General features: G+C 40.6%; 1 protein-coding gene across 2 annotated transcripts; it reads left to right on the top strand.

Moving 5' to 3' along the window:
* The first annotated feature begins 29,757 nt into the window (after positions 1–29,757).
* On the top strand, positions 29,758–59,787 carry bcl2l11 (BCL2 like 11). Of its 2 annotated transcripts, XM_015944684.3 has the most exons (4): positions 29,758–29,896; positions 31,619–32,034; positions 38,716–38,834; positions 54,347–59,787. In XM_015944684.3, the coding sequence occupies exons 1-4, from the start codon at positions 29,880–29,882 to the stop codon at positions 54,509–54,511; spliced, it is 717 nt and encodes a 238-aa protein (XP_015800170.3). In that variant the 5' UTR covers positions 29,758–29,879; the 3' UTR covers positions 54,512–59,787. The 2 variants fall into 2 exon arrangements, with proteins under 2 accessions (XP_015800170.3, XP_054606231.2); XM_054750256.2 differs by lacking the exon at positions 29,758–29,896 and having other exon boundaries at positions 31,580–31,964.
* Positions 59,788–72,089: the final 12,302 nt, after the last annotated feature.

Below are 72,089 nucleotides of genomic sequence, written 5' to 3'. Positions count from 1 at the left end.
TCTGCTCAAGATCATATCCATATCTGCTGCTGTTCCATCCCAGGAGGAGGACACTTCAAGTCACGATAATAATTAGATAATAATAATTAATAAAACTCATTGATTTTATTACTGTTTAATATAATCATCATAAATGATCACTTGGTTCAGTATAATGGTATTTTAATTACATGAAATGAATTATTATGCTTTGGGATAATAATGATTAATTATGATTATGGTTGATGACAGTAAATGATGTGTTCAGCAAAGAAGGTCAGTTCACCTTATCCAGCTAACACAGAGTCCAGATAAACGATAACTGCAACACATGTTTTGATGCATGATCAGAGCTTTCTTTCTGAGAGAGTGGGAGTGTCCTGAGAGCTTGGTAAAACTGTAACCATCACCAGCTTCAAGTCAGTTTTTGAACCAACACCATGGAGGAAGGGAACGGCCGTCCCTAAACCTCCACCTGCTGTTCCAGTCACGCCGACCAGAATAGCTAAGAATAAACGCAACTGTAACCAGCTAACGAAGACTCCACCCAGAGTCATTGATTTCTGAGTTAAGATGAAAAACTCCTTCAGAGTTACGGACTTTGAGACGCCAATAGTTCATCAGTCGTGTGACCCACGGAGACAACCCAGGACTGATTTGGTCGCATAGATGTCCTTCTACCATCCTCGTGGCCGGAGGAAATCATCTCCACTTGACATCTCGGATCCGAACGGGGGTCTCCGGAAACTGGGTGAGGTAGACACTAATCGACAGATGACGTTTGATGCTGTTCTCTAAATAACTCAGTTAGCCGCAAAACATCATTTCCATCCAGAATGCTTCTGCTCTCTCAGAAACAAACCTTCTAATAATTCCATTCACGCATTCAAACTCCTATTTTCATTTAGCTTCCATCCAGCCACAGGTTTGCCTTTAAACAAGTTTAATATCAAAGCTGTTAAAAATTGTCATGAAATTGTCATCCATGAGTTGTCGTTTATAATTGTTGTTTCAAATCTTTAAGTTTAAAATTGTTTGTAATAAATTTCTTCATTTTTTACTCCTTGTTCCCTACTCTCCATGACTGATGTCAATGTTGTTGTTGTTATTGTTGTTGTTAGCCTCAAGGGCAAAATGCTGATTATCACTTTTAAGTCGCTTTGGACAAAAGCGTCTGCTAAATACATAAACATTTTACAAAGCCGCCAACATTTTTCAACAACTGGATGTCCTTTTCTTCATTTTCAACATTTCAATGAATATTTCCAGAGATTAAAGGTAAAAGCCACATATTGTCACCTAAATTGTTTACACCTTTAAAGGGTGTGTTTTATGACTATTTTCCTTAAAGGGGCATTATGGAAGTTTGACAACTAAAACATGTATAGAAATAATAAATGTCTTCTTCATACATTCTCCTGCAATGCCCTGGTCCTGTAGAATGAGCCCCGGCATTTTTACTGTGATTGCCTGTTTTTCTGTAAAATCACAGAAAAAGAGAGATGCACTGGTCGAGCAGGCTGCTTCATGTACGTTCACGCTCAGGCATAGCCCGTAGCATTTGCTATCCGTAGCTTTAGCAGCAGAGAGAGAGGCAGTGCCGCCTAGTGACAAAGCTAGCTACATTTCTGAAGACCCTTAGCTACTTTCTGTATAACTTTCTTCTAGATATTTCCTGCAAATTAGCAACAAAATAACCATTTTCGCTTCGAACCGTTCTTTGAACGTTGTTTCAGCTGTCATTAAAGATATAAACATTACAGATACAAAATACGTCACTGGTGCTTTAGTTCACCTGGTAAGACGCCGGACTCTTGTGCAGAAGACCCGGGTTTGACTCTTGATGTGAACATAGTTCATTTAGAGTTTCTTTTTTACATTAATGGTATATTTTTTACAGTAAGATGCCCACATTTTTAATTGAGACTCGCCGAACGGCATTGAATTCACAGATAAAAAAGATGTGGGTTCAACTTTCATTTTGGAACAATTTTTCAAGCAAGGGAAGGGAATGATCTGAGCATGCAGGGAGACTGACCCATCTTAAACATTTGTCGGCTGTGCTGAAGAGAAAGGTACAGAACCAAATTATTTAATTAATTAGCTGCGCGTTCTCCTGTCCTCTGTCCTCCGGGCCACACACACACACACACACACACACACACACACACACACACACACACACACACACACACACACACACACACGGGTCTGTCTCAGCTGTTATTTTCATTAAGGAGTGTGCACGTACAGCATGCGCACCTCGTGCACGAGCCTACTATTGAAGCTGCCATTATGCTTTTGGCCTGAGGGGGCAATCACAAGCATAAAAATTCAAAACTCCGTAAAGTCCCTTTAAATTATAATAGTTCTATGGCCAATATTAAACATATTTATGAAGTTATTTGCTCTCAACCCTCCTCCCACATGAAGCAATTTCTGCAGTTTATGTTCTTGACATTTTCAGTACCTTCCAGAATGAGTCGTTTCAGGGTACTGTCACTTTTAGAAAACAAGCTGAAGCTGGCCACACCCACCCATCCCTCACTACGGCTGCTATAAGCTGAGATGCTCCATGTGGGAGGGACTCAGAGTAGAGCGGCTACTGGAGGAGCAGCTGCTCTACTCTTGTATATGGGACGTGGTTCTATTCTACCATCCTCGTTTGTGATGTCACAAATGGGGACTTTTTGAAATGGCTTGCTTTAGGCACATTCCTAAAACCAAACACTGGCACACAATAGATGGACAAGTTATTTTTTCTTGTTTGGAGTGTTTATGGAGGCAGTAGAGACCCACATGGCCGCACAAAATGTTGCAAAAGGTGAATTCTGCATAATATGTCCCCTTTAAAAATATACAATCCCACTTTAGCTGATGCAATTCATATTAAAGTTGTGAAAATGTTATAATTAATTAGTTCAGAGAAATGTATGTTTAATAGTCATGAGTTAATCCTTTTTAAAGCTTGATGGGGCTTTTTTGTGTTTAAGCTTAAAAAAAAGTTCCCTGCGTGACTCAAAAGCCCCATTCCCACCTGTACCGGGTCGGCCCGGGCCGGGTAGCGTAGGTTGTTTACATATCTGGGTGGCCTGGAATTTTCCCGGGCCAACCAAGGCTCATTCTCGGCCCTCTTCCCGAGGGGTACTGCTTCAGGCCGACCAGGGCCAACACACCCACTGCTGACAAGAAATTCACACCTTCCATTAGAGCAAGCCTCTGATTGGTGGGTAGAGTCAGCCCATTCACACCTTCCATTAGAGCAAGCCTCTGATTGGTGGGTAGAATCAGCCCACATGGGCTTAAGACAAGGATGTGTGGAAACAACCGGGCCAGACTGGGGCCGACTGGGGCTACCCGGCCCGGGCCGACCCGGTACAGATGGGAATGGGGCTTAAACTCCAGTTAACGTTATTGTTGTCATAATTTACTATTTAAAATACATTCTAATAAATTTGATTGTGAAAATGGTTGATTGAAAATATTGTTTGCTATCATTTTCAGTCTCTGTTGATTGTTTCATGTAAAACACAAAACAGAGTTGTGACATATTTGGTTAATATCTTGTAATGACAATAAAATGTCACCACAGCACGTGCAGGGGAAACACCAAGTGCACATTCTGCTGTTTCTGCCTCTTTCATCTAAATATCTGCATCCTGCCTCTGAATATCACATTTTGGCACAATTTTAACAGGAGTTTGTGGTGGTGTTTATATTTAAAATGTGCTAGAGAAGTTTCTTTACATGCCTGTAGAAACAATGAACAATGTGAGAGAATAAAGAGTTTCTTTGTTACTTTGCATCATAAAAAATATGTCATGAGGCGGTTGAAAATAGGAAACACTACTTTCTGTACATCCACTGCGGGATGGTTTGACGTTTGATGTTGTTGCTGTAACGTCCAGAAATGGTCAGTGTTCATATTGACCTACACGCCACCGGTCACCTGCAGACGTAAGCAGACATGGTGACTGAGGGGTTATTGTATACAGCTAAAACAAATGAACACGTCCTAATTCGAGGATAATGTTATGTCAGTTATTCTTCTGGCATCTTGATCTGGTCAGATAAGTAGCAGAGAGGGGTGTTAATCAGTGTCAGCTGTGTTGGTGATAAGGAAATTAACAACAAGAGGGGGCTGCACATATTTTTCCCTCCTCGTGGTTTTTTGTTTGTTTTTTGGGGGACGAGCTGCTTTTCAGTGGTTTTGCATTTGCCCAGGGTGAATGTCCCTATGGGGTGTGGGAGGTAACCTGACCTGCTGAGGGTTGAACATGCAGCCCTACCACCAGGATATCACAAGTCACTGCCAAAAGTTTTGCTGTGTCTCCTGAACATCACAAGAGCATGGAGGTGATTCAGAGAGTTATGGCAGATCTAGGAGAGCTGGACAGGGCTGTTCAAGGTTCTTAACCTGTTAGCAGCATCAGGATCTGCTCCTTTGTGCAGAAAGGAACATGATAAATCCTGTTAAAGCTCTATGAAGCAACCTCCAGCTGCCACTGGTGTGAATGTCTATAACCAATTAGAAACACATCTCATGAGAGTGGGCTGAGGGCCAAACATCCTCTGCTAGGACCTTTGGTCAGCAGAGCTTGACTGGCATTTAGTGATGTGACGAGAGATGAATCGTTGTAGAGTACCGTTCATCATGTCTTCCAGTAAAACCCCGACTCAACACGCGCTCCCGCGTATGACTAATGACTAATAAACATCTCCCTTCAAAGAGCCACAAGCCCCATCCCTACTGGCATTCGCCAGAGGACAGCAGACCCGTCACCCACAGCAGGTTCACTTTGAGCTCATGTGACAGAAGTGAAGGGGTCTGGAGAAGGCCATGGTGAACGTTCTTCAGCACGATGGTGCTGGGCCAGCATAAGTCTGGGGAAAGGATCTGTTCAGGATAGATACATCTCTTTGACTCACTGACTGGTGGTGATGCACAAACATCCTGACTCCAACACGGACGTACAGAAAACTCTCTAAGGTGCTGCAAACGTCCAAGGACCTCTACTTCCTGGAGCTTTATTGCTTGTTTTTGGCAGAACTCATCATGTGTAGGATAATTAAACAAACATCCTGCCTGTAAGTGACATGGGCAGAGGCTACAGCTAAATCTTGATAAAAAATAGTGTGTGTGTGTGCGTGCACGCTCGCACTTTGCAGGTTGCTTTTCCACTCTTTGATTTTACCTCAGAAGTTGGCAGTTAAGACCAACACACACACACACACACACACACACACACACACACACACACACACACACACACACACACACACACACACACACACACACACACACACACACCTTGCAGAGATCATCTAATAAGGCACCTATGTCTATTTTTCCATTTCCTCTCCTCACGTCGAGCCGTTGAGGTAACTCAAAAACCCCGAGCTATTCTTTTCCAGTAAACAAACTGACTCTCTGTTCACATAACACAACACGTTGTGTCTCTTTCTCACACCGCAGTCAGTTTGAAGATTTGCATGTGCACTGCTCACCAGCTGAGGATTTTAATAACTGTGCTTCAGATGATGTTAACAATACAAATAAACTTCAAGGACAAGCCCACTTAAGCAAAATCACCTCGAAACGATGACTGTGAGCAGATAAGGATGAGTCTGACCACATTAAGAGAATAGCGTTGCTTTGTTTCTTTCTAAATTAACCCATCATAAGAAAATTCAATTGGTGAAAACAACTGGGTCCATTTAACAACTTCTTATTTTAGATTTTAGCCACAATTAAATTATACTGTATGTAAAGATTTGCATTTTAAGCTGTACATGTGTAAAAAACAGAGAACATTTCAGTATAAATACATGAATCAGATATTTAAAGTTAAACAAACCAGACAATAGACCAAATCAATGCAACTGTTGAAAGTTTTCCATTCATGCGTGAAATAAACTGAGGTTAACTAATTAGCTTGATGAGGAATTTGCATTTAAAAGCTCGTAACTAGAGTGAAGCATGAGGGCCGGGTGAGCTGGATTAATTTATGTAAGATAAAATCAGACATTGTTGAGTGAAGAATGTGGTTAATATTCAAACAAATCAAAATCCACTCTGGATTTCTGTCATGGAGTCGCTGAGAACAAATGGAACATTTTCACAACTAAAAATGGCTACAGGATCAGAAAAAGAGCTTATCCGTTAACCGTCATTAAGGGCATTTGTGTTGGTAATGGCTGTGTTCGAGATGAGCCGCTTCTGCACAGATTAGATCACCGGTGATCGGCGAGCAGTGCATGCCGGTTAGATTTGTGTCCGACTTGATGCCAACTTGCTTTGACGTCATGCATACGTAGGCAACGATAACCTCGTGAGATCAAGGCAGCCGCAGATTTTGGAGCAAGGCGCTGCAGTTGCTCTCCACCGGCTGCAAAACCTAGAGGATGACGGGAATCGCCTGGCTCTCACCTGATCTAAGATCTGATTGGTTCATATTTTGATCCAAACATCCGGTGGTAGAACATGAAATGTTAGTTGGTCACATGTGTTCTGTAAATCATGTAACGTTAATGATGACAACTATATAGGCCATAAAGAGGAATGTGTTTTGTGTTCTTTTGTCACGTTTCCTATGAGCACACTGAACCTACAGCTGATAACCTTTATTATTACAGTCATGTCTCCGTATACAGTATATGACATCCACAAGCACGTGAGGATGTGTTTCAGCTGCTAACAGGCACCAGAATTAAAATAAATAATTAAACAAGTATGAACTCTAACGTGATATCTTCAGCCATCGTCACCCCCGAGCTACACATGTAGGGAAATCTGTCCGACTTAAACGCCGGCTTTCAGCCACTCCCCCTGCTGCTTCCGTCTGCTCTCGTCTGTTTTCCAGGCGAGGCGCAGCTCAACTCGAACATGGCCAATGATTCAAGAGGGTGGTACATATTAAGTGATACGACCCAAAAACTAATCATCTGAAGATAACATTTTGAGACACATCTAAGATCCTCCAACTGCTCATAATTAGTTTTGTGAATGCTTTTATTTTCTTCATTAAAAAGCAGATTCACAGAGAAACCCTTCTTTACTAATAATTTTTTAATGATCTGTCATTCTGAGTTTATCGTGCAAGCTAAACATGAACGTAGTCACGTTACCTTCAAGTCAGGCTACCTTCCCAGTGGCCTAGTGGTAGAGTGGACTGGGAGATCGAAGTTTAAAACCGGTCGGGCCATACCAAACACATTTTACAAATGGGACCAAATGCCTCCTAATGCGGAGATGAATTTCACCAGTGTGAGATGACTATGGGACTTTATCCATATTTCCTTCAGCATCTAATAGAAAATAGACAGAGAAACATTCAGTTCAGAAAAGTCTGACAGCTCTATGTCACACAAACATTCATGGAGTCAGCCATCTTGACTCCTAACGGTGAAGGCTGTTGTTGGTTTAGCATCCAGGACACCGCAGAGAACATCTCGGATAGTAGAAGCTAACCGTTAGCACTGGCAACTCCACCACACAGCAGAACTCCTTCAGGCTTGTGTTATTTGTAGAGATGAAAATCAGTGTTGCAAAGCAAACAAAATCAGTGGTAGACTTGTGTTACTTTCAGCCAATCAGAGGAGAGATGTCCAAATATCAGGAAATAAGAGCCCAAATCGTCTGAAGCTACCTTCTTCTCCAGCTGACTTTTATGTCCTCAATCAGGCACACCATAGCTTTTTCCGCTGATTTCACCATCACCCTGCAGCGCTAGCTTGGCGCAGACTCGATAACCCCGCAGGCTCACCAAGCAGTAAGTTCCTCTTTAGATGTTTTGAAAGGAGAATAACTGACAACCCGGCTAGCTACAAAGGAAATCTGTTTCTAATCTTCCTTCCAACATGATTCAGACATTTAGGCTGCTTCGTGTCATTATTTCACTGGATAATTCTCACATATTGCTCCTTTAAGTTTTAAAATGTTGTTAAATGTGTCAGAGTTTTCAAATTCCATAAGAGTTATTGATCAAATCTGATATTGCTGGTGTCAGGGTTTACATCTCAGGACTCATCTTTAACTGAGCACTTTACGTTTTACAAATGACAATTTGGGAATGTTAAGGGAGAATGTCCCTCAACAGGGGGGCTGGAGAGGCTGCAAGCTTTTGTCATCTTATTTTAAGATGATTTGGTCTGACTCACCAAAGACACTGAGCTCAATTACAAAATGTATGTAAACACAACAAAAAAGTAAAATGTTCTGAAGAAAATTCTCCAATTTAAGTTTTTTTCAACAGTTTTTCTTGCCTTGCTCTTCTGGTGGTCTTTGTTACCTTTTGAGTTTTTTATTTAGTGTGAAGACCTGAAGGACAAACACTCGACTGAAAGGATCCAACACCCCCCCAGAGAGACGGGCGATTGCAACAAAAGATGGGTTGTGCATGTTTGCGTACAGGATCTGTGTCTTGTTTGATCACAGGAAAGTGAGAACAACTGAAGCAACATATTGCTGGAAGTGAACACCAGTGGAAGGACAAACATGCAAATAAAGTCTCTCACAAAAGTGCATCAGTGTCAGATTTAGATTAGATACAGATTTAGAGACAAACATGAAATGATGGACAGGCAATGGTTATCTCGGGCCACTGTTATGTTAGGGTTTGCTACATTTTCATTTTAAATGAAGCTTTGGAACTTTTTTGCACATGTAACTTGCACGTGAATGTGTATGTTTCCATTTACTATGCAGCAGATGCTAATCGGATTTAAAATTGGTGAGATAAGTTTTTTGCAGAAGTGTAATAATTATTCAAAGCTCTCTCTTGTGGCCTGACCTGGTTAAGGCATTGAAACCACCCATACGTGCAACCAAAGCCACTTTGTTCAAACCCAACATCTCAGCATACGTGTTTTAGGATTTTGTGTCCTTTATTATGAAGGTTGCAGGAAAACGGCTGATTCTGAAAAAGAAAATAGTACACATTTTGTCTTACATTGGTCTAGATCTCAAGATTCAACTTAAACATCTGCAACAATGTGAAAGAAAAGTCTTAATTTAAAAAATTACTTTATAATTTTTGAGTTTAAGCCTCATTCTTCATTCCTGCATGGCTTCACACAAATATTTCTTTTTAATGAACGTAGTTCTTCTATTGGTGAATAAACTAGCATTGGATAAAATAATAAATAGTCACTAAGGAGGTTCAATTTGGGTACAATAACATTTATTTGGTAAATTAGTCTGAATAACAGTCCAAACACCTGTGTGTGCGTGTGTGTGTGTGTGTGTGTGCGTGCGTGCGTGCGTGCGTGCGTGTGTGTGTGTGTGTGTGTGTGTGTGTGTGTGTGTGTGTGTGTGTGTGTGTGTGTGTGTGTGTGTGTGTGTGTGTGTGTGCGTAAGTAAAGTAACGCTTAGCTGTGACCTTTCTCACTATGGTGTTCGGTCTTCAGAGTTAGAGTGCCATTGTGTTCTGATCGCTCTCATTACACACACACACACACACACACACACACACACACACACACACACACACACACACACACACACACACACACACACACACACACACTAGTGGTGTGGTCCAGATGGTCAGTATTGTCTGGCTGAAGGATGAGGGTGTCATGGTTCAGTGCAGAAAACAGCATGGGGTTTTCCATTAGCACTTAATGGCTAATAGTCAATATCTTTTGAGAACATGTGCAACAACACACACACACACACACACACACACACACACACACACACACACACACACACACACACACACACACACACACACACACACACACACACACATGCACACACGCACACATGGTCGCAGTCTTTTTAACTTAATTAATGAAAACTACACAGATTCCTCTGGTTTTATTTAAATCAGGTGTGTTGCTTGCAGGGGAACCACTGAAACATGCTGGACCGGGGATCTCGGGAACCCTGCTGCACAGGAGAGCTCAGAGAAATATTGTTGAAATGATCAATAAACAAAAGTAAAAAGGATTATCGCTAGAATGGTTGCCATGTAGCAAATAAATCAAGAACACTCAAAAAGTGTTCATGTAAAGGTCAGGATTTATGTTACGTGATGTTTTCCTGATTTCTTTACAGTAGGTGTGTTAACATTTCCTTTAAAGAAGTTGAAAGTTATTGCATCAGAATGAAATGTACACATGCATTTTAGTCGACTAAAATAAGACTAAATTTGAAACAAATTGGGCAACTAAATTTGATTAAAATTAAAAAGAATTTTTGTCAAAAACAAAATAAAAATTTCTTGTCATAATGAGCACTGGGGAGTTCAACTCTTAAGCAAACCATCAGATGTCAATTAGTTTCAGTACTTCAAGTCAGGAGGTGGGCTATAAACACCATTTAAATGCCATGTGGCCTCCAGTGTATGCTCAAATTGCAACAAAAACATACAACTTTCTATGCGCAAATGTTTAAGATGTGGGCCATTGTAGGAATAAAGTAGCCTGGTCCATACCATCCCCTCATACTAATTTTGTACAGAGGGTCTGGATCTTCACAATTGAGCTGTGCTATCAGTTGGGGGGGGGCTATTCTGTCTTGGCCCTCGAAATGCGTTGACATGACCCTGGGTGTGGGACTGAGTTTTGAAGATGATCTGACCTGTATCAAATATATAAATGTTACAAGCTGATAAATAATTGCATTAAGTTTGTGTCCAAACTAGCCAATAGCAGCCCTGCAAACAAACAAAAAAATAAAAAGATAATTACAAATGTGTTGTTTTCAAAATTAAGTTAAATTACTTCTGATTGGGACACGGCATAGGAGTTCATAACATACAGTTAACAGGATTACTTACCATTTTCAAACTCTTGATCTCACGTTCTAGCCAGACAGTTTCGCCTATAAAGTCCATCAGAAAACAAAATAATAGATAGGATCAACAAGAGTTCATAGCATATAGTGAGCAGTTAACTGTAGTAAAAGATATAAAGGGAAGTTAAAGTGCAGTGTTTCCCAAACATAGACTCATTTGTGGCGTAGTGCCACAGAATCAACACCAGGCAGCACATATTGTGTTTTATAAATATATTTTTTGCATTTTGTTTAAAAAAATGTTTTTAAACGCTATTTAACCTCTTCACCCCCACTGTGTGCATTTTCTCCTGTTTGGCTTTAACCAGGTCTAAACCTTAAAAAAGAAGAAGTAACAAAACAGTGGAAAGAAAGAAAAAATAAGTTAAACAAAAAAGGCAAAAAAGACACCTAAATCATCTCATCCCAGCTTCTGCATCAGAGAAAGACCGGGTCACAGACCACTGCAGCTTCATACTGATGCAACAAGAACACATCTAAGGAGGATTTACTCCAGCAGTTGAAACAACCAAAAAATCCCCATGATCAGAGTTTTTCCAGTTTTTGATCACTTCACTAGGAGAAATGTTCCCTGATTTCAAAACTATGGTGCTTCAGCCTCTCTGTGATCCCTTCTGAACCTAGATGTTGCTCTCTGTGGAGCACCCAAGCCACAGGTTAAGCATTAATAAATCATGTAGCTTATTATTCTGCAAGACGTGTTACATCACATGTGGATTATGTGAACCGTTTCTTTGAGAACAAAGAGTTGTAGCGAGACGCGGCATCAACCACAACTATGGATCTTTAAAGATATGTTTGAGCATCAAGAATGATGCCTAATAAAGTGCACAGTAGGATGGAAATGGATTGTGTAGAATGACATTATGATGAAGAATAGAATATGAATGGAATGAACCAATATAGAAGTGAAGACATGTCAAGGCAGCATAAAAAATAAATAAGCAACAAATGCTCATAATGCGCAGCAATGATAAATAGATAATATAAAGGTAGATTTTTTTAAATTACAGGGTGGGATAAAGTTTTGTCATTAACATCTGATTTGCTCCAACTGTCACAATGGATATCACAAACTACCACGTTGGATATCACACGCTATCTAGTGCTTGGGCTCAGCGCATACACATGTCAGCAGTTTAAACATCGTAAATCACTGGAGGCATGTGGGCATCTCAGCCATGGCTAGGTACAAGATCTGCTAACATTTCAAACGCAGTACTGCAACAACATGGTCGTCTCTGCCAAGGGAAGCCTTTTCAGGGATCCTCTTTCACTGGAAATCAGAGGTGGGTAGGCCTCAAGTCCACACTACTTCATACTACTTCATATTTTTTACATATAATACTATGTAATAATTCAATGTAAAAAAAAGTATATGTAGCCAAGTATTAGCCACCTCTGCGTTAAACTGTCCTCTATTTGGCAGAAGTGTGGGAAATGGCAACTTTATATCGCTTAAAAACAGATGTTCAGTAAGATCACTTACTCAAAACTGTTTTACCTGCCTTTATGAAAATGCTGCGAGAAAACACGTACGTAGGGAGATGCAGTTTCAAAAGTTCTGCCCTTCCTCCTAACAGCTGCGACCCAGGCCATCTCTCCGATTTTTTGCCCAAAACCAATTTTCTGAGCAGGAAACCAAAAAAGTCTCATGCCGTTTTTCCTTCTTGTGGTTGTGTAATCTGGCTCTTCACACAACACAAGTGTACCATTTTCTGCAGGTTTATAAGCTCACAACCACACAAAGCGACCGCTGTCTTCCTTTGTTCATACACTTAACTTCCCCATCATGCAACGCGGGTACAGCACCGATACCTCACCTGACAAAGACCGATTTGGTGACACAAGCCTAGTTCTTTTTCTTTAGAGCTGTTTTTTAGGAATGGTTCGTAATCTTCTTTATCACCATGCCTAAGCAGTTTGCTTTCCTCTGGCTACGCTGCACCAACAAAGGTTGTTTTGATTCGTAGCCTGCAGAAATGTCGCTACGCTCCCATAATGCATTACGAATGACATCAATTCCCGAACTACTGGCGTCAAATGGCGGCTAGGCATTCTGGATAATGGAGTCTTTTCAAGTGAATTTGTTGAATGTTAAGAGGCAATTTTTCTAATTACGTTGACAAATGAAATCGCAAAGCATTTTCCTCTAACCATTACTTAGTTTTATACTATTTGCATTAGCATTTGTCAGAATTTACACATTAGAAAATGGTTTATGTAATGTTGGCTAACTAGCTAGTATGTACAATTCAAGCTAGCTGAAACTATATATTGAGTAGGTATTTGCAAAAACACACTACCCCCCCCCCCCCCCCCCCCCCCCAAGAAATGTGGAATGCTGCTGTCGCCATGGCATCTCTGTCTCCCTATCCCAGCCCGGGTGGGACTGCGAGCTGTGAAGGCCGCTGAATCGTTCCAGGAGTCACTGTGCCCTCTAAACCCAACAACCTCCTCCCCCTGTCCAGACTGAGGTGACGAGCAATCTCTAATATACAATATTTATAAATTCCATAAAACAAAATACATTTTCTAGCTGTCTGAATGTGAAAATTGCCAAAGAGTTGGACCTCCACTGAAGGTAGTCGAAACACTGGATTGCATCAAGGTGACTGTCCATTGTAATTCTGTTAGTATATTACTTCTATGTTACTTCTGTTCATAAACATTTAATCTATCACCAACAGGTTTCTGGTGTGTGGGAGCTGGTTGGAATGGATCTGACAGGTCCGCTTCCCCAGACCCCTTCTGGCTACAAGTATATGTTGACAGCCACGGATTATTTTTCAAAGTGGGTGGAGGCTTTCCCTCTGAAAACCAAGTCTGCAGAGGAAGTCTCCCAAAATTTATGCACAATTTTTTATCTGCATGGCTGTCCTCTGCGCATACTTACAGACCAAGTCCGAGAGTTTGTGAATCAAGTAAGTTATGTTTAATATAAATGTTTACTTGGCCTAAAAGTCAAATCTGTAAAATAACTAATTATAATGTGCCTCATTGTTCTTTTAGATCAACAGCAAACTATGTGAGCTCCTTTCACTTGAGAGGAGTGTGACAGCAGCATATCACCCGCTGACTAATGGATTGGATGAATAAACAAATGACAACATTAAACGGTGAGAAAACAATTACAGCAGAGTCTTGTTTCAACATCTTTTGACAATTGCTTCGAAGCAAGGTTAAGAAACGAGGGCCCGGGCGGGATTCGATTCCCAGACTCCCGGGTGAGAGTCATGTGTGAGTCATGCATGCTAACCAGTCAGCCAAAGGGAGCACAGCGTGTTGCCCCCCCCCAAGGGGGGACTAAGTCTGTCAGACAGGCATACTGTGTAATACGGGTATGACAGTCTGACAATGTATGGCGACTGGACAGAACACCGGCTCCGGACTCTGATTGGCTCTCTTTTCTCATCTGGTCCCGCCTGTTTTGTTTGCTGATTGGTTCTTTCTTCCATTCTCCCATTTTCCTGATTGGATTTTTGTTACGGTCAGTTTTTGTTGTTTTTAATTAGTTGATGAAAATGTTGATAAATGTTCGTCATAATTTAGTCTTTATAGAAGTATATTTTTTAGTTTTAGTTTGCAAAAATTCATTCGTCACAAAAACAAAACCCCCAAACATTTTTGGCAACAAAATTAACTTTTTTTTGCATAATTTGTCGATGAAAGTTTTGTAACCACTTGTTACAAATCAGTAAATGCATTTTGTCCTCATGGGCTCTCGTAGAAAGAAGCATCTAATATGGCGTCACCCAGAGACTTAAACCCGCTCTCATGTATTTTAGACCTGAATTTTATGGCTATATGTTATGAAGCTGCACAATAAAGAAGTCAGCCGTAACAGATCACTGCACAAGAGAAAACCATGTAATGGACTGGGACAACACAAGGATCATAAACACCGAACAACAGAAATACAAAAGATGGATAAAAGAAGCTATCGAGATAAGGAGATGTGGATGTGGGACCATGAACAGGGACGATGGAGTTTACTCGCTGGATCGCACATGGGACTGCATCATCGGAGAGGGGCGAGCGGGCAGCAGAGGGCGACAACGTCCTCCGCTGCCCGCGGATAAACGAAGGAAGTGATGCCACCGTCGGCGTCAGCCTGATGATGTTTGCAGCCGCAAACGAACATTGCAGGTAATTAAACCTTTTCTGTGTTTAAAAAAGAACTGAAAGATGGAAATTGTCTCTTTAAGGTCTGAGTATGTGGTACACAAGTGCAGGGTTGAGCTGGCGGGATGCTGCCACCGATAATTTGGGTGGGCCTGTCAAGTATTTGTGTTTGGCTCTGTCATGTAGTGTCTAGATTATGAGTCTCCATTTATAATAGCAAAGAGGAAGCTTGAACTGTATACCAGCCGAGCCAACTCTATCTCTCAGTCATGGTACAATTCTCCATCCACCTGCAGCTACTTTATGTGTCACCTTTTAATTTTATTCAGCATTTTCATTTTTTATTTAAGTGATGATAGTGTTACATTTGTTGCCAGTAAAAATGAAACATAATTAATTAATTTAATTGTTATTTTAACATTTACAAAAACAGAGCACACTGGGAAGTCTGTTCATCCAGTTTCATCATAAACGTCATCACTGACAAACCAACTTCTAGTTAAGCTAAGGTTTTAGTGGTGTCTAAAATTTTTAGTTTTGCACCAGTGTTTGGAGTACAAAACAGGAAAATAAAAGTCAGAAGTGGCCGTATTATCTTTCTAAAACTTTCTCTCCTGTACTTTGTTTTCTCGAACAGATGAAACAACCCGGTTTGGTTTAATTTACAGAAATCAGTTTCACACAAGAGTATATAAGAACCTGGTTGACTAGGACTCCGTTTAAATTCCTGAATGCCTCAGCTCACCAAGGTGCCACGCTGAAGAACTCCACAGACGTTTGACAGAAGACATTTAGAGCTATTCAGAGACATTTTCCCACACTCTAAGAGATTGATTGGTATTGATCACATGCAGATGACATTGATTGTCTCATTGTTGTCGGCATGTATTGATTTGCGTTAGGAATTCCTCTTTTGTCTTCTTCTTCTGCAGTTGTCAGAGCTCCGTAGATCAGATTCTCTCAAAGCTTCAGAGGAGCCGATGCTGAAGTGGAGCTTTAAAAAGTCTGATGGGCATCGGCCTTTGTTGCCCATCAGCAATACCAAGTCAGACTCATTTTTAAATGAATAGTAATTTGACATATTCTGTTACTGTCCAGCACATGTTTATTATGCGTTGAAATTGAGAATGAATTTGTTTAGCATTTGACATAAAGGCGCACCTTTCTTTCTCAACATGGTGATTCATCCTCATCTTATGATGCTAAAGCGAAATGATGACTTTAGTGTAAGACAACTGCTCGTGTTGGAAGTTCTTAAAAACATAAACTCTCTTATCTAACTATGACAACTGGAAAGCTTTAAAGATTCAAAGCAAATGTTTAGAATTTGATGCATTTGCAGGTTTGGGTAAGAAAGAATAATGGCAGTTTGAGACGGGGTCAAATGCACATGTGTTACAAATGAATAGTTCAATAAGCTCATTGTTGCTGTTTTTAACACAGACAAGGCCGGGGGAGACACCGAGCATAAAGAACCTCATTGAGGCAGACAAAAATGAGCGATTAAAAAAAAAAGAAAATACACACACACACACACACACACACATATGTATATATATATATATATATATATATATATATATATATGTGTGTGTGTGTGTCTGTGTATATATGTATATATATATATATATATATACATATATATATATATGTACATATATATATATATATATATATATATATATATATATATATATATATATATATATATATACACATAATCTTATTCACCAGTGTAGAAACGTATTTGGCACATGAGAAAACTATAGTCGTACAATTGTGGATAAACAAAGCAGTAACTACAAACTTTTTAAAGGACTACATACAAATAGAAGAGATGAAAATCTGAAATTTGTTTTGAAATATTGATAAGGGGCATGTCAGTACATTTCCATTCATGAAGAATAAAATCACAAAAATGGAATCAGGACGTTAACCACACATCTTTTAACAATGTTATTGTTTCTTTTCTTAGATATTTGTGATACATTCAAAAATTCACTATTAGCCAACAACGATTCCAAAATGCTGCCAGCCTTTGTGTGAAATTCCCACTGAAAATGGGCCTAAAATCCTCTGCTCATGTTCTGTTGTGTGATTTAGCAGAACAGGAGTTGATCGTTATAAAATTATAATTAATACAGAAGCAACAACTTGCTTTTTTCTTAGTTTAACTGATAAATATATTCAAAAACACTCCCATGATGCAGAGTTTCAGAGCATAAGTGAGATAAATAAACTGAGCCTTCATCATGTGCTACTGTAAGATGCCAGAAGATATTTCTTGTACAATTTAAAAGCCAGTCAAAAAATGTTTTAATTTATTCTTTTAAAACAGCACCTTTAAGACCATAACCTTTTCTGTTTTTTGTTCTGCGTCCTCCCACACACCCACAGACTTGTGCACAGGGGAGGGGCTAAAAAGGCAGAAAATGTAAAGAAATGACAAGAGAGACACAGAAAGAGGTGATCTGTCACAGTGGATGACAGAGAAGTAAGAAAAGACGTGTTGCAGGGGCGGTTCAGTTAAATATGAAAGATCTGTGTTTTCTTCTTCCATCACTCTAAAGAGTCATTTTTATCAGATCTAGAAACACTGCATATTACACTCATGTGATGTAATATAAAAACAAGCAGATCAAATCTGTGATGAACAGACATTATTCTCAAAAACAAACCCCTTTTTAATGTTTTTATTTTGCGTTTTTCATGCAGAGAGCACTGAGAGCATGATCCACGACGTGGTTAAGACGAGATGAAAGATCATTTCTACGAGTATCTTTAGTTTGGGTTTGTTTGTAGAAAGATGAAGTTCCTCTAAGTTTGGAGTTCAATGAAAAAATAAACAAGTAAATTAATAAAACAAAATCTATTAATTCACACATCCGACAGAATACACCTTACAAAATAACAATGTCATTTAAAACCAGTGAGCATGTTGCAGCAGTGTGTGAAGTCAAGAAGTGCTGATAAATTATTTCTTCTGTATTAATAATAAACTTCATCCTGATCACTGAGCCACAAAAAGGAGCAACTTCATTGATGTTCAGATGCGCTGCAGAAGCATCGTTAACATGTCTGAGTTCTGAATGGAACACAGCATAAAAGGTCTAAATACTAGAAATATATGAACGTGGCTAAAAGTGGTCAAAAACAGAGGTGTGAACTCGAGGCACGTGACTTGGACTCGATTCAGACTCGAGTCATTATTTTAATGACTTCTGACTTGACTTGATAACATCTATAAAGACTCATGACTTGACTCGAACTTGAACGCCAATGACTTGCGACTTGAATCGACTTGCACGTGTTGACTTGATGACTTGAGCATATTTGATGTTTTAGCACAAAAGTGACATGACATGGACAAAAATCATAAATGATTCTTCATTCTGGGTTTGATTTGCTGCTGAATGCAGCAGCACTTTGTTTATAATCACTCTCAGTTGCACTTCCTTCTTGTTTGAGCAAATAAATGAAGCTTTAAGAAGCTTTAATTCTGGAATTTATTTATTATCATTGTCATTAAATTGAAGTTGGACAGATGACTTGATTATGACTTGAAAATTCAAAGTTTAGGACTTGGACTTGACTTGGACCTCTAGATCACTGACTTTGGACTCGACTTGGTCTTTGACTTGGACTTGACTCGATACTTGACTGGAAAGAGTTGCGACTAACTTGTGAATTGCATAGCAGTGACTTGGTCACACCTCTGGTCAAAAACAGCACGGAAAATTAAAAATACCCCTCCGCTTTGACCTTTTTTCATAGTAGAGTGATGAAATTTGGTACACTTGTAGAACTCAACAGTACGCACAGAAAAGCCTCTTGCACCCATGGTCAATATCAAACAGGAAGTCGGCCATTTTGGACTAAAGTGGCCATTTTGACCCCGTTTTGGCCATTTCTAGGGTCTATATTTGGTTGAACAGTTTGGTCATTTTTCGCAGATCGTCGCAAAAATAGTGTGCCATGAACAGAAGCGATGGACGATTCAAATGAGACAATAAAATTGACTTTTTATAAATACTGAAGGGGCGGGGCCAGGCCTCAAAGTTCGAGCACTCGCCCAAAAAATGCAAATTGCTATAAGTTCATAAATGAAAGAATTACAGTTAAAGTAACATCCTATGGACAATTGTCACCGCCCCCGAAGACAAATGAATGGTCGATTGATGATGTCACATAAGCCCCGCCCCCTCAGGACTTAAAAGGTCAAGTTTTACTGGGAAATTTTCCAAAATTCGCCCTTTCAAATAATCACCCCAAATTTGTAGCAGTTAACTGAAGACAAGTTGGGGTTGCTTGGCGTCACTTTATGGGAGTTTTCTGCAGAAGGCGGGGCTGTGGCGGCGCGGCAAAGTCAGGCGTACCGACGTGGCCTTACGTTTGCCTCCCATTTCGTCATTTCTAGAGATATTGCCACAACACTTCTTGGGAGTGATCCTAGTCCGGCCCCGAAAAAATCTGATGTGAAAATCAGGTGGGCATGGCCTATTTTCTGAAATAGCGCCCCCTAGGACCATTAAAACTGTCAGCCCCAAGCCTGCTTTGACTGAGGATTACAAAATCTGGTACAATAATGTGGTGTCTCATGCCCTACAAAAAAGTCTCTTGGAGCCAAGTGCAAAGTCGCACAGGAAGTCGGCCATTTTGGTCCAAGTACTCGATTTAGTGGTTTTCGTACACGTTGTTTGGAGAAGGATGCTCCATCACCCTTTTCACCAATCGCCTTCAAACATCTGCTATACACTCTTAAGATATAGATGAAAAAATTCAACCGTCGTATAAAGGTGTGGGCGTGGCTAAGCCTCAAACTTTGACCTGTTGCCAAACCACTCTTTTTTTCACAGCTCCCTATTGGACTCATTTTACCCAATCACCAGCAATCTCTGGCAAATAGCAGCAGACAAGTTGAGGTCACTTGGTCTCCAGTACTGGCAGGTTTTGAAAAAAGGCGGGGCTTTGGGACCATGGCGAAATTTGCCATCACGCCATGTCCTTACGTTTGCCTCTCATTTCTTCAATTATGATGATATCGCCACAAAATGTCTGGTGAGTGATCCTATTCTGACCCCCAATAGAAATGAACAGCTGAAGTTTGTGGGCGTGGCCTATTTTCTGAAATAGCGCACCCTAGGACCATTAAAACTGTCAGCCCCAAGCCATGCTTTAACCGAGGATCACGAAATTTGGTACACTAATGTAGTGTCTCAGGTCCTATAAAAAAGTCTCTTGGAGCCAAGCACAATTTCGCTGAGGAGGTTGGCCATTTTGGTCCAAGTACTCGATTTAGTGGTTTTCGCACACGTTGTTTGGACATTGATGCCCCGTCGCCCTTTTCACCGATCACCTTCAAAGTTCTGCTATGTACTCTTAAGACAAATGGGGAAAATTTCAACCGTCGGATTTTAAATAAGTATAAAGGTGTGGGCGTGGCTAAGCCTCAAACTTTGACCTTTCCCCATTACGTTATTTGACTTAATAACTCCCATGTGCATGATCAGATCAATTTCAAACTTTGTCTGTGTGATCACTGACCACATCTGAAGACAGTGACAATGTGGACAGCTGACATCACCTAAGCCCCACCCCCTGACTACAGGAAGTCTATAGTTTTATGGTCAAATGCCCATAGTTGTCCCCTCTAATTTAGTCAACATGACACTAAGGTCATGCACTGTCTTCATGATGCTGTAATGACCATTCATATCTGATAGCTTTGCAGAAAGGGAGGGGCTTTCAGGCCATAGCGAATTCTGGCCTGGCGCCGTGACCTTACAATTCAGTTTAATGTGAGCTCAGAGGGGATGCTGAGTCAGGGTGAGGTGCGGACTAGGAGGCCGTTCGCGGTTTCTGGTGTCGGGGTGTTTGACGTTTCTGTTCTGCCAGACGTGCCCTGGTGCCCCCGGCTGCCGGCCAGGACGGAGCGGCGCGGAGCTGGGTTTGGAGAGTGTCAGGGATGGAGCGGAGGGGGTGCAAACGGCGGGCGAGCAGCTTCGCTGCGAGGGCCGAACGACGCTGCTTGCAGCTTAAATTTTGTTTGTTTTGGCCTTCATCTACTCGGTGTTCTTTAAAACACTCCTCATAACAAATGCAGGTTTTTTAATATATATATTTTTTATATTCACTATAGCCACATTTATAGAGTAAATGGTTCTCGGCCGGAAAAAGGTGGCTTGCCAGCGCCAGGTCGGGAGAGAGGTCCTTCCTCAAGTGGAGAAGTTCAAGTATCTCGGGGTCTTGTTCACGAGTGAGGGAAGGAGGGAGCGGGAGATCGACAGGTGGATTGGGACAGCATCTGCATTGATGCGGACGCTGAACCGGTATGTTGTGGTGAAGAAGGAGCTGAGCCGGAAATCAAGGCTCTTGATTTACCAGCTGATCTAGGGTTAGGGTTAGGGTGAACCAGTCCACACCTATGGTCATGAGCTTTGGGTAATGACCGAAAGAACAAGATCATGGATACAAGTGGCTGAAATGAGTTTTCTCCGCGGGGTGGCTGGGCTCAGCCTCAGGGACAGGGTGAGGAGCTCGGACATTCGGGAGAGATTCGGAATAGAGACGCTATTCCTCCATATTGATGTCATGAGTCGGGGTGAGTACACCTCTCAAACATTCCAGCTTTGAGTTGTGTTTCAGGAGAGGGAGGCTTCCAGCTGTGGCAGATTGACAGTCAGCGGTTCCAGCTACTTAATTAGTGGGAGAACACACTTCGATGCGGGATGATTACTACAACTCGGTAGTTTTCCAGCCATCTAGTGATTTAGTGTTTTGTGCCTCTCGTGATTTTTGGAATTTATTGATTTTGTGTTTTGGTTGTGCTCACGCCTGTCTCAGGATTTTTGAACATCTCTGGTGAAGAAACTTCTCTGGATTCAGTTACTCATCAGGATACTCACCTTCTCTACATAAACCTTCTGGACGCAGCTCTCTGGTGTTCTCCGTTCCTCCTTCCGCTCCGCTCACCTGCTCTCCACACGCTCCCTCTCCTGGGCAAACTCACCTGGACACACCCCGACTCTCGACCTGCCCTTCCCAATACCTCCATCTACCATTTTCCTTGTAAGTCTTTTCTCTGCACCTCCTCAGTTAAGACTTACCTCTCAGGACTCACCTTCATCTGCTCTCCCCTCCTCAGACGCTGCGTTCCATGCTCCTGTCCTCCGCTGGAATTTCCAGTGCGCTTTATGTTCTCGTTCTATAAATAAACTTTTAGTATTTTGTTTAAACCCGTGAGTGTATTGTGATTCTGCATGTCCTGTGTTAAGCACCTTACCCAGACCCTGACAATCGAGAGGAGTCAGTTGAGGTTGTTTGGGCATCTTGTTAGGATGCCTTCTGGATGCCTCCCCAGAAAGCCCCCTGGTCGACCCAGGAGACACTGGAGAAAGTGCATCTCCAATCTGGCCCAGGAACACCTTGGGGTCCTATCGGAGGAGCTGGTGGAGGTGGCTGGGGAGAGGACGATCTAGTTGGGATGCTGCCCCCGCAACCCGGACCCGGTTAGGCGGAAGAAGACGAGACGAGATGATGCTGGATGGTACCAGGAATATGGTTTTAAGATTTCCTTATTGTCATCAAACAGTGATGAGATTGCAGCAGCTTCCTCTGGTACGGTGTCACAGTCCATCGCTAAAACACCAAGAAAGGCATCATCGCTAAAAAGCTGGACAATGTACAGTAAAGTAGTCAATGTTTACATTTCTTGCATTGCATCACGAGATTGGATGGCAAGAAAAAATGTGACTTTCCTATAATTTGATTGTTTTGCTCCCACCAACGCCAGAGTCCGGGGCCACGCTTACCCTTGATCTTCTCTATAAATCTGATTACTCCCTGCAGAGCCTTCCTGCCTGTTTCTGTACTCTCAGCAAACCACACAGTGATGGAGTAAAGCACTGACTCTAAGGCGGCCAGGTAAAAATACACCAGCAGCCTCGCCGGCAGATGATTCCTTGGCAGCACTTGCAGAAGATCAAGTCTCTGCTGAGCTTTGTCGGACAGTGTCAAGGTGTTTGCTTTTCATTTTAGGTCCTCTTGAAGGTGTGTCCCCAGGAATATAGATGAAGCCGACATGCAATAACCCTAAAACAAAACATCGATTAATGTTTTTTCCTTTTGATGGCGTTTTTAGTATTTTTCATTTACGTATTTGCATATTTTTGTTTGTCTTCTAGTGGCAGTTTTGCTCTCTGGCTTGCTGAAGAAGATCTTGCACAATGAAGAATCAGTAGGCATGTCGTTGTATGCGTGTGTGTAGCTATTTCTTGCATGTGTCATTTAAAGAGCATATGCTTTTATTGTGTGTGAGCATGCACGTGCGCATGCACATGTTGTTTTGTTGGTGTCTGTGTGTAAAACTAGTTTTCCACTCATCTGGTAACTCACAAGCTCATAGAGGAAGCCTGAAACTCTCATTTTGAGTCACCCCACTCATCTCATTGGAAACTTCACACGCACACACACACACACACACACACACACACACACACACACACACACACACACACACACACACACACACACACACACACACACACACACACACACATGTTTGCATGTAGAAAATGGTTAAAGGATTAATATCGATCATTTTGTGTGTTTTCTGTTACAAGACCTTCTACATTTGGCCACACGAATTGGACAAACTAAGAAAATGTTTTCAGAATTTTGAAAATAAATGTTCTCAGATGAGATCATGTGGCAAGGTGGAGAAACAAGGGTCTGGGTGGGATTCGATCCCCAGACTTCCAGGTGAGAGTCATGCACGCTTACCAGTTAGCCAGTGTGACATCCATCCCCTTGGCCAAATAGCCAGGGCGCATGATACAACGGGACAGTGTGACGGGACGCTCACACTGTCACACTCACATGAAATGAAATTCTTATTTTGTGGCATTCGCTTCTTGCATGGCTTTGTGCTTTGCCTATTTGAAAGCAAAATAAGTCGTGCCCTCTGAAGTCACATGCCTTACAACAGTTTCTGCAACCTGCCATCAGAGGCAAATCAGGCTAACTTTCCACCAGCCACACAGGCTATTACCCATCTTTTGTGTTGAAACCTGTCAAATCTGCAGGGAAAAGGAGTTATTAAAAGTATTCGTCAGGTTTCTAAATGTCCTTTCTCAATTGATCTCTCAAACCATTTCTGTGTTGTGTCTGCTAGTGTTAAGCTTGGTAAATGCTTAGTTTTTATTAGTTTACAGTTGTTCATTCGTCTGATATAAAACTATCTCTTTAAAGACCAGTGTGACCAAAAGAAGCTGTTCAAAGGTTTTACTTTGACTGGATGAAGTTAAATATCCACTGATTTTGTTTTTAAAGTGGCAGTGTGTAGTTTCCTGCCACTAGGGGGCAGTGCATATATTTCAGGGTAGTTTTACACCACATCATCATGACTGTTGCTAGCTAAAAAACATTACGGTAAATGTTGTTTCCTGTGGAGCAGAAAGCATGTGATCTCGGCGTGACTCCTCAGAATTTGATGGTCCTTCGGTTAATTCCACCGAGAGAATGCAATGCTGATTGTAGTTTTCTGGCGCTGTAGGTCCTGAGTCTACCGATGACGTCATCACACTACGGAAACACCGCTCAGCCAAAATACATTCCCTCTCTTTTTCTATTCTGTTCTTTCAGGTATGTTTTGGAAAGAGTTTAGCAGTTTTGTTATTAAAGTTGTGTTCCTTACTGCCTAAATGTTTTAAGACTGGAGAGAAAAGGTCATTTGGGACCGAGCCAGTCAAACATATCATATCAGAGTCCTCAGTGATGTTCCACCCTGGTCCTGGAGGACACCTCTAGGCTTCTCTGCTGCTATACACCTAATTTTAAGTGGGTGTCTAACGAGCTAAAACATGTTGGATAGGGGCCCTCAAAGACACCTCAGGTCTATGAGAAGGACCTAAGTTCAAATCAAATCAGGTTGATTACATTTTAATTAGTTTTATTTAAAGCAAATTATTCATTTAATTGTTCATTTTTAGTTATCTATAGTGTTCTACTAACCTGAAGCAGCTAGAAGAAATAAAGAAAACATCACTTATGAAAAGCTATGATTGTTTGATGTTTTATGATGCTTCACATCAGGGTTCGAATTAAACCCGAACCACGCTGCATTTTTCGGCAGTCCTAGACAAATCTCTCATCGTGAACAGAACCGTGACAAAGAACGTTGAACGTGAGGGTCAGTTGCAAGTCTGTGGCCGTCCAGTGTGACCGGCTCAGCGACAGCTTTTTGAGAACTCTCACAACCAAAGTCAGCCTCTAACAATCTTCAAGCACTGCTTACGTAAAAACCTATGAACCCTGTCTTCCTTTGGCCAATGAAAATACACCCAGGGAGTGACAGGAACAAGTGACGGGAGTATGACACAAGAATAGAATTAGAATTAAAAACATTATCAACCACTCCTTTTTAGAGTTTGGTTCGGAGTCTAATAAAAGAATTAATAACAGCAACACTTTTTTCTCCTTTCAGCATTGTTGTTTTGGTTAGCTTTCTACTTTTAGCGATATGTCACTAAACTGCTTTTCTTGTGGTGCACTTGTGACATTAGTGCATCTTGTTAGGGCACGATTTCGTGTGTGCCACCTTCCCGGTGCGACAGCGGAAGAATGCTATATTGAGTCCTGGCTTTACACGCAGGCTTCGAGGGGAAGCCCCTTCTTATGAGAATACCAGGGGGCATCTGTCCGACCGCTTCCATTAGGATTACACAAGAGCGGGAGTTGGGTTGGGGACTCTCCCTGGGTGTTTCAGTTGAGGGCTTCTGCGAGGTGCCCATCACCCTTTTGGGGGAGCAAAGGTCCCCCTAGCTCCCCCGTAATTTGAACCATTCATGCGACATGAAAAAATTTGTTGGGCATAACAAACTACTAAATGTCAGCTATTTTAAGAGAGAATAATAAACAAAAGGTTTTATTCTTTGTTCATTTCACTGTAATATTTTACCAGAGTTTGAAGCTTTTTTCCCTCTACAGGATTTATGAACCACGTTAGCTGAAGGTCCACTTTGTTTCTAGACAGACAGTGTTAAAGATCGGGGTTTTTAGAATATTATTTCATTCTTTTTTTTACACCATTGATCTATACTAGTTTAATTTCCTAAATCTTTTACTATTTCCTGTTTTTATTTTTTTTTAAGTTTTAGATCTTGCTTTTGAATCTCGACAAAACCATATTAAATGGAATAATTCATGCTACATAAGTAAAATAATGCAAATACATATATTTATTGCAATAACATCAGAATTTAAACTTTGATGATATGAAATCAGCCGAGTCCTGCATTCCCTGTACATAGAAACATGCATGCATAACCCCCCCCCCCCCCCCCCCCCCCTTCTCCCAGGATTAGGAACCTGTTGTATCCAGTCTTCTGCCCTCTAGTGGAAGCTTGTCTTGCCAAATGTATTTATTTATGTATGACTATTTTATTGTTACATAAAGAAGCTGTTTAATGTAAAAACACCAGTTCTGTCAATAGTTGGATCAAATGATGTGTTAAAGTCACCTCCTGATTTCCATAAAGACATTTCAGAGTTCATTAGTTATTCTTCCCTGAAAAGGGAAGTTTTATATGTGCCATTCATTATTAGCCACTCCCACTCTAAGAATCCAACTTTTTTCATAATTACTCACAAGTGCAGAATATCCCCTTTTTACGTTAAGCAGCGGGGAACTTTACACCCATCTGGTTGGTGTCTTTAGGTTACATCTTTAAGCTGTAAGTCATTATTCTCTGAGGATCGTAACAAACCGTTAATCTCTCCATTGGGAGCTGTTCTCTCAGGAATGGCCAGCTCACACAAAGGAACATTAAACTGTACAGCGTTTGTCCACTCAGCATTCTGCTTGCTGCACGACTGGAAAAGGACAGAAACTTTCCCAGAGTGCTTGATGCAGACTCCATATGCAACTGTTTCACTGAAACTGCTGCAAATCTGTTTCATTTTTTATACATCCCAGCAAGGACGTAATTTTCACGTTAGAAGTGGGGGGGACACGGGGGGGGGGGGGGGGGGGGGGATATCTTTACAGTATGTTCTAATGGGAAACAGGCTTCAACACAAACGGTTGTTTTCTGCTTGGTCCTAGAGCTCAACCAGTGTCAATTTAATATAGTGTAATATTGTTTTTGGATGGTAAAAAGTGCAGGGGTCAAAACTTGACTTTGGAAAAAGTGGAGGGGACATGTCCCCCCTGTCCCCCCCCAAAATTACGTCCATGCATCCCAGAGTTTAAACTCTGAACCATTGTCTTGATTTTTGCCGTTGTATCTTTATTAGGTCTCCTTAAAAATGTTTTTTTTTGTTTGTTTGTTTGTTTTTTAATGGGATTTCCTTGCAGTTGAACCGAGTAGCCACTGGCTGCATCCCGGAGATCGGGGCGAGGCTAAATGTGGGCGGGGTTAAACGTTTAGAGGTGGGTGGAGACAACTATTTGACTCCTGCCCCTCTTCAATGGAACCAGTAAACCGCGAGTAGCCCCTTTCTAAGGATTAGAAAGCCCTAAAAACCCACAAAACCCATGTAAAGCATATCATTGGTAATCAAATGACTTGTTTGCTGGATGCCATGATAATTTTAAAGAGCAGATAATTACAGGCGCCATTTTTGATCCAATCTGTTCTGATATTTTTATTCTTTTTTCTACTTTTGTATGGTATGTGTATTTATAGCACATAGGTATTTGTGTCTTTTAGCTATACTTTTGGTACCTATATAAAAGGTTCAAGCATTTGATAGACTATTCTTTAAACCTGTCAAAACCATTTTAATAGTTGATTTTATCAATGCTGCCTTTATTTTAATAGTCATTTCCCAAGTGAGTGTAAAACAGTATAGACAGACACGGGTAAATTTGTTGTACACTCAGTTATATCAGCTACATTAAGAGGACCAGAGACTTAAATTGTGCTGATACTTCTTAAAACATGCCAGGGTTTGAGGCGGGGTGGTGAGACATTGTGTGAGACACCCAAGAATGCAGACTAAATTTTTCAAAAAAGGTAAATTTAATAGAGCAAACAGCCAACACTGGAATAAAAAAAAAGTACAAACAAATGAACCAAAAAGCACACAAAAAACAAGAGAACCTCCAAAAAAACAATGTGAGGAGGAAACAGAATGCAAAAACTGTGACACCGCTGTACTATGGCATTTCAAAACCAGAAAACACCTTCATCTTCCTTTTTTCCTCAATTTCTCTGCAGAACTCCTCATAGTCTGACTGAAAACTAAACATGAACAGGAATGGTTCCCTGCAATCGTTCATCTCCTCTTCATCCAGGCCATCACAGAAGCATAACCTCTCCACTGCCCTCCGGCAAGCTTCCCTGTCCATGGTGATGACCTGGGGAAGGGAAAGGCTTCTTTTGAAGGACCTTGTGGTACACCACCTTGCTGCCTCAAAGGTGTCCTCAAGCAGAGAATTCTCCTAATCAAAAATAAAGACAATATTAAAATTACTGCTGTCAAGAGATTAAAAACATATTTTACATTAATTATGTATGATCTGTAAGAAATCTAATCTTTTAATTTAATCTAATAACTGTAATATAAGCCTTATTTTCAATGCTAACAGCTAGCCAAACAGCTGATGCTGTGGTCTTTCCAAACTGCAGCACGGATGTGCGTCTGATACAGGAGAGAAGCTGTCAGCAGCCTTGATGCTCAGTGACACCCATTACATCCAAATGGTAACAATAACTTTGGAAAAAGTTTCAAGAAGGGTGAAAAACACGGAGTAAAGATAACAAGGTCGCTGAAATAAACACTGCTGCAGCTAATCTCTCACCGGTCTTGTCACTGTAACGTCAACCCTTCAACATATGAGTTTACATCAACCCTTCAAGAACACCAGCAAGGAGCGTGAAAGAAAAGAAATTGGTTTATTTAAAAGTCCCATAAAGAAGCAGTAGATTAAAACTGATTAACATAATTAAATTATATGACACGTAATCATGGCTGTAAAAAATTAATTGCAAGTAATGGAATTATTTGACACCTCTAATTAAAATAGAGGTTGGAGAAGAAACAATGACACAAGAAAAGCCGACAATATAAAACATACTCTGTTCCCTGTGTCCAGTTCCAGCAAGTTCTCAGCCTCTGCTAGAAAGGAAAAAGATTGTGCTTCATAAAAAGCATATTAACAGTGCAAGTTGTAAAAAAGATCAGTTGCTTAGTATTCTTAACATTTCTCCTCAAAAGTAAGTCGCCCCGCATGTGAAAATATGTATCATCTAAAACTCATAATGGGAAAAAAACCTTTAATTTCCAAGTTTATAAAACGTTCGCCCAACATTGGTCCTCGATATTGTTAAAACAGAGAAAGAAAAATCCTGGCTTACCTCCGGCTACAGCATTGCACACACACATGCATCAATAGCATAGCGGTTTCCTGGTTCCATTGAGAGAGGGACCAAGTTCTTGACACACCAGCTGACGTCTGCAGCCAGGTCCTATCTTGTTCACGACTTACCAGCTGACGTCTGCAGCCAGGTCCTACTCAGAAGCACCAGGCAGGACGCAGGAGTCAAATAGTTGTCCCCGCCCACCTCGGGATGCAGTCAGGGGTAGTTGGTTGAACCCTGACTCAGGCCCCGCCCTGCATTTGTCGGCGGGGCGGGGCCTGTTTAGTCAGTATAAATTACTCGGCACGGACAGCGTTTATATTCAGATGAAGATCGACACCGTTCCACGAACAGCAGACTGCGTTTGTTTTACTTCACTCGGACGGAGCGGATTATCACCTGCTGCAGCATTTTTAAACAAATTATCACCTGCTCTGGATTTATTATCGTAAATTCTTTGGGGGTTTGTTGTTGTGTTTTAATTATTATTTGCATGGGCCCCTCCTGTTTTGTGGATCACGCTTCTGGAAATACTCTCATTTACATCTCTAAAATCCAAGCTGTCATCGATTTAAAGTGGGAGTTTACGGTGATGTCCTGTCTCTGCCATGTATAGTCCATCCAGGTGAGTTGGATATCAGCTGAACCATGTCCATGTCGCACTGTGGCTGGAATAGAGTCCTGTTGCTGTTACGAACCGGCACCTCAGCTGTCACGCGCTGCGTGGAGACGCATTTAAATTCTAACCTTACGGGTAAATTCATTTACGCTGATATGTTTAAAAAAGATGTGAATTCAAAACACTTTTTGCGTTTATATCTGCTCATATGTGTCAGAATAGAATTTAAAACTGACATGCGGCGTTCTCCGCTCTTCTCAGACTAGATTAACTAACGCAAACCAGAAGTTAGATTATATTTAATCTGGATTATAAAATCAGAATTGTCAGTTTTTATTTCCTGCTGGATCACCGGGATGAGAGCACGTTTTCCTGCGCTCCTCAGAAACCCGCTCCTACCGAGCCGTGCGTAATAAGCTCCATTCTACCGATGCGTTTCTCTGGTAGCGAGTCAGAAAAGCTCACATCCATGTTTTATTTTTTAGACAACAGCAAACCTTCTAAATCCTCCCATTCCGTTTCCAAACAGCCCTAATGGTCGAGGTCGCTGAGTTCAGCTGCGCTTTTTTTGGTCATATTAAGACTTTATTAATTTAAAATAGTTTTTCTTGCGCACTTTAGTGTGATCTAGTCTCCCGATATTTATATGCAGATATCCGTCGGTGAAATGCTTTTTTTGTTTTCTTATTTTGAAACATTTAAAACTTTTGAGTGAAAAAGCGCACCCGTGTCCTGCAGGAGGCGCACACGCGCTGTTTGGTTTTACAACAAAGATACACAAACGATCCAGGGACATTTGTACTTCCGTGTACACCAGCTGCAAAACATGCTGACGCGTTGTCAATGTGTTTATGGGAAACGCGCAAACCTAAATGTGACCTTTTTTTCTCTTTGGAGAACTCTGCGCTCACAGAAAGACAACAACACCCTCCTCTTCTGACGGAGCCGCTGGACGCATTTCCTCAAACACTGCGCCGTAATCGTGGCGCTGCGTATTTAGATCGCCGGCACCTTGTTGCTCTTTCCCTTTCCTTCCGCCTGCTTTCCTCATTCTTCTTTGGCACCGCTGTTACGAGCGCTTTCGTTTTGCTGCTGCGCCGCGCTGACAATAAGGGATGTAAGACAAATTTCTGGGATATATCATTTTAAGATGAAAAACACAAACAGGGAAAGTGGCTCTAAACGTCTTTTTGTTTTTGTTTTTAGCTCTGACCTCTTCACCTTTTGACCCAAACGTAGTTAATTAGATTTAGGGCTTCAGGTATGATAATCTCGTGAAATTATTATTATTAAATTAGCGCATTTAATCTGTCTGACGCAGCTATAGTTTCCCAAAGTCGCGCCTTTCATGTCCGACTTTATTCCCTCAAAACAGTAAACAAAGATTGATCTTAATCAGCAATTTCACACAGACAACAGAGACGCGCCGTGCGTCCGTTTGGACAGGAAAGCGGGTCAACGGCCAGTAGGCTGCGGAACACTGACTCCGTGCGCTTCGGGATGATTCCGCTACTTTTAGACAATAGTCTCAATAAAAATCCAACAGGTTATCAAAACAGTAGATAAGTCTGCATAAATGACGCAAAGTCTACTTCTGTGAAGTTGTAGAACTGCGGGACAAAGTCCGGTCTGTATTCAGATATGCGCTGCGCAAATGCAGCTTCAGATGCGGCAGAAACTAACTGAGTGATGAAAGACCAGGCTGACGGTGCCGCTCTGTTCCAACAGGCCACCAAACCTGTGCGATGGCTCGAAACCACTAAACGCAGCTGCACCGAGCGCTGGAGGAGACCCATCATCCACCGGCTGCGTTCCAGACTCAGAGCGAAACACGCACAGCAGAGAGCGGAGCTTTGCGCACCCGAGCAGTGCGGGAGAGGAGCCGGAGTCGCCGTCTTGGTCCCCAAATCCGGCCAGCTTAGACGTTTTCCGAAGGAGATCCATATTTCGCGCCAATCGACGCTCATCAAGCGGATATTTCTCCTTCGAGAGCATCTCCTTGCCGAACTCCCCGTTGTTCCCGAGCGCAGAGACGACCGACCAAGCCACACAGACTCCCAGCCTCACTGGACAGGTAATGAACCACGCCCTGCATCAGATGGCTGTGGGACACGGCGAGGGACCGGGGACGCACGCGCTGCACGGTGAGCACAGGCAGACTGGTTTAAAAACATCCAGATTGGTGCATGTCCCAAAGACCTCCAGCTAACGTAACAATCCCGTAAGAATAGAAATGCATGCAGCAGCTTAATATAAAAAGTAAATTCAAATATAAAAGCTACTTCTGCAGGAGCTACTTTCACCATCTTTTAAAACCTTTGCTGCTTCCAAAAGGGAAAAAAGTCAGACCTGCAACATGCTGAGAATTACTACTGATAAAAAAAAAACTAATTATTTTTGTTTAAGATGACTAATATCTGGCTGCTCTGTGAAGGTTATTGACCTCCTGCTCTTCTGCTGCTGCAGATGTTTTCACTGGCTGCCTTGTCAGTGACATGAGGAGAATCCTGATGCAAATGTCAGCTGGAGCGTGAAGGAATAGAAACGTGTGTTCCTCCTCCTCCTTTCTTTTTTGTTCTATATGCAGGGGATGACAGAGTTTCTGAAATATTTGCTCCTCTTTCTGATTATCAAGGCTTTTTCCTCACTGTTGAATCGACTACCACAATCACCGTTAGAAGGAAATCCAGCTCATGCAGGCATCAACGTGCACATGTGAAACACTACCAAGTGTTGGTTCTACTGGATCTAAGTGCTGCCTTTGATACAGTAGACCACACTATTCTTTTAACTCGTTTACAACAGATTGGCCTCTCTGGTGCTGTACATAGATGGTTCACATCCTACCTCACAGACAGGACTTTCATGGTGAGTTTGGATACCTGTTCCTCTAGGGTCCATGGGATTACATGTGGTGTGCCCCAGGGTTCAATTTTAGGCCCAGTGCTTTTTAATCTTTATATGCTCCCTCTTGGCGGAGTCATCAGGAGACACGGGGTCAACTTTCACAGTTATGCTGATGATACACAGTTGTACATCTCCGTGTCTCCGGATGACTCTCGGTCAATGGATGCACTTTTTAACTGTATTTTAGACATCGAATCCTGGATGGCAGAGAACTTTCTCCAGCTCAACCAGGACAAAACTGAAGTTTTAGTCATTGGTCCTGAGGCCCAGAGAGAGAAGCTTTTACCGCAATTACAATCTCTGTCTTTTAATCCATCTGAACAAGTGAAGAACCTGGGTGTGATTTTTGACTCTGAGCTGACTTTTATCCCACACATTAAAAATATAACAAAAATAGGTTTTTATCATCTAAAGAACATCGCCAGAGTCCGCCCCATTCTCTCCCGGGCCAATACGGAGACGTTGATGCATGCTTTTATCACCAGTAGGATAGATTACTGCAATGCCCTGCTTTCTGGTCTTCCCAAAAAGAGCATCTCAGGCTTACAAATTTTACAAAATTCGGCAGCACGTGTCCTGATGAAGACCAGGAGGCGGGAGCACATGACACCAGTTTTAGAATCATTGCATTGGCTCCCCGTATGTTTCAGGATCAATTTTAAGGTTCTTCTAATGGTTTTTAAGTGTCTTAACGGTCTTGGGCCTTCTTATCTATCAGAACTGCTTTTACAATATGAACCCTCGCGGACTCTGCGCTCCTCTGGCAGGCGTCTCCTGGTCATCCCTAAAGTCAGGACACAAACTCACGGCGAGGCGTCCTTCCAGTGTTATGGCCCTCGCCTCTGGAACGAGCTGCCGGAGGACCTCAGGGCCGCAGAGAACGTTCATGTTTTTAAGTCAAGACTCAAGACCCATCTTTTTAGGTTAGCTTTTATCTAAATATTTACTACAGGTTTATTTCTCGTTTTACATGATTATATTTTATTACTTGCTTTGTTCTATATGATTATATTTTAGCACAGTTTTATTATTTAAATTATTATTTTACTGTCTATGATTTTATTTATTACTTATTTTCTAATTGTTGTCATTTATATTAGCTCTTTTATTACATTTTTACTCATTTTAATCCAGTGTTTCCTCTGTGGGGGCCCTCTGCCCCGGGAGCGGTGGTCGACTGTAGCTTCCTGGGCGCTCTACAGGTGGGGGTCTATGCTCCCCCTCCACTGAGCGCCCTGACTTAGTGTGGAAGACCTGATGCTGCCGGGGCAGACGGCTCCTCTGATGGCGTTTCCTTGCGTTACCTTACTTGGCTCATCTGGACTCAGCCTAATATAATTTTTACTCGTGTGTGTGTGTGAGTCTGTGTTTGTGTGCGTGTGATTGCATATGTTTGTTAATGTTTTTAACCTGTTATGGGAATCTGGGGTCATTTTGTAAAGCACTTTGAATAACACTTTGTTTGAAAAGCGCTTTAGAAATAAAATTTGATTGATTGATTGATTGAAGTGCTGCGCAACTTCTGCTGATTTCTTAGTTTGCACGCTTGCCTCCTATTTCTATATCTACCTGTGATTGAAATTCCCAGAACTTGTTTTTTTATGTTTAATAGGTGTAGAAACAGTATTTGATCAGTTATGGTCTGAAGATAAAAGCAAACGTCAGCACAATTTTCCTGGCATTATGGAGATGCTGCACGATTTGTGGACTTTACCTCACCACAAAGTCCACGACAATACAAAGTCTGTGAGATGCTCCGTGGAGATCGTAACAAATCCCCATGCAGAGGCCAAGAATGATCTTTGGTAGTGCACATGACAAACCAGTCACTGTATCGTTCTCCGAATGACAACTTGTGGTCGGTTGACACTTCCTAGTCTTTATGCAAATCAGCACCTACACAGTCAGCTGTAGTGGGCAACAATCACAGCCTCGCTGAAAGGTCTTCTGTGGTTTCTGCAGCATCTCAACGCCGTGTATCAATTCTGGCATCAGGATTCTCCTCATTTCATTTTCTGTGGGGCACAATCTCAGTAGGATTTATTCTAGAGGAAAAACTGATTGACATCCCAACATTCAACCTAACCAGGTAGAAAACAGAAGATTAGATCACTTTTTTTAATAGAATTTATCTCAAAGGAATCAAAACCTGAATCCGTCTCACTCAACAAGCTTTATGAGTTCTCACAACCCTGATTCCTATTTTTGATATCAGCAGTTTAGTTAGTACAAATGAAGAACGCAAGCCTGTCACCTCCAGCAAGAAGGGTCTAAAATAGTTCTCCAGCGGGCTTGTTTACTTCAGCACGATCTACAAAAGAAGACACGCTTTTAACTGTGCTGCTGTCGGCTAAAAATGCTCGTCTTGTTGCTAGGTAACAAACAAAACAGCCAAATATGGCCAAAACAATATAAAAACAAAAGCTAATTTGTCTCAAAGAGCTGAACTTGACATGTTATACAACTTCCTCACTATGCTGTTTGAACGTGAGTTGGTACAGTAAAGTGACGCCTTTTTTTTTAACTGGGTGTAATTTGGTGACGGTTGTCTCTACACGCTGAAATAAGGCTTCCAAAAGCATCAGCATGTTGCAATCACTGAATGCTTTGTGATGCTTTTATTCTCTGCCACTGCAGCCAGACAGACTAGATCGCTATCATAAGAAGCCATCTTCCACGTGCTTACAGGTCATTCGTTAATGTGCGTTAGGCAGTCAAAATACGTCTGTGGCTCTTTTGTGATTTGCAGACGGAAACTCTTTGAGATCTGCTTCATCTATAGAAATGTTTACGCCATGTTTGTCAATAACAAAGCGATCTCCGCTATTGAGGCAGGTTCCCTGTGTGTGTTGGATGTCAGAGCTCATGAACTGATTGAATGAAATTGATGAAATGATTAGTTTATATTTTCGTTGTTGATGCTCGTTATCACAGCACTTCCTCTTCAAGAAAACGCACTAATCAGCTTCTCTGTGTTAACGTTTCTAATCGTTTAGTTTTTTATCAATAATGTAACAACTTCATTATAAAATAGTCGCCCTGAAAGGAGTTCTGGATCTGTTTGAGCTCCTATACCTTTACACCAGATTAAACACCTGATTGTTTGTGATCAGCAAGGCCAAACGCTGAGAAGAAAACACAGGAATTCATAAAATAAGGTTGCAGAATAAAAGCTGCATGGGTGTGCAGCAGGTGTTTTGTAATCGTTTTGATACCTGGTCACACACCCTGACACGTGTTGTTCATGGAAAGCTCTCTACAACTGACATCCATTTAAAAAGTCGAGTGAATGTTTGTTTGCAGCTATCATGCTCTCTCCCCTAGTCACATAAAGTGTTCTTCAACTCTAGAAAAACTGACCCCCAGAAAAAGAGAACATAGAAGCTCGCAAATCTTAAAGGAGATACATTATGCAAAACTCGCCTTTTGCACCTCAAAATCCATCCATCCATTTGTTGTTGTTGTTGTTTTGTTTTTAAGGAATTATGATTAAAACAAGCAGTTTCAAAAAGTCCTTGTTTGTGATGTCACAAACGGGGAAACTAGCATTAAACCACCTCTTACGTACAAAGAGAGCAACTGCTCTACTCTGAGCCCCTCCCATGTATGGGAGCTTCTCAACTTATAGAGCTCCGGGAGTTGACGTCACTTCTCCCGACATGCAACAGTTCAAATCGAAACGGCGCCATATTGGCATGCAGAAGCCGGCAGCTGGACTATTTGTTATTGTCAGAAAACTCAATCAAACGGGAAATATGGTAGATTCCTGTTGTGCCCCAGGATGCAGAACAGACGCGGACGACATAAGGAATGAGCCATCTACAGGATTCCCCAAGATCCGGAGCGCCGCAAACATTGGATCATTGTAATAAAACGCGCTAGTGACCGGGCGAAAATGAAGCTGTGGGATCCCGAGAGTAAAGGTTTTCGCTTATGCAGCGACCACTTCATATCAGGTACTTAAACCAATGTTTCCTCAACTGTGTCTGGTATTTATTTCAAATGCTTTTATTACGATTCTTAGTGGGCTTCCTAAACTTATTTTGGCGTGGCTTTTTCTGTCTTATTACTCATAGCAGCAAGTAAACATCACGTAAAACGTTGCCTCGTGAGTTCTGCGTGCTGCCGTTTCCGTGTTTTATGATCAGAGCAATTAACCGGCTAAGCTGTATTTAATTTTTAAGCAATGGTTGATCAATTGTCAGATCACACATAAAAAGCACTTTGGATTGCTATTATCTGTCTCACCGAGACTACTTACGTGTAAATCTGTTATTTGTCCGTCCATCCATCCATTTTCATCCGCGTATCCGGAGTCGGGTTGCGGGGGCAGTAGCGTGACTTCCCTCTCCCCAGCCACCGGAGCCAGCTCCTCCGGGTAAATCCCAAGGGGTTCCCCGGTCAGGTCCAGTGTTGTGCCGGTAAGAAGCCCGCTCCGACAGCTTCTGGCGTCGGAGCGGGCAGTAGAGTCGAGAGTCCCAGACCTCTCCCCAGCTCCTCCGGCCGGGGGAATCCCAAGGGGTTCCCCGGTCAGGTCCGGTGTTGTGCCGGTAAGAAGCCCGCTCCGACAGCTTCTGGCGTTTTTAAAAAGTATCCCAGGGGCACGGTAAGGGTCGGAGATGTTTAGTCTATTTAATTTCTGACTATATAAAACGATTTCTTCTGTTTTAAAGTGTGAAGTAAACTCCGACGAAGTAAAATCCAAGCGGATCCCGTTCATGTTCATGGTTACATCCGTGTTTGTTTACCTTTTTTGCATGCCAAAATGGCGTCCACTAACTGAGAGTCACGTGGGGTCCGGAGCTCTATAGCAGCTTGAGTGGGAAATGGGTGGGCGTGGCCATCTCCAGCTTGTTTTCTTAAAGTGACAGAGCCCTGAAATGGCATATTCTGGAAAGTACTGAAACTGTCAAGAACAAATGTGCTGAAATAGCTTTATGTGAGACGGATTTAGTTCAAAGGACATCATGAACATGTTTTATATCGATCATAGAACTATAATAACTTGAGAAATAAGTCATATATCTGCTTCAAACACACAGCAGGTGTAGTCTATTGAATTTAATGCTGAATTTGTTTCTTTAGTATCGGAGGATGTCAGAAATATTAAGCCTGGGTTTCATAACTCTGAAAATGACTCATAAATGGAGATCATAATAGGTCGGTGCCTTTCGTAGTCATACTGTATAGTTTAGACCGAAAATATCACAGATTAACCACACACACACACTCACACACACACACACGGTCAGCTGGGTAGTCAGATGTATGTGTGACTCCAAATGCGTCAGTTTCATAATTGTAATTTGACAAGTAATTTTGATATTACCGAGTTAAATACTCACATGTCTTTAGTTTTAATGATGTCATCCTTTACAACTGTTGCTCCTGGGTCTAAGCTAATTAAATCCCCTCTGAAAACTTTCCAAATCACATTTGTAGCGACTTTGTTGCCTAACTAATTTCCTCAGTGTTTTAATTCTAACCACATTTTTCTGCAGTTTCACAAACTTGCATTTCTAAATCGATCTGCGTTGTAGCTGAACAAGCAAATCACATAAAAATCATTAAAAATGATCACACGTGACAGCTTGTGCAAAAGTCTTCCTCTGTCACATGAAGACTCAAATCGAAGTATGAACAAATGAATCTCACAGGAGCTGTGTTGTAGGGTTAGGGTTAGATAAATCACAGACCTCCATTGTTTCATTTACTATAAAGTCAAATTAAAAATGTTCAGGTTGGATCCTTTAAAGGCTAAATCCCAAAATCCATTTCAGAACATTTTGCTTACAAACTTCGAGGGAAGATGAAACCTGCAGAAAAACGCATTAAAAATGCATCACATATTAGTAGGACTCGCCTTGTGAAAAAAACACGTCTAGTTTACCACATTAAATTTTTGATTTGTGTTGCAGGAAACGCTGCCGCCCCCTCTAGCACGCAGGAGCAAAACGCAATGACGGCAATGGAAGCAAGGACGTTCGGACGACACCTCAGGAATATCGGGGATGACTACAACAGACTCCTGTTACGGGTCAGTGGTCAATTTGTGCTCTATCACACGTTTAAAAAGTGCCTCTAAATAGTTCCTTTTTGGAGGGAACTTCCATCGCACGTGAAGTGGAAGAAAAAAGTCATGAATTTAAATCAACACATTCAGCAGTGGTGGATCTAGGTTTTTTCTGAGTTTGGTTTCATCAAGGGGTGCACAATATTCATAGAATAAATTTCAGAATTCCTAATTGACTCATTGGCGCCTCTAGTGATCAGACTTGGAATTGCATCCAGCTATGATGCGATCATCATGCAAAAGACAAATGAGTGACAGGACAGGTGGCCAATGCTCCTGTGACCCCGCCCATAGAACCGTCAATGCCATTCAGCCAGAAGCTGATAAACGATTATAACTTTAAAGACATTTTTTCAGAAAAAATATCACTCAAAAACCAGCCATTTGGACCAAAATCAAAACAGCGGAAGAGAAATGGTTTCCTCTGCAAAGCATTCAGCTGTTTTTTAACTGTAGGAACAAACAAAAAGCAAAACCTAGCTGTACAAATTGGGTGCTTAAATGTGGTTAAACCCCAAAGAAGTTCAGTGACTGCTTGCATTTTGAAATCACAGCTTATTTGCTCAGCCTGAGCAGCAGCTGTTAAGCAGCTTATTTCTTGGCTGGCGCATAAAGATAGCGATGCTAGTTGTTGGCAGATGCTGCAAGAAAACTCACCTTTGGTTCAGTGTCATCTCACTTTTTTGTGTTTCTTACTTAACAAAACATTATATATTTATATTTTTAACATTCGAATGGCTTTGTTGCTCTAAAGTAACATTTTTGTGAGTTGGTCCAATGACAGATGAGGCATCCAGCTTCTGTCTCTGATTACGACATGATCTAACCATTAGCTTCTCTACTGCTTACTGAAGACATTATCACAGGGCGTATAAAACCTCTTAGTAATGCAGCTGTAAAGTAAGACCTGATTTCCTTTTGGCTTATGCCTCCTTGGCAACATTTCTGCATGTTGCATCATACATTTTATTTACCACCAAAGGTCTGACTGGAGCACAGAAAAAAAGAGCAGAGAGGAAAAGGGAGGAAAGTGTGTGTTTTGCTTTAATCTCTTCAGGAAAGTAGAGTGAAAAATAAAAGTCAGGAAAATGCATGACAGGGTTTTTTTTAATGAAGAGCTTTCAATGCTGTTTAGTGTCAAAAGATTAACAGCTACAAAGCTGAGTCTGCATCTCAGTAGCCCGACGCATCATAAATGTGCTCCCTCCGTTTTGTTTAATGTTTGAGTGCTAATGAGCAGCAAACATGAGAAAACCCCTTTATGTCTGCTTACTTTCTGCGTTTGTCCCAACCTGAATCACCTTTATTGAGTCAGAAATCCCTTTAATATTTCAAACTACTTTGGGTCAAACACATGGGTGTAATTTTCACTTTAGAGGGGGTGGGGGTGGGTGGGGGTGGGGGTGGGGGGGGTATCTCTACAGTATGTTCTAGTGGGAAACAGGCTTCAACACAGACGGTTGTTTTCTGCTTGGTCCTAGAGCTCAACCAGTGTCAATTTAATATAGCGTACCGGTAATATTGTTTTTGAATGGTAAACAGTGCAGGGGGTCAAAACTTGACTTTGGAAAAAGTGGGGGGGACATGTCCCCCCGTCTCCCTCCAAAATTACGTCCATGGTCAAACAGTTCTGTAGCTCAGAGCTCGTTTGATGGGAATTAAACTCCTGGATTGTTCATCAGCCATGTGGTAGCGCTTTACAAATGAAGCTGTAGGGTTATGTCATTACATTAATGATCATAATGTTTAATATCTCGGTGTAATCACATATTCATTAATATAGTTGCCCCACAAAACAACAACTGGTACAAGTCAATCAGTTTTATTGATGCTGAGCTAAAATTAGATTTGGTTGGTGAGAGTCATCCCTAACATATATGTGCTGACTTTAATGCCATCCTGGTTACGTCTGTTTTATAGAACATGTGGACCATTAAAGACCAGTGCAATGTAAATCCAACATTTCCATTCACTAAGGATGATGTCATTATGTCACAATTTCCCAGCCTGGGGTCAGTAAAGTACATCTATGTTATGGTCAAGAAGCGTTTCTGAATGCAAGATTGGATAAATAAAGAAACAAATAAATAAACGAGGATTTTTGATTTTCTCCACATGTCAAAGATTTCCTGAGATTGTACCACTCATTTAAGGCAAGTGTGCATTTCCACCAAAACATTGTTTTTCCTCACACAAAGGCTGGATGAATACATCCAATATCTGGTGTGTGTTAACTTCTGGGTTAGTGTTCTTTGACCTTGAATGTAGAATTATCCAGTGTGTGTGTGTGTGTGTGTGTGTGTGTGTGTGTGTGTGTGTGCGCGCGCGTGCGTGTGTGTTTCTGTGAAACAATGAAAAGAGGAACGTGGAGACTTGTTCCTTCTTTTTTGGCCAGGTGTCAGAATGACATGTACTTGTGCTCAGCTATACATAATTGAAACACACACACACACACACACACACACACACACACACACACACACACACACACACACACACACACACACACACACACACACCTAGCTGCAAGATACTTTTTAGATGTTCTGATTTAGTCTTAAGCAGAAGAACATGTATTTATTTCATGCTAAAGCATTCATCAAAACATTGAGTTTGTCATTCTTCTAAAATATAAAGATATTTGACTAAACTTATTATCTGTTGCAAAAACATTTGAGATCTTGATTCTTCTCCTAAAAAGCAAAATGATACCAAAACATCTAGACCAACAGTTTTGTTAGATTGTGTTGAGAAGTGAGAACTTGTATTTATTGCCGTAACTGGCAACCAAGCTGATATTTATGATGTGTATCCACAAAGTCACCCCAACATCAAAACATAATCTTGTGTTCTCAGGCCCATGTGATAACTGTGAATCATGAGTTTTCACGGTTCTAAAATGTTGGAAGAGTTGTTAACGCTGTACTAATCTTCATAGTTCTAAGAAAAGGAAGAGCCAGTTACTGAAGGTAAGAAAAAATGGGCTAAACTCATCAGCCAGAAACCACCAAAATAAATGAATCATTTCTGATAAAATAATAGATCAAATGGAAAAATGTAATCGAAGCTTATTAAAACCCTTTTCCCGAAAAGCTGATATAAAACTTTTCATGGAAATTTCATGTGTTCTGCATTTGTAGTTTTCAGTTTTAATTGACATATCTCCACCAAAACGTGGTATTTAACACAACAAGCTGCATTAACAATTCTTTTATTATTTTAAAGTTAAAACTGACCAGTAAATATGCATCTTTAAGTCTACAGAAAGGAATCAAAACCTTTGGCATGAGTCAGTGCTAATTCGTGCTGAACCCCCCCCCCCCCCCCATTAGAGGAAAACAAGCTAGCGCTAATCACCAGTCACCTCTGGGTCACGTCGATCTGATATTGGACTCAGCTTTTCCAGAGGAAACAAGCTAGTGCTAAACGCCAGTCACCGTTTTCTGAGTCCAAACATCCTTTCCGTGACTTCTAATTAGGGATGTCCGATATTATCAATTAATGTTTTGCCTAAAGGCGTCACAGAGCGTTAGTCAGGATTATCCCAGGGAGAATATCATTTAGCTGCTGTTGGAGACAAATTAAACACATTTTTTTTCTATTACTTAGTTACAAATTTGCACGGATAATGTTTAAAGCTTAAGCATTCTTGATGGGAGACATGAAAATGTTGACAACTTAAAGGATTTACTTATATTTTTTTTATTAGGGAGACCCCACATATATCGGTATCAGAAATTCAGAGTTAGACGATATCGGATATCGGCAAAAAAGCCAACATCAAGCATCCCCTACTTCAAACGGTGTTTTTTCAAGTGGTAGCAGCTGGCCGTTTCTCCTTTTATTATTATTGAGCCTTGAACCTCTCACACCATTGGTGTTATGTTGCTAAATGCACAATCGCGTAATGACTGGAGGACCCTGGTAAAGTGGAAGTGTGGTGGTTCTGTCAGACAGACAACTGGATGGTCCAATAATTGGTTTCAGACAGAGCTATGTTATTAGGGAAAGGTTTTAGACAAATGCAAAAGAACCACTTTATGGAATTTCAAAATCAAAGTTTTTTTTTTTTAATATTTATAGCTATACAATGTTAGAACATTGGTTGTTTATCAGATTTCCCATTGTAGCTTTAAGACTGTCGGAGGGAGAGGAGCTGATTAATATTCTCGATAGCCATCTTGCCATGTGGCCTTAATCAGATCTGAGCTCTCAATTGAAGCAACTCAAAAATGTGTAAACCTTGTGCTGAATGTTTTTATTGTAAACCTTTAAACCTACGGTGAATATTTACATAGACGTCTAAGGTTACAGTGCCCATGTCATCTCCAGCTTGTTGCAACACGTCTCGTGTGAAACAAACCTGGCTTAGCACACCCAGTTTCAACTATGTGATGCAAACGTGATGCAGGTCAAAACACCACAGCACATGAAATGTAAGATGATGGAAATAGACTAAAATTGCTCTTGAACTACTTTTTTGTGAATATTTGCTTGATCCTTTCATGAAAACGTCCCCCTTATTGTTCAAACTGACACTGATGTGACTGCTGTCTACGGCAGGTGGGGCAGAGACTATTCTGAAGCACTCAGAAATGTTGAATACATTTCTGTACTTTACAAAAAAGGGAAATGAAATAAATAAAAATGTGTTTCACTAAATAACCACACAAACATAATGACATTGTTTCATGACAAATGGGTTTTATTGATACTATTTAATAAGTGAACATGCGGTATCAGGCTGCAGAAAGGCTCACTGGCAGATCTCAGCCACGTTTCGGTGTCTCTGCTCTGTTGACAGAAGAGTTCAAGTTCAATGCCTGGAAGCTAAAAAATACACAAGGCTGAGTTGCAACAGTTACTTCAGGCTGTAGAAGTGACTCAGTGTCTGTCAATATTCTGACACAACCCAGCAGGTGTTCCCATTTCTTTGATGCCAGAGGAAAACTGAAATGCTTGAAAAATTAACACCTAAAAACAAAAGATTATTTATTATTTAGCAGAGCAAGATTCAATAGATAAACAATGCTTTCTATCGTTTTAATCTTTTAAAGTTCTCGTTTTTGTTACTTGTCTCAGAAACTTTTTTCATTATGCTCAGTTAAACATTTACTCAGAGTCCATGGTTTGTGTGTGTGCGTGTTTGTTTTGAAACATCTGTGAATTTGCTCAGTACAGTGTACGATCCAGTCTGCGTGGTGTGTCAGTTTAGTGTCCGTGACACAGTGTAGTTTCATTATGCCTCAACCCTGTGGTTATAGAAAACTCTGGGAGCAAAGCACAAGGTCTAATTATCCTGACCAAACACACACAGACACACTCACACAAACTTCAACGCACAATCAGTCATCTGTCAGTAAACTGTAAAACCCTTTGTCCTGAAGACAGAAATAACTCAAGACTATAGTGGATCAGTACAGTGTCACTAGCTGGCTGCTTGTGTGTGCTCAAAGACTCAGATGGAGAGTGATTGTACATCTACCCCTTGTTTCAACCACCACACCTCTATTGCAGTGGAAATTTACATTTGATTTAGATTTTACCGCCTTCTCGTTTAAGTTTTTTAAAGCTTATGTGGTTTAAAGGAGCAATATGTAGGAATTTTACAGTGAAATAACCACAAAACTGTCTACTGTCTCAGTTTTGTTGGATGGAAGGTTACATTGCAACTGATTTCGTTTTAAGCCAGGTGAGGGTTATCAGTGTTTCTCCTTTTAAAAAGTCAAAAGTTACTGTTTACAATCTGTGAGCCTGTGAGGTTGACAAGTCTGCACCAAGCTAACACAACAGCGCCACCATTTGTAATTCGATACCGGCCGGAAAATGTTCTGGAGTTGTTTAATGAACCATAGCCATTAAACAAGAGCGACACAGAGGTTATTTCTTGTACCTCTTTTGGCAACCTTTTTGTTTTACTCTAACATCTGGTGAAGCAAGCTAGAGGCTAATGCTGAGCTAACAGTGCCAACTGTGAATTAGAAGCAAATAGTTAGTTCTAAAATAATTTCAAGCTACTTTTTCAATTAGTAACAACACAGTAAAACAGTGAAATGTATGTGTGACGTGAAAAATGAATCAATCATGGAGTTTTACTTCCTTTAATGAGTCGTTCAGAACAATAACATCTGGCTAAAACCAATATGGCAATGTCTTCATCTACTTATCAACTTACTGTGTATTACCCATCTTGGCTTGTCATCTAGAAACTTGGGGTGCTGATCCATAACTGGAAACACTCATAACAGAATGGCAGTGAGATGGTAAATTTCTGTTTACAAAAATGGGCTGCAGTAACCAAATCTGACCACAGAATGTTATCGTACATATTGCACCTTTAAACGTGTTAAATTACCACTAAAGGAAAGGGCTTTTGTGCAAAAGATGCTTACACCTTTTTAGATGTAATTATGTGGATCAGAAAGTGCCACAAAAGCGAGACAACTTTGGGATGGGTTTCTAACCAAAAGTTCCTAAGTTGTGGCAAGAAAATTGCCACAACTATGCTATGATGGCTTGCTCCACGTTGTTGTGGTTTTGGTAGCGTACTACTACTCCACTGATGTTAGTTTGGGTCACTCTGAATTAATGGAAATGCCAGAGCTAATTACAGTGTCACTTTGGATGTTTGGCAGATTGTATGTTGCAGTGAAAACAGAACGGATTTTGTACCAATCATGGTATTTGTGTGAGGTATGTTGTTCTGCTAGTTCACATATGAAAAGATCACCTATATGTGATTTAAAATGTTTTGTATTGTTTATGTTCATATGTTTGTGATTGAGGGATTTTATGTTAAAGATATATTGTAGGAGAAATAAAGGGAACAAATATGGTTAAAATAAAATAGTATTTAAACATTGACTAGGCATGGATATTGGAGATATTCGCGTTAAGGACTTAGAGAAAGACTCAGAGAAAAAGAGTGAAGAAGACTGAGAAGTATTATGACAAAGCCATTCAGTTTATAAGTGTAGCCTTGTTTTCAGAGCTATTTTTCAAGGGCTCCATAGTAAGCTGTGGTAACCAAATAAAATCACATGAGCCTTTTGGCTGACTCCATGTTTCCACTGGGAACAGTGCAAGACGAAGAAGAGTAAGAAAGTTAAATGAGAAACTCTGATTCAGTTACATGTGATATCTGCATTTTCCGTGGTGTAGGTATACCGAACCACACATCATCTCTTTTATTTTGCAGATTAAGGATTGCAAAATATCTTTAAACTTTGTTGGAAATGTAATTACAATTTTTAGGTTAATATATCAACATGGCATAAAAGTAATAAAATAACAGAGAACAATAAAACACACAAAAGCAGAATACCAAAGTGATTAATGGGATAAAACAGAGATGCTAAAAATCCAGAAACTATATTACATATATGCCAAAGGACAAAACTGAGTCTTCAAGTGAGTCTTGAAGACCTGTAGAGAAGGGGACTGTTTGTCAGCAAGAGGTAACTCATTCCAGAGTGTAGGAGACAAGACAGAAAAGGCCCAATCACCCCTGAACCTGGACCTAGATTGCGGGACAAGCAGCAGCTCCTGCTCAGCCAAACGTAGGGAGCGTGAAGGGGTATGCCTTTGTAGTAACTCAGCCAGGTACAGTGGGGTGCTACAATGGAGAGACCGAGAAACAGGATAAACTTGGCCCGCTAACCTACAGGGAGCCAGTGTAGTGAATCCAGAACAGGGGTGATATGTGCTGTTTTTCTGTTCCTGTCAGGAATCTAGTTGCCAAATTCTGAACCAATTGAAACCTTCTCAATGCTGCCTTACTCAGCCCAGCAAATAGTGCATTACAATAATCAAACCTGGATACAACAAACTCATGCAGTACGGAGATGCGCTCCTCACAACATCGGCTTGATCTTGGCCAGCCGTTGCAAGTGGAAGAAGCAGGCTCTCACCACCATGTTGATGTGGGAATCAAATTTGAGTTCTGAGTATTTTCACCCCAAGGGTTTGGACAACTGACTTAGTGTGGTAACAGAACATCCAAATCAGGAGCAGAGCTCGCACCCCTTTTGCTAGTAGGGAGGAATGTAATAAGACAGATTGGCAGGTATGAGCACAAAATTGTTCTTGGAGAAATGAGGGTGGCGTAGATAGATGTACCCTTGCACATATCTGAGATGTAAGCTCACAATAACCCTAGCTGTCCAGTGGATGTGTAATTGTTGGCAAATCTGGAAAACAAGCTAGCTATTATGCACAAACATGGTTAGGGAACTCTCACTCCTCTTGTTGGCTATGATCCATAAGCCACATACACCTGATACCAGAGCACGCATTTCCAGAGTAAACGAGAGAAACACCAGTTGACATTTTCTAGGTCCAAACGTGTTTTGTTTTACGCAACTTCAAAGAATAATTTTCTTTTGGAGACTCTGGTAGTTTGTCTTAAAGTCAGCTTTTCTGATATTATAGAGCGGAGAACCTCTCTAAACAGTGGTGTTCTGTTGCTAAAAATGTGAGCGCATACTGAGTGGAGGACCCAGGTAGGTGCGGGTGGTCCAAATGGTTTTGTAACAAGAGATTTTTAGACAAATGCAAGAGGGGGAGGAGCCAAGATGGTGGAGGAGTCAGACATTTAGGGAGCATTTAACGTCTTGTTTCATCTAAAACTTTTTTTTCTGAAATTTTTGCGGCAGCTCAACGCCTTGCTCTTCTCTGTCAGACTCTTCTCGAATAAATTATAGACTTTTGGACATCCACTAGGAAAATTTAGTAAATTTTACACCCAACCCAGCTCACACCATTGGACCAGTCTGGATGTTCTATAACAAAAATAGTAGCTGGACCTGGGTGTCGGACTGTTGGAGGAGGTCTGGCACAAGATTATTCGAAACATTCACAAATCCTCGATCTGTGTGAGACAAGGTGTCATCCAATTCACAGTGGTACACTGTCTGCATTTAATCTAAGTAAAATTAATCCAGACATGGACTCAGCATGTGAGCATTGTAGATGTTGCAGACCCGCTACTCTTCTTCACATGTTCTGGACGTGCCCGAAGCTACAGAGGTATTGGTGTTCTATTTTTGATTAACTCTTCAAGATCTGATCATTGAGCACCCTGACCTCTTAACTGCTTTGTTTGCAGTTGTAGAGTTGGTAAATTGTAGTGCTTTAAAAGCTTAATATATTACCTTTACTTATGACCAATAAACTGCAATACTCTATAAAAATATAGAATGTCAACCTGCTTGATCTTTGGATGTTTAATCAGAAGATTCTAGGATTCTTTGTTTATTCAGGGATTGTAGAACACTTTGTCTTGATTCAAGGGATGAGCCAGGTTTATAAAAAAGTAAGAATTTATTTTCCAAACAAAACTTGACAAGTTAACTAATATTTACTGTGATGGATGGATCTAGGTGGATGAAATGTGATGCATGCTGCCTATGTGTCAATATGACATCAGAACTTTTGTATCTAGAAGAGCTGAGTTCTGGGTGAAAAGGGAAGAATTTGGTTTGTGTTAAGCTATGAGGATGATTCTTATCAAAATGGCATCAGACGCTATCTGTCATGTCTACGTATCCAAGTGGAGACTCTCTTTTGGATCCGAGATGTTAGGGATCGGGTGACCCCAAGGTACTGTGGCCCGTAGGAAAACCGCAGTGTGACCAGGTCAGTCCAGAGTCATATCCAGGTCACGACAGGTTGTAACTAGTTTGCGTCTCGAAGGACTCTTAAGGAGTCAGAACAATATCAGCTTTGTTCTGCAGGAACCGTTCGCTGTGTCAGCAGTAGGCAGCTTTTAACAGGGTTTTGGCAGTTTGCCAAAAATGCTCGGGGTTAAAGAGGTGTCGCTCCGGATGGCCGTTCCGAAGTGCTCTCTAGAACTAAATGCTGAATGATGGGAAGCTGGAATGCAACTCACTGAATCACCAGAGTGATTCTGTTTTAATATTCTCATATTATGAATTCTTGGCCAATCGGAGCGTTAAGGGATATTACCAAGAAAACCTCAGGCATCACGTCTTCTTAAGGTACCAGATGCTCTGATCTGGGGTAAAGAAATATCTATGTGTCACGAGTTTAACTTAACTTTAATTTGTCCTTGTGTCTGAGTGCGGGTGACTGTCATATCAAACATTACTGATTACCATATATACAAACCATTCAATATAATATTTCATTTCAATAATTCAAACACAGATCAACCAACCTTATTGATTTAAGTACAGATTAATAAAACAGAATTATTATCCATATAACATTTGTTAATTTCATTTCTTGAAAACGTTCACTTTAATAAGAGAGTGGGACTCCTGCGGTGTTATCAAAGAAGGCTTTGTTTGGAAACACAGGCTGACAACGTGTTCCTCCTGAAATGTCAACAAGGTTGCAGTATCCTTCTGGGCTTTAGGAAGATGGAGTGTAAAATCCACCTCGGAGAATAGAATCAGGTCTGTAGATGACCGGTGGCATACAGGTTAATCTGTAGGTGAAAACTGACCATTTCTGGACATTACAGAGTAGTCAAGGTGGATGTCTCTTTGGACAAATGCCAACTGCATATTATCGTTTTTTTTTTTTTTTTACTGGCTAGGAAACTCAAGAAAAAAATTGTTTTAAGCTAGCTTGTCTTGCAGGTTAGCTGTTGTAGCTTTAACATCTGCTAAGTGTAATGCGTAGCCAACAGCCAGATACATTGTGTTTTGGCACTTCGTCAAATTTACGCTTTGGGTCTAATTTTTACGCATTACACTTTTAGAACGCCTCAAGCTCAGCAGCTCAGATTGGCACAGGCATGAGAGCAGTGTAAAGCATCTTTCAAAATAAATGGCATGTGCAGATTTCCTAATGCTTAAAGACAAAAAAAGTATGTCATTACCTGGGACACCTCTGTGGCCTAGGTAAAAAGAACAGCAAATAAACCAAAGACCTTCATGATTTTATGATGCTGTCTTACTCTTTGTTTGTTGTTACGAGAACCGCTGTTGTGATTTTGCAATTTACTGGTCATTTTGTGATCTGCGTGACTAGCTGAATGGAATGCATTCGCTCCCATGGCAGGTCTGAAAAGGTCCTGGTAGGAAATGACGCTCTGCTGAGGTCACAGTGAAAACGCATCTATTGCGTTACACAACTGTTACACACCCAGTGGAAAGCCATGTTGAGTGCTAATATTGCAAGAATGATAGATTTGAATCATAAGACAAGAAATCATGTGAACCAATCACTATTTAAAGTGGTCCGAGAAAAAGGCCTTGGGGAACACCTTCTAGACAAGAATATTGAACAAAAATGTCAGACACTGGAGCTCCTTGAAAATATGTAGGTACAATATAAATCCAAATTTAGCCATGCTCAAGACGGCCTTCTCACCGTGATTGTTTGACTGCATAATTGCATGTTTGCTATTTCACCTAAATCGATTCTCTGGTTGACTAGTTACTTTGTAAACCAACTGGATGACATCCCTTTCGCTCTATCTCGTGTTCTGTGGTCATTCAGCACTATTTTGCATGTTTATCATCTTGTTCCTCCATTGCATCACAGCCAATGGAACTAGTGTGTTCAAATACTGTATCTAAAGCACACAGAGATAGATTATTGTGTTCTTCTTGAGCTACTTAGTGAAAGCTTGCCTTGACAGCTGGGGAAGGATTTGTGGTAGCGGGTGTTTAAATCTCTGATTATGGAAAATGTTATTTGAGGTAAATGTTGAGGAAACTGTGAAATGTGTGTGCAAGTGCATGCTATAATTCTTCAGTATTCTCTTGGGGTGAACGATTGGAAAGTAAACGCTTTTGGTGCAACAGGCTTTGGCTTAATTTCTCTCTGTTTCCTACCAGTTGTCAGCCAACGAGTACATCGGTTTTGGACAAAATCAGATACCTCATCCTGACTGTGAAATACAGCCATTCATTCTAATAACTCACTGGCTCAGTTCAGTTTTAAATTGGTTGTGTTTTGGATTACAAAGGAGGGACTGGTATGGGAATTATGTGTTCTGAACCTAATCAGTAATGGTCTGGCTTTTGCATTTTAGCATAACTATTAGCAAAACAGCAAATAAAAGATTCTCAAAATCGTTTAATATTCATCTGCAATACAAGACCAAATAAATAAATAAAATGATGTTTTTTTTAACTATTCTGCACTTTAAGGATGTGAATGATGCTTTCAATCATACATGTTATCCCGCTTCAGCAAAAATCAGAACTGCATGAATAAAAAAAAAAGTCAACACTCGGAAATCAGGTGTATTTAAAGTTTTAGTCAGAAATGTCCTGTTGAAGCAACTTCACTTGCTGCCATCCACTAGGGGGATGGCAGCAAGTGAAGTCGACCGTTAGGGTTAGGGTCAACGGTCAGTTCCTGTGACCCGGGGGGTAAACCACGTAGCAAGCTCCAAACATTGGGGCTAGCATTTTGGGATTGGCTCGCGTGGTTTACCCCCCGGATCTACAGGCCATGCCCACATATCTGTGTTAATGTTGCTGACATTTTCAATTCACAGCAAAGATGTTATTCACCCTTGTTTGCAGACTCTTATGGATGTATAATCCAGTAAATCACTTAAAAGCCAAACAGACTTCCAATAATCCACCAACATGACCATCTTGACACTGAAGTTATTACAGCGGTTGGTGAGGTAAGAAAAAACCTCCAATTTAAAGCTCACAACCTCAGCGGCTGTCAGCATAGATTACGGCTTGAATGTAAAAAATGATTTGATGCACAGCTGAATACCAAATAAGCTAATAAATCCCAACAGGCACACTTAAACTCTTCATCAGTTTTGCGAAAGTTGTTTATCAGGTTCGAAGCCTTTCAAAACAAAGCAGACCGTCCAATACCAGATTTTAATGTCTGTGACTTCCCTAAAAAAAGCTGAGGCTGCATTAATGGGCGATCATTTGAGCTTTTACACTTGACACCCATGATGATTCATAATGATAGAAGATGTCGAGGTTGTGGAAAGGAAAGCAAATTGCCAAAAAATCAAGCGTTTACTCTTGATTCAACAGCCAAACACAACAGGTCCAGTGTTGGCGGCTGAGAGCTCAGTCCTAACCATGTTCCCCTCTCTCTGTGGTTGTCCTCCTCAAATGTTGACTCAAGTTTGAAAGTTCACAAGGTGAAGATACTAGGGGAAAATTTGTCTCCAAGAGAAGGAATCGTATCACACACTCTGCCGGGATTAATTTCTTTTCCAGATGTGCCTTTAGTTCCCCGATGTGCTTTGTGATTCAGACTTGAAACAATAAGAAGGCCTGTACTAGTCAAAATACCTTATTTAAAATAATAATACAGCTTTTTACTGAAACACTACATAGACATAGAACCCTATCTCTGTTAAGGTGGGAATCATCCATGACCAGTTTGTTGAACTTGGTCACAGAGAGAATGAGTACTGGAAGCATTCATTACAGGTTCTTCCTCTCACCTGTTTCCTCTGCTGGCATCAAGCTTTTCTGTGGTTTTGAATCAAACCACATAGCTTTGATATGCCTTCCTCACTCTCATTCGGGAAGATCCTGTTTTTCAGAGAGAGGTCACGACCCGGGGCAGGCGACTTACGCTGGGGTCAGCCTCTGTCTGGATAGTATCGCACAGCCCTGCCTGTCACACGGCATCGAGAGAGAATGTCAAATTAGGATCTAGATCTTCCAGTTTTTTTTTTTTGGGGGGGGGGGGGGGGGGCGACTAACATCTGAGGGGTATAGAGCAGTCTTCTAAACCATTTTAAAATAATTTTACCTTTAGTCCATGACTCTTAAAATGTAAAATTTTCAGACAGTTCTTGTCCTGATGTCCAGTTGCAGTCTTCTGTTAAACAGGCAGGTATTAAATTATAGGGAAACGGTTTCTGGAGTTATGGACTGAGGCCAAGGCACAGAGTTGTCAACAACAGTGGAAAACAAAACACCTGTTTTGGTCAAAATACAGCCATTTTTTTTTCCTGAATGAGAGTGGAGAAACTGTAAGGGTCAAAACAAAGACAAATGATAAATGACCCGCACTTGTATAGTGCCTTTCAGAGTCAGAGGACTCCAAAGCACTTTACACTACAGTGTATCATTCATCCATTCACACACTGGTGGGGATGAGCTACGATGTAGCCACAGCTGCCCTGGGGCGCACTGACAGAGGCGAGGCTTCCGAGCACTGGCGCCACCGATCCCTCCGACCACCACACTATTTCATTATGTGTACTTGCATGAAAGTAAACCGTTTGTTACTTTACTGTTTCACAGCATTTTAGTGCACGCGGACACGCGTGTGCATTAAAACAGTGGTACTCAACCTTTTTTCACTGATGTACCCCCCGTGAAATATTTTTTTCAGCCAAGTACCCCTAATCAGCGCAAAAACATTTTTGGTTGTAAAAAACAAGACCTTAAATAGGTGCCTTCAGTGACTGATTTATTAAACTTTGAAACTGATGAACAAGTACAAAATTCAACCATTTGGGGGAAAAAACTATTTTGAACATTTTAAATGTTAATACTCCATAACTAAATGTATTGGAAATATTTTTCATCACTAAAATGTGATTCTAATTAATTAATTGAAAACAGTTACCATAAAACTATTTAAAACCATAAGATTACCCATTGAAAAATCCATAAATGTGCAAAACACTGCACATTTTTTGTAGTATCTCTTGAACTATTTGGAAAATATATATATATAACTAGAAATATTTAAAAAAAATATATCAAATACAGGCCAAAGAAATGATTAAGCTAATTATAATTAAAGATTTGTGCTCATAAAAAGCATATCAACATAAAGTGTTCTCTTTTGGGATCATAGTATATCTGTTCTCTAAAAGAAATCATCAACGTCATTTTAAATAACAATTGCTAAAAACAAATGTAAATCTCAAAATATATTTTTTTAAATCAAAAAGAAGACTGAAATCTTAACATTACTGCACTGATCGGAGTGTTTTTACAGACTTTTTAGTGAGACACTTGGGCTTGTGCTTCACTGAGGATCTTTTTCATCCTTGGTGGCAGGGAGGCAACTGCTGTGATCAAGCTCTTTTTAGACACAGTCTGCTTCTCTGATGTACCCCCTGGAGTTTCTTTACGTACCCCCAGGGGTACGCGTACCCCCATTTGAGAAAGGCTGCATTAAAACATGCACTGGCAGCCAGAGAGGGAGAGAGTAAAACGTGAGCTGCGGCAGGATGTTGAGATATATGCTTACCTGCTTCCTGTGGATGTAAACATGCATCATGTGTGTCGCTATGATTTTCAAACATCAAGAGACCTGAAAGTGTTTTCATCAACATTTCTTGTACATTTCTGCACACTCAACAACACGTGCAAAAACTAGTGGAAACTACTGAACCTGTGACTAGTTATGATCTGGAAGATAACGTTGGGTGGGGAAATGAAGCAGCAGATGAAGTTTATTAAACAGCATTGGTTCACCTTTACTTGACAAATGTGTTTGCCGTTGCTGTTGTAACTTCTTGTCTTGTTTTTGTGTTGTGATTCCAGAGGATGGAGGACCCACGGAGGCGAAATATCGTCCCTCCGAATTTCTTGCCACTCATCCACCCGGAGCCAGTCGCCATGCTCTGCGTGAGCCTACTGATCATCCTGATTGGACGGCTCATGTACTCCCAAGGATGCCTATATGACCAAAATAACTCTCAGGTTTAGACTCTCAAGACCCAGCAGATGTAGCAATGTCTCTAAACTGTGTGTTTTTGGATATGGCCATTGGTGATTTTCCCCTTTGTTTTTGTTCATTTGAGGACTCCGTATTTCTATTTTTTCTTCCTTTTTTTTGGACCGTTTTTGGTTTATTTTTTCAAGAAGGAACTCTAAAACGCGTTGATGCTTGTTTTTGCACCACTGTTTTTCCTTAAAGGCTTCTGAGCCTCCATCCGTCTACCAAAGAGGCAAGATTTGCACTCCCTTTTGAAAGAGTAGAGGCATTTGTTTCACCTAAAGATGCCACTGCAAAAATTACGCCTGTGGAAATTCAAATGTGCCTTGTGCATTTTGTTGTTGTTTGTCTGTTTACTTTATTTAGCTTCTTCTTTTTATGATTGTACAGCGGTTAAGTGCTTCCTGGTCCATCCGTTTCTTGGATCCAGGTTTCACACAATTCTGTAAAAGTTTCTTTCTTGATTTATGCGGATGGCGTTGTTAGATTGCAGCAGAACTTGTTTTGGTAGAATCAAGCATGTAACTGTGCCGGAAACCACTGGGTAATTTTTTTATTACCCAACATTTTCGCCATGCATTGTTCCAAACTACTGAAAATTTTGGCATTTTTCTACAAAAAATACACACAAGAATTCATTGTAGCTAGCCATCATAAAAATGGGTTATTTCATGATGAGACTACCAACCACTTACTCTCATATCTTGAGATTCCAGGACATTAATCAGCAGTTATCCTGTATAAATAAATATTAGCCTGACCTGCCAGACTCATCCTCTGATTAATTCTACACAGAGAACTAGTCTGGTTACTCACAGGCAGAGAGGCACATGAGAGGCGAGACTAGCCAGCTCGAAAATAACCAATCAGAAAAAAAGGCTTAAATGCCGACTGTACCGCGCGACGCTGTAGTTTTTAGCTGTAGTCAAAAATGGCGACGTCGCAAACATATTTCTTTATAAGAAAGGCTTTTAGCGCTTCTACTTGTTGTGATTTTAAAGACGTGTTCAAGTCATATAGAACAGAGGAAAGAGCCGCAGCAAACTACGCTTCTGTCACCATGTTTATGAGAAACTCAGCGTCGTGGTGTGTGACGTACGCTGCTCAGCGCTGACTGGCTCGGTTAGAATTCTCAGGGGGTGTGGTTAGCTGGTTAGCTAGTCAGGCTAAATAAATGTAACACCTTCATTCAGATGAGAATGCAGAAATCATAACGTTAAAATACCGCAAGGCCAATAGGAGTCGAAGATGACAAAAAGTAAAAATGTACCATAGCTTCTTTACTATTTAGTACTTTCCCTTTTTTTCTAAAAAAGTAACTTTTTCTACTAAAGTATATTTTTGACAATATCCATACAAAGGTAGTGATTTAAAAAAAATAAAATGGGTAAAATACAAAAGGTACCAACAGTAAAAGCTCTGGTTGGGTTTGGAGATGCATTAAAAGCTGCAACACCCTCTCCATGAAACTCTTTGTGGAGGTACTTAAATACTCAGCTTGCCCATTGTAAAACATTTTTATTTATTTTTGTGGATTTAAAATGAAAAAACAACAGAAAGCAAATGGAATCTGGATTATTTTTCCTGCAAAAGTACTAAGGATGCGTGGACAAAACCTGAATTTCTTTGCATTTTGATGAATGAACTTTGTTCCTACAGATTTTAATTGTTGTTTTTTACATTGCGACATATCTCTACATTGTTTATGTGTCATAATAAATCATATTAGACAGCAACTTTTAACTTTTGAAAAGTTGATTGATCATGTTTCAACCTCAAGTTGTTGCTGCACATTTAGTTTTCACTTTGGCCTTAATAGATTTTTGTTTTTTGTACAACAACAAAATTATCTCCCAATGTTAAATTCCTGTTAAAATAAACATTTTCACACAAAAGCTAATTCCTTCCCTAGCTAATGATAAAATACAGTCTGGTTAGTTGTTTAACTACCCATAAAGCAATCCAATTGAGTTTATTACTATAGCACCAATTGACAACAAGTCATCTCAAGGCATTTTACAAAGCAAACATTCCAACTGAACCAATTTATCAATGCACAGAGTTCAGTTTATTAATCTGAGTTAAAAGTTCCCAATGTAAGGTAACCCAGCAGATTGCATCAAGTCACTGACTTGTGTCAGAGACTTTACAGCAATCCCCATACTAAACAAGTGTGTAGCGACATTGGAGAGGAAAATTCCCTTTAACAGGAAGAAACCTCCAACAGTATGAGCACATAGGTATAAGAAAACAAAGCAGATTCACACAAAACAAGATAAACTAGTAGTAGTACTTTAGTAAAAAGTTAATATCAACAGTGGGAGAATTTTCAGTGGTTGGCAAAAGAAGTTGAACAAATTCATCGATGAACTCATGTTTGTCTTTTAAACCAGTCAGTTGTGTCCTTTCTAGTTTTCTTTACAAATGTTCCATTGTTCTACAAAATCTTATAGAATGATACAGCTTCCCCGTCTCTGGTTTGGTCTTCAGAAGCCACAGAGAAGGAGAGTAACCAGCAAGTTTTGGCTTGTTGACAGTTTTCCACTTATTGTCATGATTCAGTCCAGCTGTGTCTACTCATGCCTGTTACCTCATTAAACACTCACCCAGTCATGACTACTATGAAATCAGAAAGGTTTGGATTAGTCAGTTCTTAAACATTATCTTAAATATCAATAAAAGAACCAACTTTATCATGTAATTTAGGGTTGGGGTTAATCACCGATTTTTTATTATATTTTAAGAGCTTGTTTCCACTCCCATGACAGAAAGTTAGCATCGGATTTAGTTTTATACAAAGCATAAAATACTTCCTGACGTGTTTAACTGTATTTAGATCAATACATTGATTTGACATTAATTCCTATTGTTGTCTGCCACCATTCAGTCAGCAATAGCTTGTTAAAAAGATGGCTTCTATAAGTTCAAATTATTAATGGCACTCATGAATTTGCTCATTAGAACACATTGATCTAAAACAGGCGTGGGGAACCCTGGTCCTCGAGGGCCGGTATCCTGCATGTCTTTGCTCCAACACTCCTGTTTCAGTTGTTGGTTCACCTGTTCTGCAGCTCATCAAGCTCTACAGAAGCTTGTTACTCACCTGCTGATTGAAATCAGGTGTGATGATGCAGGGTTGAAACTTTGGCCCTGTCCACACGTAGCTGGGGATCTGCCAAAACGTAGATATTTTTCTACGTTTTGGCCTGTCATCCACACAAAAACAGAGTTTTTTCACACAAAAACGGATCTTTTTAAAAACTCTGGCCAAAGTGAAGATCTGCGTTTTCTCCGTTTTGGGTGTCTGCGTGTGGACAGACAAAACCGGAGTTTTAAGGTCCGCAACGTCACTTTCCGCGACAAAAAAATGCTGACATCACGTGTGCGACCTGTATTTACACTAGACGACAGCATGGATGCCCTCAGAGCTGCGCTCGCTTTATCAATTGTCCAAGCGCTTTTTGCTCGTTTGTTTTTGCAAGCGGAATTACTGCTCCTTGCGGAAGACCACAGACGAAGGACGAGGTTAAGAACGGGGGGAAGTACTGCCGCCTACAGGTCTGGCATGTCCTTAACAACGTATTTATCCGGGTACGTGTGGACAGAGTTTTTTTTAAAAAACGAGGTGGTGTGGATGCAAGTTTTTGGAGGGGCGGATATTCGTTTTTAAAAAAACCCGGCTACGTGTGGACTAGGCCTAAAATGTGCTGGATAGCGGCCCTTGATGGACCAGGGTTCCCCACCCCTGATCTACAATGTTGAGCAAAAATTGGTTCGTGGAATAATTTCTTACCTTTTCAATGGTAAAACATTACCCACAGATTCAACGACCATCTTTTTCACCATAAAGGGCAGTAAAAAATCTCATTGGGAGGCTTTTGAAGTGTAACATTTTGATTGTGCAATAGTTACGACTACAAGTATTACAACCCACCTGCTTATTACCCCCATTTCCATTAATACCAGGGTTAGTTCCACTTCACTGAGCTTTTGTGCATAACAATACCAAAATGCTAACGAAACACCATGATGCAGTTGTTCGTGCTTTGCTTGTTGTGTAAATCGTCGGTTTGTTTGTTTGTTGGTTAAAGTTTTGGATTCAGTGTTAGCCCGGACCAAAGGGAGTTGTGATTCAGTCCTGGTTTGCATGTTTCAAATCACTTCACCTCAAGTCTACACAGAATCAAATCAGCTTTAAATGCCTGCTTGCTTTGACCAGACTGGACCAAACAAATTCCTCGTATTTTATTTTTATTTTTTTACAAAGTCTTCGACACGAATGTCCCTAAAGTGGAGAGTGATAATTAAATGTCTTTAGTCACTTGTTTCTTGCATGGTACCAACAGCATCAATATGTAGGCCAGAATCCCAGTCACAGTCAGAATGTGAAATGAGTTTTTACACCACAGCAATAGAAAATACTCATCAAGAAATGAAAAACCACCACAAAGGGCTCTTACCCAAGCCATACCGTTCAGTATGACTTTGCATCTGACCATGCTGTGTAACACTAAAATCTGTCCCTAGTTGTACAGCTTTTTGTTACGTCCCCTGCTGCTGCAGAAATTCAAGAGCAACATGCAACTTTTCAGATTGCTTACATAATGTCTTCCTTCCTTCGCACCAAATTCACTGCATTGCTTTACATTCGCTGTGACACTGAGAGCGCTGTGACTGCGTGTTGATTTCTGATATTGTGCCATGTGAAACCAACAACCTCATTTTGAAGTACTGTATTACAGCTGGAGTGTGAGAGGCGAGCATGGCAGGGAGGAAACCGAAAGACAATTTATTTATTTCTGAAACCGATATGGAAACCTTGAAGTGTGCATATTCTTCACTGTCATCTAAAAACATTAGTTCACAGAAACTCATGTTACTTTCAGGTTTTTATATTTTAAATTTTGACTTTCGCTGGAATGTTTTTGGCAAATTATATCACCAATCTCTGTGTGTTTTTGACTTAAGGATAAACTAAAAGCCAAAATAATTAGCCAATCATTTTGTTGACATGCATATTTTATGGGAATTGTAAGATGTGCTGTGCTCTTGTTGTAAATGTTGTATAGAGTTACTTCTTCTGAAAGCATCTTTCTGTAGATAAAACAAAGACGACTTCAGAGGACCCGGTCCATTTGTAGCAACATCTCTTCCCTTTTTGTACACACTGTTTATACAATGAAATCATGTAAATATGCAAATCGGCTTCCTTTAAAATGTTTGTAATTGCTGGCTTTTACATTTTTATAATAAAACAAACACACCATTTTTTGTATGTTGTGTTATTATAATTTTTTATTTTTTTTACTTTTCACAGGAAAAAAACCTCACCTCTAGTGGTTTCCTAAACCTAACCAAGCAGTTAGACTTTTTAGCCCCAAGAAATTAGCTCTGGTGTCAAAACAAGAAGATGAGAAACAGATTGTGATCCATTAACATGGCAGTCAAATGGTATAAAAAATCACCTTTTTGGTGTTACCTGTGGTTGTTTTGAATCTCTGACCATGTAGCGTGATCCTAGTGAGTTCAAATGAATACGGGACATTTTCTTGATTTCTGAAGATGTTTTTGTATCTCAATTCAAACAAAAAAGTCTCAGTCTTTAAATAATAATGATTTCTCTATTAGTGTGAGCGAACGCACAAATCACACCTTCTCTTCTCTTGCCTAATGCTTGTTAGGGCAACCTAAAGGCTGTAATTTCCCTCAGAAGGAAGACATAAATTATAAGTTAGATTATGTTAACAGAGATCAATAAAAAGCTGGCAACTCAATTTTTCTGTTTATGGCTTTATGGCTGTTTACTCTGCCGATAGCTAATTTAAAGGCTAGCTTTTTCACCGTCAATAAAAAAACATAAGAAGAAAAAGAAGAATTTAACTTTTTGTTGGCGTCATGGCAAAGCCTGCAAGAAAAAGCAAGAGAGTATTGTCTTTTAAGGTGAAGCTAAAAGCTGAAACCAGAGTCGACATGTGTGTGGCTACACTAGTTTGAGGGGGCAGAAGGAGGCTATGTAATCATGGACTGATGGTGACCTGGCTTTGTTGCAACTGGACTTGTAAACAGCACCGGTGCTCTGTCCACGTGCATCATGCTCTGTGCGTAGGGCAAGTGACCTGGGGGCACCAACCAATCTAGCTTATAGACCCATTGAAGTGTGACCTCACTCGCCCACACACCCGCCCCCCAGCCCCAGGCTGGAGGACAAGAACCCGGCACCTGCCCGTAGACCACTGTTTTGTTTATTTGTTAGTTGACAATAAGCAGAGTTAAATAGTAGTGAAATTACATCTATTAGCATGGTTAACACTTGTAGAGCTGTTGGCTGCACAAGTAGACAAAAGGATAGTACACATTAAATTTTACAGTTGTCTAGCTAATAAAATATGCTGATTGTGGCTAACAGCCAGTTCTAGTGAATAAAGCACTCTAGTTGTGGCAGGTAAAGTCTTGTGACAGAATAAAAAGGTAAACGATCTGCCCTGGGTGTCCAGAAACAAAGACTCTTTAGCCATCTAATGACTCATGTGCCTTTTTTATATAATTATGTGCGACTGCGCGGACGAGAAGCCGCGGGGGAGAATCACCGGCTCGGATCCAGCTGCGAGGAAGAGCTGTGTTGCTGATCAGTCCTGAGAAATAAATGTGTGTGAAAGTGACAACGCTGGAGTGGTGTGTTGTTCATTGTGCAACCATCGACATATACATATATGGACAATGGGTTTCCATAGACTCCAATAAAACGTTTTCGAAGAGAAATGGGAGGTGGCTACCACCACCATTTTGATCGTGTCACAGGTTCCGTCAAGCCCAGACAATTCCATAAAAGGGAAGAGAGGTGAATCTGAGGGTGGGGCTGTAAGGCTGGGATCAAATGACGACAACCGGTCGAACTAGCTACAAGCTAACCCAAAGCTAACGCGGAGGTGGGAGCTAAGCTAATGGAGGTAGCTACCTAGCTACAACCGGAGCTAACTCTGTGGAACACCAGCGACCTGAAGCTCACACAGAGTTTGTGTGAAGGTTTGCGGCGCTTGGAGGTTTGCTGCGCTTTTTCATGAAAGCTATCTTTCTGTGAATAAAAAAGTATTAAATCGTAAAGTATTAAATTCTACTTATGTCTCGCGGTCAATGTACTACGGATCCCATAAGTAAACTTTTTTCAGCTTTCAAACTGGCAAAATTCTTCAAGTGCAGTGTTGCCACAGTATTGGTTAAAATGTTCAGTGAAGTTAAGTTTATAGGTTTTAGGGTTACCCTAACTAATTCCAGTTCTCAAAACAAGAAATTGAGCTTTTCTTCAATAAAGATAATTAATTATTTTAATTAAAAAAGGAAACCCCTGTCTCATTTGCACTTATGTGAATAAAAATTTATAAATAAATTACCGTTCATTGTGCATCTTAACCCTTTGATGCATAATGGTCACTACAGTGGACAGGTACTCAAAATTGTTATTTATCTGTTTTTGCTATTAAGCACAGCTGTTGAAGACTTTATTGCATTTGAGCCCCTCCGTTTGGACTTCAGTAAGTCAAGCCAACATACTTCATGCTCAGAATGCACGCTGCCCACTGAAGTGGACATGTAATAAATTATTTGTAAATTATAACATTTTACAAAAAATATTTGTTGAAATTTGTTTCATTCACACTTAAAGACGAATGAAAAAAATTGTTAAAAAAATCATGGTTGAAGATTTCATAATTCATGCATCAAAGGGTTAAAGTAATAAAAACACTTTGTTTGCATACTTTTTAAAATTTGGACCAATTTGTCATTCAACCCTAGGATTAGTTTACTTTAGGTCATTGCTGTAAAAGTTATTTTGGCCAAAAGAAGATTGTTTTTCTCTTTCTCTTTATTTGAATAGCTTTGTTCTGACACTAACTTTAATTCTCGTGCTCTTCTGTGTGTATGTATCTCCATGTGGAAAATACTGGGACTTCCAAAACATGGCACAAACACACGCTGAGATAATTATACACCTTCCACACAAACACACAAAACTCATTAGCATGCATACCCTCTGGCTCACACACATTAAACACTTCTGCACAAAAACCCAGTTCCACATTTGTGTGAGTCACTTGGCAGTCTGATGGGGTGGGTGGCTTATTCATCCACACACACACACACACACACACACACACACACACACACACACACACACACACACACACACACACACACACACACACACGCACACATGCATGTGCATAGAGCTCCGGGAGTTGCCGTCACTTCTTCCAGCATGCAACAGTTCAAATCGAAACGGCGCCATATTGGCATGCAGAAGCTGGCAGCTGGACTATTTGTCAGAAAACTCAATCAAACTGAAAATATGGTAGATTCCTGTTGTGCCCCAGGATGCAGAACAGACACGGACGACATAAGGAATGAGCCATCTACAGGATTCCCCAAGATCCGGAGCGCCGCAAACGTTGGATCATTGTAATAAAATGCGCTAGTGACCGGGCGAAAATGAAACTGTGGGATCCCGAGAGTAAAGGTTTTCGCTTATGCAGCGACCGCTTCATATCAGGTACTTAAACCAACGTTTCGTATTTATTTTAAATGCTTTTATTACGATTCTTAGTGGGCTTCCTAAACTTATTTTGGCGTGGCTTTTTCTGTCTTATTACTCATAGCTTCAAGTAAACGTCACGTAAAACGTTACCTCGTGATTTCTGCATGCTGCCGTTTACGTGTTTTATGATCACAGCAATTAACCGGCTAAGCTGTATTTCATTTTTAAGCAATGGTTGATCAATTGTCAGATCACACATAAAAAGCACTTTGGATTGCTATTATCTGTCTCACCGACACAGATCTCAGACAGATCCTGAGACGCTCCTGCCTGACATTTATTTTATTCACGGAAAAAAATCAGACTAGTGATTTCTCTTGGTGTTCACTTTATACATTCAAACAGCACAGCACTCTATTTAAACTACTTACGTGTAAATCTGTTATTTGTCCATCCATCCATTTTCTTCCGCTTATCCGGAGTCGGGTTACGGGGGCAGTAGCGTCGAGAAGCCCAGACTTCCCTCTCCCCAGCCACTTGGGCCAGCTCCTCCGGGGAAATTCCAAGGGGTTCCCCGGCCAGGACCGGTAAGAAGTCCGCTCCGACAGCTTCTGGCGTTTTTAAAAAGTATCCCAGGGGCACGGTAAGGGTCAAAGATGTTTAGTCTATTTAATTTCTGACTATACTATATACAAAATGATTTCTTCGGTTTTAAAGTGTGAAGTAAACTCCGACAAAGTAAAATCCAAGCCGATCCCGTTCATGTTCATGTTTACGATCCGTGTTTGTTTACCTTTTTTTCCTGCCAATATGGCGTCCACTAACTGAGAGTCACGTGGGGTCCGGAGCTCCATAGGGAGTTTCAAGATTCTTCAGTCATTCTTGACCAAAGACATAGAAGACCTTACAGACTCACACGTTCTAAAGCCTGTGTCTTTAATGAGTTTTTATCTATCACTGCAAATATTCTTTTTCATGTATTATTAACACAGAAAAGCCTATTGCAGGATAATTTCATATATACACATTCGGGAGGGAATCCTTGATTGGCCAGTACCAGTTAGTGGTTCTCTTTCTGATTTTTTTGACCCACTGATGCTGGTTTTGTCCAATTCCAATTTATCTTAAATAAATAATAACAGAATACAACTTTTTTTTAAATATAATTTCCAATTAACTTAATTATGTCTGGAAATAAAAACTATACCATGGAAGACTTGTCGTTGCTAATTAGCGTCCAAAAATGGTGGATTAAAGTTAAAGTCCCATTAGTTGTCACACACACTGATGTGTGTGTGTGTTACGGCTGCCAGCCTGACCAGTGGAGAGAAGCAGCAGAATCACCAAGTCCTGCTGAATCAGCCTGACACTGCCCCTCCTCCTCCTCTCTCCCGGGCTGCTGAGGAGCACAGCTGCAAGGAATCTTCACTGATTGCCATCACCTGTATAAAAGGGCTGTGCCTTCAGTAGTCTGGGAGGCAGCAGTGCAGGGGTTCTGATATTCTCCTGGTTTTGTGTAGTTTTAACCCCTGTTTGTTTGGATTTGTTTGAGTTTTGGAACTTTTGTAGTTTTTAACTCTTGAGGAGAAATTGTGAATGATCCAGTGGGATCTTTTGTATGTTTGGTTTTTAAGGTTAACTTTGTTTGTGCCAATTTTCCTGACTTCAGTTTTAACACCGTTCGTGTTGGTAAAGCTTTTAAGATAAGTTTTTACCAGGTGTATTTAGTCAGGGGATTGTTTTGAACTTTTATCAACTTCAGGATTTTAAAACACCTTCGTTGCGGTAAAACTTTTAACATAAGTTTTTACCAGGTGTTTTATAGTTGATAATTTGCTTTGTACTGTTAACCTTTTAGAGAAATCAGTTTTGCTCGTGTTTTAATACCTTTTGTACAAATAAACCCATTTTAAACTCCTCCACCAGTTCTTATGTTCTCCCCATCCTTCACACTTTTAACATCTCATGTCGGGGACGTAACAGTGTGAAATTTGTTTTCCGCATTTGACCCATCCCCTGGGGAGCGGTGAGCTGCAGACACAGCTGTGATCTGGAACCATTTGGTGGTTTAACTTCCCAATCCAAACCTTAATGCTGAGTGGCAAGCAAGAAGGCATTGGGTCCCATTTTTTCAAAGTCTTTGGTCTGACCCGACCAGGAATTGAACCGTCATCTCCTAGTCTCAGGGCGGAGACTCTACCACTAGGTCACTGAGCTGATTGATGGACTGGGATGAATGGAAGACACTTTTATTGCAGCTTGGCAATGAAGAGTTTTAGGTTGACTAATCAGTGATGGGCTCTGGGCCTTTTTCTGAGAAATGCCCCCCCTGATGAGTATTCTTCTGTATTGTAAAGGGAACTCTTGAGGGATTCCTTGTGTAACGGAATGAAATGACTGTTTTCCACCAAAAGTCATTTTCCCCCTCTCCTCTGACACAGAACTAGTCTGCATGAGATATTGCCTCAAGGTGTCATGCATTTGCTTATAAACTGCTTCGTTCCAGCTCAAGAGAGGAATGAAGAAAGGACTCTCTCCCTTTAATAAAACAAATAACTTTATTTTTAATAAAGCTAATCAAACAAAGTGTTAGTCATGCCAATCTGTGAAATCAAAATATTACATTATTATAATCTTATAGAATATAATGAGTAATATGACTTTAAATGTTTCCACTAGGACTGATCTCACATAGCGTTAAGAGACGACACATTGCTTTTATTGATCCAATCAGAATCTGCCAGATTTGACGGAGGCGTGGTTTTGGTGGTGCTTGGTAAACCTGTCATCTTTTCATTCGACCATAAACCAAAACATCCGAAGTATAAAACTATGCCCACGTCATCTCTAACGCCAGTTCAAAGCGTTCAAGAGAAGTTGTCGGAGTGGCCAATCCGTAACTTTCCTCTTCAGCCAAAAGAACCAACAACTAGCTGGATAAAATCTGTTGCTGTTCCCAAGGCCGGATTAACCATATGGGCAACTGGGCAATTGCCCACAAACTCTAAAGGGCCCAGGGCAGCAAGGGCACGAGCAAATTACTGTATCTGTAATCTCCCGCTTCATATTAAACTAGTGTGACCGTACGTTCTGTTTTCCCCGGACATGTCCGCTTTTCACTCTGTCCGGGATGTCCGGGTTCTTGTATTGATGAAAATGTCCGGCTTTTCATCCAGGAGCAGGGATGGGGGAGCTGTATATCCTCCACATTCAGGGGAGCCGGAAAAAAGTTTTCTACCTATATTACTATATTATCATTCATGGACTCTTTTCAGCAGAGAGCGGCAGAGCAATGATCGGTGCGCAGCGCTCCAGGCTGCTGCATCCAGTGCACGGTCCATTCTCAAAGTGGCTCAACCAAAAAACTATAATTAACACACGATCGTTCATGTTCACACATGTTCTCTACTTTCTGTCTTATTTGTGCCTGAAGCGCTCTGCCACTGCGGAGCTCATCACCTGTGCTGCGGTGATTTCACCTCACTGACGCATCGAAACGCGCTCTCCGCTTTGCAGTCAGGAGATCCCTTTGATTTGCTCAAAAGTAACCGATGAGGTGAAAAAGTAAGAATCCAGGCAGCAGTTTTTCTGGTGAGTTTAGAGGAGATGCAGGAAGAAGAGAGACAGACAGGACAGCAAAATATAGTTAAATAAAAACAAGAAAACAAAACAAAGTGTTGAAAAGTAAAATGTAGGTAGATTTATCTCCACTACACGTTTTTACCTGCAAAACAATAAGTTATACCCATGTAATATTTATACATCTGATACAATTTCAGATCACCTTCAAAACTCAGTCACACACCCAGGGCCGTTTCAAGACATTTTGGGGGTCAAGGCAAAATGACCCCCCCCCCCCCCACCACCACCACCACCACCACCACCAGTCACACACCCAGGGCCGTTTCAAGACATTTTGGGGGTCAAGGCAAAATGACCCCCCCCCCCCCCCACCACCACCACCACCACCACCACCACACACACACACACACACCACCACCACCACGACCACCCCACCCCCATAGCTGGGCTCCCCAGAAGCCTCTGTGTAATTCATACCCTCTCCAGAAGTATTAGTTATACAGTGTTTATAAAAGCCCCTCAGACATTACTGACATGTTCTAATATTATCAGATGAAAAACTAAATTATCAGACATGCTGTCTCATCTGCTTCTTTTCTAAACTTGCAAAAAGTAACAAAACCATTTGAAAGCCACTATTTGTGGATTCTCTGAAAGTTTCCAGTGTGACAACTTATTTTTTCATTGATCCTATCGTCTAATCTCACAGCTGAAACAAGCATCCTTGATAATCTGTGCAGAGGAAGCGTACCGATGCTGTAGTAAAACAAAAGTTATAATTTATTATTAATTAAACCTTGTTGCAGCACTAAAGCAGAAAAATTAGATTTTGCAGTAAATATGCTAAGTATTTATTGTTTTAGAGCCCTTTTATTGGCAGAATCTGATATTAATTTAGTTCTTACAAAAAAATGGGTTCCAGCGTTGTGTGGCGTTGCCATAGTGTGATGTCATAGGCACAGATCCCCTGTCCTCTTTTTTGGAAATGGAAATATGATCACCCTGTATTAAACAAACTGTCCACCCGGGCTTTTGCGCTGCACAGAGACTATTAGCTGCCTATGACTTTGAACGTCAGTTGAGAGTCAGTCTCTTGTAGACTGACCAATGAAGAGAGGGCCTCAAGTTAAGACTCTCTCCTCATTGGTCAGTCCACACAAGGTGGGTCAAAGGTTACCCTGAGCGAGTTACGTGATGTCAAGCATTCAAGTATTGAGTATATTTACTGCATATTACAGTAAAATATTCTGTATGTGACCATATTATGGTGATCCTTGGGTCGTGATGATGGGGCCCTTGAATATTGTTGCCCAGGGTACAACGAAGTCTTAATCTGGCCCTGGCTGTTCCAACTGCTGCAAAGGTTCCTTTCAGAATAAAAGCTGAACCATCACGACCCAGGTTTGGGTCTCGCTAGATGCCAACAAAACTGTCGTGACCCAGAAGTATCTCAAGACTGGTGGTCGGCTGCCGCAGCTGTTTCTACAAGCTTTGGCTCCATAAAGGTCAAGCTGGACCTCTACACCTCCTGATCTAGACGGGGACTTCCGCTAAGGGTACGTAGACTGACAAATGGCGTCAAATGTGTTTATGAAGCTCCTAACCAAAGCTTAGTGCGAAGACATCACCTTCACTTCCCACCAGAACTAATTTGCTGGTTCTGAGCAACATTCCACATTACACCATTCTCCGTCTCATTCACCTTAGTTACACCATACATTTAGTGTTAAAGTTAGTCTAGTTTAATTTGTTTAGTAATAAATCTTTAAACTTTTAAACTTGACTCTCTCTCTTCTGTTGTCTCTCAATTAATACGAGGTTGTTATCTAATCCCTGCAATAAAAAGTTCCAGTCTTCTGGTTAAACAGTACCCACAGATCCATAAGGGTGATTTCATATTTGCTATGGAATCTTATGTCTTATGGCTTATTAAATAACATGTAAATTAACTCATTACAGTTGAGACATTTAAATATTAGTACATGTGTCAAGTGTAATGTTGATTTCAGGATGGATATCTCTTTGGAAAAAGGCAGCATTAGCTTCAAACCTCACTTAATTCATAATTTGACATCTTGACAGCTGTACGAAATTTGAGTTTGATAAAGTGAAGAAGCATTTTACAGAGGTTTATATGCAGACACTTCAGATGAGGCCTCAAATGGCACAACGTGGCACCATCTGTGCCATCTCTTGTATAACAATATATTACACGTTATCATCAGTTGACTAAATGGATTATAAACAATCAAATGCAGCAGTTCCAGAAGCTTCATTACACAGCCTTCTGTCTGAGACTTATTGGTCAATTTGGATGACTGGCACCTCTTTTGGAATGTTGGGGCCAATAGGATGAAGCTTTATGCATCAAAATGAAATTGAAAGTACTGTCAGCCAACGAGACTCACGAAAACACGAAAAGGCACAAACAATGGCCCAGGCAAGCAATGGGGGATTTCTGAGTTTTAAGCCTCTGTTTTTAGTCAAAATGTCTTTGTTTTCCATCTAAACTGTTTTCAGCGTGACACAAGATGTAGTTCTAGTAGTAAATGATGGGAAAGCATGGATAAAACAAACTTTTTAAGGTGAAACATCAAAGGTAACAAACTTTTTTGAAATCAGTGTGCAATGGGTTTTGTTTCCACAACTGAAATATAAATGCCTCTATGTTTCAGATAACTCATGTTAAACATGTTACATTTCAGTTTGGACTGTTTATTGCATTTTCCTACAGTAAATTCAGTCTAAAAAATTGCAAATATGGTCTGGCTGAATGTACTGCAATATATCGTGATATGTCGTATTGTCTCCCCTGTATCGTGATACTTATATCGCCAGTTTCACAAATACACATCCCTAGTAACCAAGGTTCTGCAGTTTCTTTTGAAGCGCACCTTGATGATATGTATTGATATTTAGGCCATTTTGCTGCATAACCATAAAGTCCCCCAACTGAGTGATGCTCAGGCCCAATGGGTGAAGCTGAACACTGGCTGGTTCTGATTTTAAGATCTTACTAGTCCAGAGAGGCCAAGAAAACTCAAATCTAAAACACAGTCAAAAGTCTATTGTGGCTGTTTTTGGTTTTATTCTATTTGTAATAAAATAAAATTTAAAGAAAAGTTTTGTTGATTTTACTTTTTCATTTTTATTGACCGTTTGCTTGTTTTTATTTTAAGTTTTGCTCTGATATGGATTTATACGTCTGTGTGCATTTTCAATCATTTGACAAATATATAATAACAAAATCACTTTCAGAAGCACTTGTGAACACGATTGCTCTTTCAGTGGTTTGACTAGAACCAACATCTGGCTCCTTCGCCAACCAACCACTAAGTGTATAAAGCTAAGCAGGAACCAGGTGTGCACAGTGTTTCCTTACTGCTGCTTATTCATTCTTGACTCCTCACCATCTTGTACTGTCACAGTCAGAGTCAAGCAAACAGCTCAGTCTGTTGGGGGTTTGCTGTTTCAGGGCCAAGAGGAGACGCAATCAGGATGCTGTGGTCAGAGACCTTCAGCCTATTGTGTTCCTCTGACTCTGTCACTGTAAAGCATGAGCCGGAGGGAGGCAATTTATAAATATTATATTTTTTTTGTTCCATTTGCTCAACAATCGGTTGTTTAGTTTCAGCTCACACATTGATGCAAATATCCAAAAACCTGATGACACAAAAAATAAACTAAATGTTTCCAGAGGGATCTGATATGCCACTCTTCATGATAAACACACTTGAAACTGTTCAACTGGGTAAGAGATGATATCTTCTATCTGACAGACCAATTTAGAGGAATCTATGATTCCTCTAAATTGCAAATATAACAATATTGTCTGAGCACACTTGTTTTCACATGTTGACATCCGACATTATGGAAGAACAGTGCAAACGACATGTTCTGGTTCACGTGCAAATTTGACACTCGTGGAAATCTTTCTGCTTGGAAATGTTTGTCAGCAGCAGCAGTGTTTTCCTTCTAACACAAGGTCAGTGATACAATCTCTTGGACAATTAGCCGTTAAAATCATAAGAAGTCACTGAAGAGTTTGATGTGCATAGTATGTAAAGTTGCCTCAATAAAAAAGTAAAAACCGATAACGATAATTTCTGATATTACATTTTGATCACAATAATGGATAATGGTAGATAAATAATATCGGACATGCCTGAACTCATCTTGAACATCAAAGCTATCATAAATAAAGTAGTAATTATCTTATTTATTTGGCCAAAGTCAAGTCAAGTCAATTTTATCTTTATAGCACTATACCACTGAGCATGGCAACTGATCAAAGTGCTGTAGAAAACAATTAAAACAGAAGAGTAAAAATTCAAAAAGGCCTGTGTGCTCTCGGAATCTGGAGAACAAAATGGTCCGCAGACCTTAGTGAATGAGTGGGTATGTAACAGACGAGTAACTCTGAGATAGAAGGGAGACAGCTCATGAAGGGATTTATAGACAAAAAGCAAGATCTTAAACCGAACCCAGTAAAAAACAAAAAGTGACTCACTGCTGTTCCATGAGTTTCATAGCTGTTACCAATTACGGATCAGTGCCAGAAGATTCCAGATGACACATGAAGATGAGTCAAACACAGTAAGTTGATAAATAGATGAATAAATGTTAATATCTGGGGCTAGCACTCTTGGGTGTTTTACGGTAGGGAGCACTCACTATGCTTTTTATGGTAATATCTTTCCAGCATTAAATAAAGTGTGGTTGTTTGCCATTATGGTTTTGAAGAACTCATTAAAAGTAGTAAAATGCCACGACTGACTCATTATTGACTTCACACATAAATTTCAATAAAATATTGAGATGTTGGTAACTGAAAAGTAGTTTGAGATATTTTTAAAGCCGACTATTTGATTCTAATTCACCGTTAGCTTTGTTAGCTCAATGTTAGCCAATTAGAGAAACACAAAGATACTGTGGCTTCTTAGGGGTTCAAGAAATAACTTGTGTTCATGATGTCCCTCTTTTGCTTTGTTGAAAGAAGAAAAACTGAAAACCTGCCAGTTGGCTGAGAAGAAAATCTGTTTCAGTGTTCTAACATGATTGAGACATTAGACTGTTTTGTGATTATTTAACTGTAGAATTCTTATATATTGCTTCTTTAAATTAATAATTTACAAACTTAATTTTTTTGTGAACTGAGTTGTTGGCTATGACCACGTTAATGTCAGGCTGATAAGTTGAGAAAATGCCTACAATGTGTCAGGGTGGATGGGCTGAGCTGAAGCGTAGTGGAGGTAAATGTAGCGTGGCTGTGTGACCCAGACGCGGAGTGACTGGCGTTTGGTCATAACAGGACACGCAGCTTGCTCTTAGGAACGGCGGTACAGCACTCGCAGGGAGTCGAGGCTGAACTGCGGTTCCTTTGTGTTGGAAGCTGTCGGGATGGAGTGGAGACAGCGTGGAAAGTTATCTTTCCTGGATGGATATGGGACTTAATC

The sequence above is a fragment of the Nothobranchius furzeri genome, chromosome 12, assembly GCF_043380555.1.
Source record: "Nothobranchius furzeri strain GRZ-AD chromosome 12, NfurGRZ-RIMD1, whole genome shotgun sequence".
NCBI classification, from domain to species: Eukaryota; Metazoa; Chordata; class Actinopteri; order Cyprinodontiformes; family Nothobranchiidae; genus Nothobranchius; species Nothobranchius furzeri.
Note: the sequence above shows the minus strand (reverse complement) of the source record. Positions and strands in the feature narration are given on the sequence as shown.

Excerpts from the sequence above, each read along its gene's own strand:
- bcl2l11 (XM_015944684.3), top strand. Across the intron at positions 32,035-38,715 it reads GGGGACGCACGCGCTGCACG|GAAACGCTGCCGCCCCCTCT; the intron begins GTGAGCACAGGC and ends TTTGTGTTGCAG. Across the intron at positions 38,835-54,346 it reads ACAACAGACTCCTGTTACGG|AGGATGGAGGACCCACGGAG; the intron begins GTCAGTGGTCAA and ends TTGTGATTCCAG.